We start from the raw sequence: 72,089 nt of genomic DNA on the forward strand, positions 1-72,089 counted from the left end.
GCGCGCTTCGTTACAGGATCATTTAGTAATCGCCAAAGCGTTACGGAGATGATAGATAAACTCCAGTGGAAGACTCTGCAGGAGAGACGCTCAGTAGCTCGGTATGGGCTTTTGTTAAAGTTTCGAGAACATACCTTCACCGAAGAGTCAAGCAGTATATTGCTCCCTCCTACGTATATCTCGCGAAGAGGCCTAGGGGATAAAATCAGAGAGATTAGAGACCACACAGAAGCATACCGATAATCCTTCTTTCCACGAACAATACGAGACTGGAATAGAAGGGAGAACCCATAGAAGGTACTCAGGGTACCCTCCGCCACACACCGTCAGGTGGCTTGTGGAGTATAGATGTAGATGTAGATGTAGAACCAGTTTAAACAACGCCTTAAATTGAACAAAATACCTTGACAAATCACATACTTAAAAAATAAACTCCTTCCAAATGTTCAACGTTACTAATAACTACGCTGGTACTCATACGATGTAGAACAAAAGCCACAAAACTGAAATAAAAGTACATACATTAATTATCCACGTCAGAAATTATTCTAAAAATACTGTGGTTCTAAATGTTCACAAATTTAAAAACGAATCATTCAAATCATTCAAAACATTAAATTTCATGTCTACATCACAGAATCTTTCTATTTTAATTCGATCCTCGCGTGATAAACGGAAATTTATGTGATTCCCAGTGTTGACAAGAACAATCTGTGTCAGACTTAAGTTTAAGCGCACGAAAATTGGAAAGGCATAACATAAAATTACTTGATGCACAATTAAACATTGATTACGATGAAATTTGGATACTTCATATAGCGGTTGGCAAAGGGAATTGGTGAGAATTTGGAATTCGCCAAACAGTATCTCCCTTTCTTATGAATTTACCACAACCACAACCTGCCCAAGCATAGTGATTGTGTGGCTCGAAAGAGCAGCTGAAGTTGTCTATGCAACTAAAACGATACTGGAAAGGGTAAACAGAAGGTGATGTTGGAGCCCCACATTCTGTTTATCTGAACATGCCAGTGCAAGTTACTCTCACCATATCTGTTGACGCAACCTGAGCAAACCACTGACAATGTGGCTGTCAGCCATCAAATGTGTGCCTAGAAGAGCTCTGCTGTGAACATGAACATGTTCACTCAGTCAATCTCCACTGCAGAGGGGACCTTCCTTCAAAGTCTGCCGTCCCAGGTGAGAGTGTTGCCAATCGTCTATTACCGCCTGAGAAGCCAGAGTCCTCTCTCAGTCCACATCCGAAGCACAAGTCCTTGTGTTTTAGATATTGGCACAAAGTCTCTATTTGTCCATCTTTACAGAGATGGTTGGACACTTGCGGCAAGTGATGGTCGAAGGGATCGCCGTGTCCAAAATCTTTGGATACCAGTGACTGAATTCTGGCCCCTATTTTGACTGGCCCAGAGGAGGAAATCATCTTACCCATTGGTCAGTGGGTCTGAAGATGGCGTAATATGTCGCCGAACATGTTGCTCAGTAAAATAACAATTGGAAATCTAGGTGGCTGACAGGTGTTTTAATTTTAATTTCTGTTCAGCCCAAGATGTCTGCATTTTACATCTAGAATAAGTCATCTACAAATCCTTAAAAAGCTACAATTTCTCTACCAAAGGCGTAATTGTTGTGTAGTTAAAAAGCTCCCATCATAAATCGACGAAACTGTCATATCGAATAAGCTCGTTTTCCACTACTCTGTTCTGGAAAAAATCCTCTCAAATACTACGTCATACTGACATCACGCTACGCCCACCAATCCGTCGTGTTTTTAGCTGCTCACACAGTTTCCTCCAGCTGTGGGAAAACAATTAGGAGAAAAAAGTAACTTCACTCCCTGGCAGCAGCCTGCCGACCAACTGCGACTTACTGTTTTTTAAGAGACCTATTTCCATGTAGTTTAGGACGGCTAGGGATGTCTGCCCCTCGTAATGTTTCTTCGATACAGGCCCGTCTGCCCACCCCTGATTCACCGAATTCCACGCTGCAGAACTATAGATATGAGGGCACTTTTCTCTACCATGGCACAAGCCATAAAAAAGCAGCTTTCCACAGCTGGACGTCTTTTTTAATGTGTCTGCTGCCTTGACTCATATTGTTCCAGTCACTAACTCTGCCAGGCTGGTGCCGCTGGCCCTGCATCTGGTCCTCTAGTTTCACAGGGAATATGCTTGCAACTCCAGCCGCCTTTACCTGTGTCAGCCACTTGCCAATTCTCAAGGCGCCTTGCCCCTTCCCTGTGGGGTTCAGATTCCTTCGTATTTCACTCTGAATGTACTGTCACACAAACTTAAGCATACCACAGCGTGAAAGTTCACCCAAGGAAATCATTTTAACAACACGCACTAGGTTAATTGTGGTAGAATAAGGAGAGGAAATGAAAACGTCACTAACAATCAATGTTGTCGCTTTATGAAACATGAAAAATGTGTTTACATGATCTGAATAAGTTTAATTACCTAAAATCGAATCTACATATCAAGGTGAATCGAATGTGAGCAGTCGAAGCAGCATGACGCTTTCACTTGCTTTTCCTAATACTCAATTACGGTCCCCCGGCACAATTACAGTTTCTTCTTCCTTAACTGTATGACTAATTTCTCTTATCTCATCATACTTTTTACAATCTCTTCGTCATCTGCGGTGTTACATGGTATATGAACTTGTAGCGGTGCTGGCTTCGTGTCTATCTTTTTTATAACAAAGCGTTCGCTGTGCTGTCCTACTCCTACCTTACTCATATTTAGTTTTGTATTTATAATTTTGCACTCGCCTGACCAGAAGTACTGCTCCTCTCGCCAACGCATATTATCTAACTTTAACCTATGCTTGTCTCTTTTTAAATTTTGCAGCCTACTTATACGATTAAGCACTCTGATGTACCACGTTCTGGACCCTAGAATGCTAGTTTTGTTTTTCCTGATGACGACAACTCCCTGAATTATCTACATCCGAAGATCCGATTGGGTGACTATTTTACCTTCGTATTACTGCATTAACCCTCATTGTAGAGCTTTATGTTCTCAGGGAAAATAAACTTCTGTAGTTTCCCCCTGTCTTCAGTCGTTCACAACATCAGCGGAGAAAGAGCATTTTTGGCTAATGTTACAAAACCACATCTGTATATCACCCCGACTGTTGCCACTGCAACTACTGAAACGACTACTGCCCTCTTCAGGAACCACAGACAAGTCAGGCCTCTTCATAGATACCCGTCTGTCGTAGCTGAACATACAGTACATACGGCTATCTGTACCACTGAGACATGCTAGCCATCCCACCTAACCAATGTCTGTGGTCCACGGGAAAAAGCGACAAATCACATAAAAATTTTATTTGTCTTATCACAGAGTATTAGTCAGAAGTAACAGCTTAACCAGTAACTTCCAGCAATCTTTCATTATTCCATAACTGATTCAATGGGTCAGCGACATTTGGTTTAACTGATTTATCCCACACAGTTCGGAAAACGCAATTTGACAAGATCGTGAGTAAACAAGGAACTGTCAAACTTAAAGTCAAAGAGAAAACATAGCAACGATAAGATGCTCCTGCGGACAAAAGAACAACAAAGTGCCCTTTGAATCTTAATCTGAAATCGATGCTTCGCACAAACTTTATCACTTTCAGTTTATGTATTAATGTTGTTGTATTAGCTTTAATTACACGTCTGTAAAGCTACTATGTACAACGTTAGAGAGGTAAATATGACGAGAAAATAGCATTTTCTTTAAAAATACTAAGTATTTGACAAAGTATCTTTAGGTATCCTGGAAACTTATGGCGGTACCAGGATACTACCTGAAGCAAATAATGCATCTGTTCTTTGTTCATTATTCATTATAGTTCTCGATTAGCTTGACCCGTCTCTTATGCAGATCGTTTAGAATTTTCAGTTTAATACCTAGGTGTAGAATGTTTACTAAATCTTCATTTTTCTGCCACTGCAATGGAACTAGCTTAAGAAACTTGTAACTCAAATCAAACCAGCTCCAAAATACTCTTATTTTATTCGAAACAAAATGTGCAGCCCTGTTGTTGATTGTTTCTGGGATTTGATCGATTCCAACTTGAATCATTTTCATATACTCCTCTGATAATTTCATGGCCTTATCGATTTTAATTCTTGGCTCAGGAGACTAATTACAATAATCCTCTATCGGCAGCTGATCTCTCAAAGGTATTTCAAACAAATTGGAAGACCCGATACATATCGATTTGATCCAAGATTTCCTTGACTTTTCCGTGCTGAATTCCAGACCAAGCATTTAGGTTTCCTTTTTTTTATAGATAATTGTTGTAATCTGACTTTACACGGCACATCACGTCCTCAAAAATTGCTTGTGATAAGGATTTCGTGCGTTTTACGCTTGCATTGCAATCAGAAGAGGTCTTCTTTCAAAAAGTTCTCATTCAAAACTAACAAACCTCTAATAGTGCTCGCGTTTCATACTGTTGTGTCAATAACTGATGGTTAAACATAGGACTGTAAAACCCCTTTAGGGAGAATTTATAGACTACTTTTATCTCATTACTTTGAACATAAAATACTTCATTGGGTTTACGACCATGTTTGGCTCAATAATATACTCTAAATTCTTTTCGTCATTACTGCTTATGACGTGTTACCCTTTACTGTATAATCGGATCTGGTTCAAATGGCTCTGGGCACTATGGGACTTAACGTCTGACGTCATCAGTCCCTTAGAACTTAGAGTTACTTAAACCTAACTAACCTAAGGATAACACACACTTCCATGCCCGAGGCGGGATTCGAACCTGCGACCGTAGCGGTCGCGCGGTTCCAGACTGAAGCGCCTAGAACAGCCGGCTCATCGGATATGTGGTATAAAAAAAAAAAAAAAAATAAAATAAAAAAAAAAAAAAACTATAGAAGTTCCGAAGCAGACTTATAAAATAAAAAGATTTAAAGTAATTGTGATGACGCGTAAATTGAATTACATACCTTATGACTATATAGCACCTACTCAGAGTTAAATATCTTACTCAACATCGGATGCCGAACTGGCTGTCACCGTGCGGCGCGCTATAAAGTAAAAATGTTCAGTCACCAGGTGGCTGGTGACCGGCGTCTGTCGAATGTGACCTCCCACATTATTTTAATGTCGTTCCCTTACATGCATTCCCTCCCATAAACAATATAATTGCAGAATAAACATATTACATTATAAAACAGATTGTTATTTCACAGTAAACTTTATTGTGCATCATAAATGTGTAACTTGAATCATATAACGCAACACTTATAACAATAAGAAAAACAAAACCTGGAGCTGATAGATGTGCAAAAGAAACATATGACCGCAGTATTAATACGATAAAACATAACTAATGGTGTTATGTAAACAGAGGTGAAAGAAACTTAATTTTGAGACTGGAAGAGAAAATACGGACGTCACAGGTAGAGGATCATATAAAAATACGAGTAGTAACGACAGTAATAAAGTAGTTACCAACAGTACTGACAATGATAACAAACAATGCGACACAGCTGTAGGTATGGTTCAACGTCTTACATTCTTCTATGAAATTTAAATGCAGTAAAACGATACTGTGTGAAATTTATCTACTACAAAAGCACTTACTAATATCTGACATAAACAGATGTGTGAGAGATACATATCTGATCAGATATTCGACGAAAACAAAAACATTAGCAGTTATGTACGATGCACAATGTGAGGCGCGAAATTACAAGCGGGACAATGCACAACGAATCCTGCGTGGCGTTGATAGCCACCATTACATTTAGATACAGATAAAATAAATGCCGGCCGCGGTGGCCGTGCGGTTCTGGCGCTGCAGTCCGGAACCGCGGGACTGCTACGGTCGCAGGTTCGAATCCTGCCTCGGGCATGGGTGTGTGTGATGTCCTTAGGTTAGTTAGGTTTAAGTAGTTCTAAGTTCTAGGGGACTTATGACCTAAGATATTGAGTCCTATAGTGCTCGGAGCCATTTTTTGATAAAATAAATCTTGAAGAAACAGTGCTGTTTGAGTAAATAATGGCTGAAAGATCACCGGAAACCTCATCAATTACAACAGTTGAATGACAAGTAATGCCTCCACCTTCGCTTATTGGATTTGGATGGAAATATTTTAATAAATCAAACGCAGAAATAATGCTTAGAATGTGATCTTTAATTACCAATATTCACTGTTCCACATAATCACCAGCCAATTGGATACATTTCTGCCAACGATGAACAAATTTTCTGAACCGTCACGGAAGAAGTCGACACACTGTTTCCGCAACCGCAGTCAAAATGTTCAAATGTGTGTGAAATCTTATGGGACTTAACTGCTAAGATCATCAGTCCCTAACCTTACACACTACATAACCTAAATTATTCTAAGGACAAACACACACATCCATGCCCGAGGGCGGACTCGAACCTCCGCCGGGACCAGGCGCAACCACAGTATCACAGTGCTCTCAACGTCTTCATCTGAAGCATAATGATGTCCCGGCAGATCGTCTTTCATTATTGAGAACAGATGGAAGTCAGACAGTGCTAAATCTGGACTGTGTGGAGGATGCCGAATGGTGGTGACATTCAGTCTCTGAAGTTCTGCTGTGGTGGCACATTAAGTGTGTGGTTTGGCAATGTCATGCTGCAGGAAAACACTTCCCTTTTACTTTCGGACCCTTTTTGCCGTCGTTTCAGAGTTCGCAGTGTTGTGATGTAACACTATGAATTTATTGGTGTTCCACGATCAAGGAAATCAACATGGGTAACACCATCTGCGTCGCAGAAAACTATGGGCATGATTTTTCCAGCTGAGGGTTGCGTCTTGAATTTCTTTTTCTGGGGCGAGTCTTTGTGTCGATATTCCATAGACTGACGTTTCGTTTCCGGGTCGTAATGGTGTACCCACGTTTCGTCTCCTGTCACAATTGAATGGAGAAAGGCATCACTTTCACTCTCGTAATGCGAGAAGAGTTCCTGACAAATTTCAAGTCTGTGTTCTTTCATTTTAGGAGTCAGCATCCGGGGTACCCATCGTGCACAGATCTTCCAATGGCCAAGCAAAGCAATAATGAGACCCACATGTTCTTGTGAAATGCCGATTGTGCTTGCAATTTCTCTCTGAGAGATACGACGATCGTCCTGAATCAATCTGTCAACTTTTTTAGGTTGCTGTCACAGGATGTCCAACTCTGTCACGCAGGTCAGATGTTCCACCTCAACATCTTTAAACTTACTCGCCCAACGACGCACAGTACTCACATCAACACAATCACCATAAACTGTTTTCATTCTCTAATGAATCTCCTTTGGGGTGACACTTCCTGCTGTCAAGAATTCAATGACTGCACGTTGCTTAAATCGCATTGACAGAGCGTCTGCGCACGGTTACATACTTTACACTGTAACAACGCAACCGTTCAATGCTAAGGCTTCCCGCCAATTGGAGCTGTAGAGAAGAGGTTACGGAACACGCCAGTACCTGCCGCATACCAATGCTGCCAACTGTTAAAGAGTTACAAAGGTGGAGACATTACTTTTCAGTCAACCTTCGTATCACGTTAAGAGTGGCTCAATGTCAAACTTACGCAAGAGCAAGGACCCAATACCGCAAGGAAGCAGTTCCAGTGTGCTAAAAAACATGCCTGAAATACCATCCTGTATGCCAAAGTTTAAATGATACCATTTAATCCACCATCCAAAAAATTAATTTGAAAACCACGTATTTATAGCCACACCCAAGAAAAATTATTCGTAGTTGAAACAGAAGCTTGCTGAAAGCGTGTAAAGTGCCATGACATTGTCAAAGCCGACAAGCAATTCACCTCACATTGACACTCGCTAAAAAAACAAAATGACGCTTACAGTGCCATCGAACCGAAAATTCAGTACATCTCCAATATGAAACAACGAAAACTAGGTCCAACGCAGACACGTCAAGAAACGTGAACATTACACGGTGCTTATAAGTAGGAGTTAAAAGCGACGCCATTATCGTTAACAGAGTATCAACAGTCTAAACATATTTAGTCTCCGACGTTCTTTGTACCATAGATTTGATGGTCCTGTAAAGTGACATGCGTTATTAGGAGTAATAATAAAAAGAATTTTGTGACCAAGACAACATATTATTGAGATAACTTTTACCTGCTATTTTCCCTATTAAGATGGGTAAAAATACCAGCATTGAATGAGTACTGTCTTTTTTGTTTTAGTTTCAAATACAATTATTTATGAAACTTATAAGTACGTGACTACACAATTTAGTGAATTGTTCACTTTCATTTCAGTTAACTCTCGCCTCTACACGGAAGTCTCTACTCGCACAGAAAGCTCTCTACCTACATGAATGGTGAGCGAATCAATGCATCAATATTGATCCTCCATTCAGTTGTCGGTCGATCAAAAATTGGCTATCTTCTACAATCTTTTCTTCAGCATTTTCTGTAGTAGCCTCCATTGCAAAACTTCTAGCTTTGGTATGCAGTTTCTCAGTTGCTGCGTTGGAGTTAGTTCTTTTTTCCAGTTGTTCATCACTGTGTGCAGAGATAGTGTGCCATGTCGATGCACAATTAAGTTACGCAGCCGTAAATTACAACAGAAAATCATTCACGTCTTTCGCTACAGATAATTTTTGACTTACAGTTATTTAATGAGAGTAATTCGCGAGAAAATGTCTTATCTTGTGAAAATGTATGGAAGGTATTGAACTTTCTGCGACTGCTAACTTCCCCTGGTGACCCCTGAGATGCAAACGTAGGTCCCCGCGATAGGACAACGGAGTGAAGCTCCCTGTGCAACCAGGCGAATTAACTTTTGAAGGTAATGAAACAAGCCAGGGAGAAAGAGCGAGGGTGGAGGCAGCTTCGGCCTTCAAATCCACTTTAAATCACACGTTTATGGCCATGGCAAAAGGTACTTTAAGCTACTCGTTTACGGCCATGGCAAAGGCCGGTTACTTGCTTCTGTCCACCGTCTCTCTCTGCTAGGCTGTTGTGCCGAGTAAACGGAAAAAATACAGCTTCTCGCAAACAGAAGTGGACAGAATTCTTTTCCCAGCTTGACCATAGGCAGCATGTGGAGCTCTATGTGCATTTTGTAAGTGATAGTACAAATTATGAAAAGAACAAATCAGTTATCCAATCATTTTGTTAATGGACCTGCGGAGTTCTATGAAAGCAGGAAAGTATGAATAAAACTACACTGAAGCGCCAAAGAAACTGGTACACGAAACGTATTGAAATACGGAGATATGTAAACGGGCAGAATACGGCGCTGCGGTCGGCAACGCCTATACAGGGTGTTACAAAAAGGTACGGCCAAACTTTCAGGAAACATTCCTCTCACACAAAGAAAGAAAATATGTTATGTGGAAATGTGTCCGGAAACGCTTACTTTCCATGGTAGAGCTCATTTTATTACTTCTCTTCAAATCACATTAATCATGGAATGGAAACACACAGCAACAGAACGTACCAGCGTGACTTCAAACACTTTGTTACAGGAAATGTTCAAAATGTCCTCCGTTAGCGATGATACATGCATCCACCCTCCGTCACATGGAATCCCTGATGCGCTGATGCAGCCCTGGAGAATGGCGTGTTGTATCACAGCCGTCCACAATACGAGCACGAAGAGTGTCTACATTTGGTACCGGGGTTGCGTAGACAAGAACTTTCAAATGCCCTCATAAATGAAAGTCAAGAGGGTTGAGGTCAGGAAAGCGTGGAGGCCATGGAATTGGTCCGCCTCTGGCAATCCATCGGTCACCGAATCTGTTGTTGAGAAGCGTACGAACACTTCGACTGAAGTGTGCAGGAGCTCCATCGTGCATGAACCACATGTTGTGTCGTACTTATAAAGGCACATGTTCTAGCAGCACAGGTAGAGTATCCCGTATGAAGTCATGATAACGTGCACCATTGAGCGTAGGTGGAAGAACATGGGGCCCAATCAAGACATCACCAACAATGCCTGCCCAAACGTTCACACAAAATCTGTGTTGATGACGTGATTGCACAATTGCGTGCGGATTCTCGTCAGCCCACACAGCCAACTGGCGGTGAATCGAGGAAGTACAGTACATACTGACGAAACTAAAATGAGCTCTAACATGGAAATTAAGCGTTTCCGGACACATGTCCACATAACATCTTTTCTTTATTTGTGTGTGAGAAATGTTTCCTGAAAGTTTGGCCGTACCTTTTTGTAACACCTTGTATAAGGCAACAACTGTCTGGCGCAGTTGTTAGATTGGTTACTGTTGCTACAATCAACATGTAAGTGAGTTTGAACGTGGTGCTATAGTCAGTGCACGAGCGATGGCACACAACATCTCCGAGGTGGCGAGGTAGCGATGAAGTGGGGATTTTCCCATACTACCATTTCACGAGTGTACCGTGAATATCAGGAATGCGGTAAAACATCAAATCTCCGACATCGCTGCAGACGGTCCGGAACGTAGGAACGTAGGAGACGAGATACTGGCAGAAGTAAGGCTGTGAGTACCGGGCGTGAGTCGTGCTTCGGTAGCTCAGATGGTAGAGCACTTGCCCGCGAAAGGCAGAGGTCCCGAGTTCGAGTCTCGGTCGGGTACACAGTTTTAATCTGCCAGGAAGTTTCGTATCAGCGCACATTCCGCTGCAGAGTGAAAATCTCATTCTGGAAACATCCCCCGGGCTGTGGCTAAGCCATGTCTCCGCAATATCCTTTCTTTCAGGAGTGCTAGTTCTGCAAGGTTCGCAGGAGAGCTTCTGTAAAGTTTGGAACGTAGGAGGCGAGATACTGGCAGAAGTAAGGCTGTGAGTAACGGGCGTGAGTCGTGCTTCGGTAGCTCAGATTGTAGAGCATTTGCCCGCGAAAGGCAGAGGTCCCGAGTTCGAGTATCGGTCGGGCACACAGTTTTAATCTGCCAGGAAGTTTCATGAACATTGTTGAGCCTATGTGGGATGCTTTACAACGTACTGTTCAGAAGAGGTCTCCACCCCCCTCGTACTCTTACGGATTTGTGGACAGCCCTGCATGATTAATAGTCAGTACCCTCCGTCACTACTTCAGACATTAGTTGAGTCCATGCCACATCGTGTTGCGGCACTTCTGCGTGCTCATGGGGCATCTACACGATATTAGGCAGGTGCACCAGTTTCTTTGGCTCTTCAGTGTACGAACCCTGCTCTGCATGAATAATTAACCCGCCTTACACCCAAATAGCGAAGATCGTGGACATAATCAGGAAAAGAAGAGCCGTGTTCTTCAATCACGAGACTTCCTCAGAACGAAGCAGGGGAGCTTAACACATCAGATATTGAAGATTCTTGTGAACAATGATACCAAAGTACGCCATAACCAGGCAGTATAAAACGACATGGAAGAAATGGAAATACAGATGACAGAGATGCACTACAGCGTAACTCTGAAATGCAAAACTGAAACCGCTCTACGTTTGCAGATAGGTTTATACCCAAATTAAAAACGTCTTGAACAGAAGAACAATGGAAGTTTCAAACTATGGGAATGAAAGAGCACTGGACAATGAGAAACGCCAGAAGAAAAGGGGATGATACGAATTAACGTGGTCCTCAGATCTTCTATACGAAATGAAGACCAATTGTCTGTCTACGGTGATAAGTTCCTATTAACTAATATTATTTAGTCACTTTGATGCTAACTGGATCAGAGATTCCAGAATCGGATGTAAACGTGAGATTTGTGGCAAAATTTAGAACACCAATACTATGATTCACTCAGTGTAAATTAAAATTCATTACTGAAATGGTTTTCAGTTTCCTGTGAAGGGAGAGTTACGTAACTGTGAATTTAGAGTTCCGTAGCTGTACCAGGTGGGGTGAAGTCTTTTCATGGTGAACGACTCTAGAAAAAGGACTACACAATATGTTGAACACCTGTCACCGCAACCGTGATTTTTTTTTTCAGGGGAACACAGTTACAGCACCAGCCGTAATGACTATATTTTCTTGCCATATCTGTTGGATTCTGGACGATGTTAATAACTGCAATTATAGTTAACAAAATATGGCTCTAAATGCGCACTTCACATTAAAGTTTTGTTGAAGATGGCAAAACGGATAATAAAACTTAGGATGAGTTATGAAACTACCAATATCCATTGCAGGCGTTTCCTTTCACAACGCCACCATGGAAACATTTTGAGATGATGCGTTCGCTGACAGCAGAAATTCCTCTCGTATGCGAAAAGTGAAATTCCTCCCCAGCTCCTGTCAGTTACGATGTTTTTACGACCATCGTTCTTATGCCGTGTTACGTGACTGCAACTGGTACACCGTTTCTTTTAGACGCGATGGACAGTCCGCGTTGATACACCAACAAATCGGGCAATTTCGATCACTAAGTCGTCATGGACACATCCAAACATTACAGCTCATTTCAGTTTTTCGTCATGTGTACATATGGACTCTTTTTAATGCGCTATTTCGTACAACTGAGTTGAACATACACACGACTTCGCTGTCATGACTTACTGGGCTTGGACGAAAGTATCGAAACAATGCTTGAATATAAAAGCAGATCCTAGGAAAGACTGCAGGTTACGCTGTTGTATCTGGCCACGAACAGCACCTGTGCAATGTTCTCAATAAGTTGAAAGTGTCAGTCGTGGTCAGAACAGTGTTATGTGTGGTTCAGAAGGCATTATGTCGGAGATAAGTGACCTAGAACGTGGAAAAACTGTAGATATGGAGGATGCTCCCGTTACTAAGGCAGCCGAAAGTTTTGTGTTTCAAGAGTCACCACATCGAAGATTTATACCGCATACAGAGAAAGTGGAAAAAAGTCGCAACGCGGACGAAAGTTTGTGTTGAGTGGTCGTGACGGACAGTCATTGAAGAGGCTTGTGACTAAAAGCAAGGGGACGACAACTGCAAAAATCACTGCAGAACTGAAGGTCGCACGCGAGAAAGCTGTCAGCGCAAAAACAACACGGAGCCAACTCTGAAATGGGCAGAGAGCAAGGTGCTTGGGGACTGGTAGGGTCAGGCCCACAAATAAACATAATTCACACTATAAAAGAAACTGCGCACAACAATAAATAACAGCAGTATATGCCCAGTTAATTGGATTTTACAATGATGCAAATGTGGATAGCTCTCAAAGCCGGCACCAGTTCTTGATACTGAACGCACGGCATTACAGGATCTCTACAAGTAGTGCAATGATTGGTACTTATAAAACAGAAAATAGAAATACACTTGAGAAACACAGTAACCAGTCCACAAAGCGAACGCCTCTTTCAAGTTCGCGAGAATTATAGATCACATTATCTCTAGCCAGAAATACACTACTGGCCATTAAAATTGCTACATCACGAAGATGACGTGCTACAGACGCGAAATTTAACCGACAGTAAGAAGATGCTGTGATATGCAAATGATTAGCTTTTCAGAGCATTCACACAAGATTGGCGCCGGTGGTGACACCTACAACGTGCTGACATGAGGAAAGTTTCCAACCGATTTCTCATACACAAACAGCAGTTGACCGGCGTTGCCTGGTGAAACGTTGTTGTGATTCCTCGTGTAAGGAGGAGAAATGCGTACCATCACGTTTCCGACTTTGATAAACGTCGGATTGTAGCCTATCGCCATTGCGGTTTATCATATCGCGACATTGCTGCTAGCGCTGATCGAGATCCAATGACTGTTAGCAGAATATGGAATCGGTGGGTTCAGGAGGGTAATACGGAACGCCGTGCTGGATCCCAACGGCCTCGTATCACTAGCAGTCGAGATGACAGGCATCTTATCCGAGTGGCTGTAACGGATCGTGCAGCCACGTCTCGATCCCTGAGTCAACAGATGGGGACGTTTGCAAGACAACTATCTGCGCGAACAGTTAGACGACGTTTGCAGCAGCATGGACCATCAGCTCGGAGACCATGGCTGCGGTTACCCTTGACGCTGCATCACAGACAGTAGCGCCTGCGATGGTGTACTCAACGACGAACCTGGGTGCACGAATGGCAAAACGTCATTTTTTCGGATGAATGCAGGTTCTGTTTACAGCATCATGATGGTCGCATCCTTGTTAGGCGACATCGCGGTGAACGCACATTGGAAGCGTGTATTCGTCATCGCCATATGGGCGTATCACCCGGCGTGCTGGTATGGGGTGCCATTGGTTACACGTATCGTTCACCTCTTGTTCGCACTGACGGCGCTTTGAACAGTGGACGTTATATTTAAGATGTGTTACGACCCGTGGCTCTACCCTTCTTTCGATCCCTGCGAAACCCTACATTTCAGCAGGATAATGCACGACCGTATGTTGCAGGTCCTGCACGGGCCTTTCTGGATACAGAAAATGTTCGGCTGCTGCCCTGGCCAGCACATTCTCCAGATCTCTCACCAATTGAAAACGCTTGGTCAATGGTGGCCGAGCAACTGGCTCGTCACAATACGCCAGTCACTACTCTTGATGAACTGTCGTATCGTGTTGAAGCTGTACAGGCAACTGTACCTGTAAACGCCATCCAAGCTCTGTTTCACTCAATGCACAAGCGTATCAAGGCCGTTATTACGGCCAGAGGTGGTTGTTCTGGGTACTGATTTCTTAGGATCTATGCACCCAAATTGCGTGAAAATGTAATCACATGTCACTTCTAGTATAATATATTTGTCCATTGAATGCCCATTTATCATCTGCATTTCTGCTTGGTGTAGCACTTTTAATGGCCAGTAGTGTATTTTTGTGTAATCATTCAAGGTACTAACTAATAAATAATTTAAACTGCACGAATAAAACAATCAAACTAAAAGACCAGTACTTGTAAGTTACGACGGTAGCTCTTAACTCCCGAATAGCCGTGCACCAACAACGAGGCCTTGAATAGTTTCAATTGCACAAATAAAAACCAGAATAAATTGAAACAGTGCTTGTACCTGAAGGCGGTTCAGAACAACAAGTCCTTAAGTAATTTACATTCCACAAATAAAGCACAGAAGAAGTTAATACAATAGTATTAGATTGTTGCATAAGTTCGTAGCGTTCTTGTTTTGCATGCTGGTATTTCGGTTACTACAGGTTTATTTAACGATTGTCATTTGTAATTCACTGTTGCCATTTGAGTTCACATATTCTCATTTTGTGATTTGGAAATAGTGAGTGGAGCAGTGGAAGCGAGAAAATGGTGTGCCAACTGGAGAAATCGGAACATTTCCGGCATATTCTTTTGTTTGAGTTCAGTAAAGGATCACAGCAGCGGAGGCAACCAGAAACATTTGCGCTGTGTATGGGGTAATGCCACTGGATAGGGCACGGCAAGAAAATGGTTTTCTCAGTTTAAGGAGAGTCATATTAACATTAGTGACCCTATACGTTCAGGAAGAGCATCGGGTTTGATGAAGATCCTTCAAACGCATTAACCCACAATCATCCATGTCAGTGTACTCGAAAATAGCAAGTATGATGAACTGCAATTATTTCACCATCGTGCGACATTTGTATGCATTGGTGAAGGTTAAAAAATCGGGTGTGTGGGTAGCGCATGTTCTAAGACAATATCACAAAAATCAGCGGGTGACCATACGTTCGTCTCAGCTTGCTCGTCATCAGTTGGCTGGTGAACAACACCTACCATTCCTATCCTCTACCGTTACTGGTGACGAGAAATGGTGTCTTTATGCTAACATAAGGAAAGGAAAGGAATGGTTGAGCCCAAAAAAAGCAGCAAATTCACGCACAAAGACTTGCGTTCATCCACAAAAGATAATGTTATGCATCTGGTGGAACAGCGGCGGTGTGGTGTACTACGAATTGCTTCCTCGAGGTGTAACCATCATTGCAGATATTTATTGTCAACAACTGAGACGTCTTGCAGATGCAGGCAAAGAAGAACGACCAGGAAGACTGCGTGATACTTCACGATAACGTCCACCTGCATTCTGCTATACTGACAAAAGACACTGTACAGGAGTTGTTTTGAGAATTCATTCCACACCCACCTTTTTCACCTGATCTTGCGCCCTTCTCCGCTCAGTAGCGAATAATCTTCTAGTACAGCGGTTCCCAACAGGTGGTTCGCGGACCCCCAGGGGTCCGCGAGCTATGCCAGAGGGGTCCGCAAGATGCTATTAGAATAAAAAATATATTAAATATATTTCGTATGATAACAGATTTTTTGTTTTGGCCGCTTGCTACATGAGCAGTTTTAAGCTCAATATTTTTTCAATAATGAATATGTCAATTTTTTTTGTAAGTACCAAGAATAGAAAACGTATAAAAAGACTTTTAATTTGGCTTGTTTAGGTACTTGATACTGTGATATGTCAAGGTACCAATCATGCTCGATGTGGGGGGTCCTCGGGAAAATTTTGTTGGGAACCCCTGTTCTAGGATGTTTCTTTCCGGACGAAAAGACGCTTCGTGTATGGCTTGACGAGTTCTTCGCCTCCAAACCATGTGATTTCTACAGACGCTTAATCTAAAAGGCACCCCAGATTTGACAGTTACAAATAGTGAAGAAGAATATACAGAGTGTTTCCGTAAGAGCGTGTAAAAGTTTAACAGAACAGAGGATGCTCCACTGAACAATTTGAGGTAGGGAATCCGGAATCGTAGAAACCAGCGTAAGGAGATAATGGAAATAAAATCACTTTACTGTGTACTTTTTATCGATATTAGCTACAGTTTACTGCAAATACCATCACTGACACAATGAAGGTACCATCTGTACTGTACCTTACAAAATGTGCTGAAGCTGATGACCATCAACCTCAATGAAATGAAATGATCGTGTGGTATTGATGGCAGGTGACGCTATATTGGGTGACTTGCGCGTCGGCGATGACGATGAAAGGATGGTGAAGATAACGCAACACCCAGTCCACTAACGGAGAAAATCTCCGACACGGCCGGGAATCGAACCCGGGCCCGCTGCATGATAGGCAAGCACGTTACCACCCAGATAAGAGGCGTAAATCAGCTTCAATGCAAGGACGGCATCTATGAATAAGATTCTGACTCACCCTGACAAATATCCTTGGTGTGTTTCACAAAATCACATCACAGGCAGCTACAATTCTGGAAGCTAATTCCATCTCCGTATCCACTCGGATCTCATATACCAAGTGACTTTAGATATCCCCATGGGAAATAATCGAGGAGATTCAGGTCAGGTGACCTCGCAGGCCCTGGACTAGGACCTCCAGTTCCAATCCAGGGACCAGGAAGTGCAGTATTGAGATGGTTGCGGATATCCACACTGAGGGGGCGCAGCACCGTCATGTTGTATCCACATCCTCTCGCCAACAGCTAAGAATAAGTTCCCCAACTAGGCAGGCAGAACTCTTTGCACGAACCTCAAGTACAAGTGGCCATTCAGACGGCCAGGTAGAAGATATGGCCCAATGAGATTGTCGCCTACAATGCCGGATGATGCCTGTTAGGAAATCGTTACCTCTACTGCCATTCAGCAGCGAGAGCATTGCAACCTTACTTCCCCATATGGAAGGTGCATGTCAGTGAGTTCTGCGAAACTATACCGTTACTGCTCCATCGTACTGTGGTGTACGTCTCTGAAAAACACTGAGTAATGAATGGGCATGTCGTTGGTTCTGGCAGGGGACAATGTAAATACAATGCAATAGGGCCACTTATGGACAAGTAAAGTAAATTAAACCTGCATCATGACTTCCTAGTAATCATGCTCGTCCTCCTTTTCTTGCAAGAAATAAGGGCTGTACATGTAAGTAAACAGCACAGCACATGTTAGTTGAAAATACGCTGGAAAACAGTAATGCTAGACAAAGTGGTAGACAAGTTTACTTCCATATCTTCTTTAAGCTGAATACTCCGACTCCAGGTTCTCTACCTCAAATTCTTCAGTGGAGCATCCTCTACGTCCTTTTTGTTTTTGGACACTGTTACGGAAACATCCTGTATTACTGATGACTAAAGTTTCTGTTATGTGTGTCTGTTGTGTTTATTCAATTTGTGGAAATACGCTACGAGCCTAAGCATCAACTTAATAATTGTAACCGATCGCTATAGCTGTAAACTACTGAATAGCTAAATAGGAAATCTCGGTAAACCTGGTACCAGCGTGAAACAGCTAGCCCTAAACTTGCAAGGACAGTGCTAATGAGCGGAGCTTAATCGAATAAAATTATGTAAGGCAGAGCGTCAAGTGAGATGAGTTACAAGAAATCACTCCACATAAAATCGTAAGTCCAAACACACTCACTAAGCTGTACCAGACGAACTGTTCTCGCGATCTACCACGAGACACACGGTGATAAATGGCCAATTTAAACCATAAGACATAACATTCAATTCCAACCCGTGATAACAAGAACAGACGAAAACCGTTTAACATGAAAAATATTCTACTGTTTTCAAGCTCGTCGAAAGATATTAACAACCAAGTTACAGGAGACTTATCCGCTACTGGTAGCTGGGTGGTCAGCACGACGGAATGTCATACCTAACGGTCCGGGTTCGATTCCCGGCTGGGTCGGAGATTTTCTCCGCTCAGGGACTGGGTGTTGTGTTGTCCTTATCCTTCGCAGGAACCCAATAGTCAAAATCGGGGACACAAACATAAAAAGACTAGCAGTCACACGCTATCTAGGAGTATACATTGATGAACGATTGAACTTCCACGAACACATGCGAATATGCACAAACAAAGCAGAAAAGATACTACACAAACTGGCTAGGCTAAATTCGGAACAATTCAGACTACCCCTGTCAGTGACATGAACATACCATTGCGCTCTCTTCGAGTCAGTACTATGCTTTGCTGCCAGTACGTGGGCCCACAGGTTAAATCTCTCAACCAACAGAACCATTGTACGTCGAGGCCAAAGAAGTGTTCTACTTCGACTAACAGGGGCATTCAACGCAACATCAAATGACGCACTATGTATCGTCATGGGAATCTTCCCCATAGATATCACCATCAGGTACCGCGCAGCAATGTACTGGCTTATGATGGGGAGAACAGACCAGGTTCGGCAGATCACTGGTGTACCGATTGAGACAACACGCCAACTCAGAGCATGGCGAGTGGATACCTGGCAGAGCGAGTGGGCAACAGCGATAAGGGCCGCCGTGTATACAACTTCTTCCCTGACATCCGGGAGAGACTAAAACTAAAACATATTGATCCCAGCCGCGGTATGGTACATCTCATCACAGGATATGGCCCTTATCCCACGCACCTGTACCGCGTGAGTCTGCAGCAGACTAGTAGATGCACATGCGGGGAAGAAGGTTCCCCTGAACATACTGTCTTCTTCTGCGGACAACGCACGAACATAAGACACACAGTACACATAAATCGCCTGAACACACAGAACGAACTATATGCCATAATACGCGACCCGGAAAGGTGGACTGAACTCAACAAACTAACGGACGAAATCTCGAAGATCCAACAAATAGAATACTTGCGCAACAGACCCTACCGAAGGCAAGTCGTTCCAAACACACGTCACGATGCCCAGGGGGACACAGATATGATTAGCACCACGAGTGATGAAGAAGAAACGGATACAGACCAGGGCACCAACACAGATATTGAAGCGTCCAGCGTGGATGATCCGTAGTGTCAACCAAGTCAAATTCAAAGAACAGAGTGGAACAACCGACAAGAGGTGCACAAGTCACACACAATCCTAAAAACAGATTGCACCTTATATGTAAATAGTTAACAACATCTCCATGTCTAATAAGAGCTTAAAGCTGGGTACCTCTTCAAGGGACCTACGCCTTCCGTTAAGAGGCAGCGCACAGTCTGGATGGAAGGATCTTAATTGTCCCTCTCTTTTGAACCCAACCCGACGGATACCTATGGTAGATCGGGGAAAACCACCGTTCAGGTCGTGTTGTCGGCGGGGCCGGGTGGTGCTTGCGCCTGATGTACTCTACTAGGAGCCTTGTAGGCTCAACACAAACTGTTAGCTTCATTACCTTATTACTTTTACCACAAGTACCCTTTCATTAGCAACTTTGAACCAAGCACAAAATCAGTTACCTCTCTATTGTATATCGTAAATAGTTTAGCAGGCTGTACATGGAGGTCTTAGCCTTAGTTTCTAGCTTTAACGTACTCTAATCTCTTCTAGTTAAGTTAGTTTGTAGGATGGTAGATGTTAAAGGCATGGTGAACGACGGCCAGCGTCTTGACGGTCATTCCAAGACCCGGCCCGCCGCCCACAACCAGGTGACGGGCAATATTATACCTATCCCTTCTCTTTTCAGTTCTCTCCCTTCCTTCTTTCTAAATATTTAATTTCGTTTTGTTTATTAATATCTTACTTGATTTTGTATTAGTTATAAGTTTTTCTAATGCTGCACAAAAAAAAAGATATCATATGGATCTAAACAAATAGAGCCCGCCTCCACGTGGCGGGACACGGGCAACGGTGTTACTTTCAGTCACTCCGGACCCCGGACCCAGTCACAGCGGCTAAGTGGCAACATACGACCCACCATAAGAAATTAGACGGTGGGTCATAAAATATAAGCAGCTACTGAAAAAAAAGTGTCCTTATCATTATCGTTTCACCCCCATCGACCCGCAAGTCACCGAAGTGGCGTCAACTCGAGCGACTTGCACCAGGCGAACGGCCTACCCGACGGGAGACCCTAGCCACACGGCATTTCCATTACAGGGGACTGCAGTTAATCGAAAGGAGGTTTGGCAAACTGCTGTGAGGAGATTATATTATATTTTAATATCATCTTCACGTCACAAGCTTAGTGCGAGAGAAAAGTTCCAAAAAGTGCTCACCGAGCATAGTTGTTTGCACTGAACAGAAGGTGTTGCAAGTGGCCACTGGTACATCAGTCTGACTCTGGCCGTCTCCCGCGACGCAGAGATTTCTTCGGCCAATGTACGCTCATAAGATAAAAGTCATGGGATACCTCCCAGTATCGCTATCGCGTCGGACCTCCTTTTGCCCGGAGTACTGCAGTAGCTGAACGTGGCATGGGTTCAACAGGTCGTTGAAAGTCATCTGCAGAAATATTGAGCTGTGCTACCTCTATAGACGTCCATAATTGCAAAAGTGCTGCCGGTGCTGGACTTCGGGTGCGAACTGGCCTCTCGAGCCGGCCGTTGTAGCCGAGCGGTTCTAGGCGTTTCAGCCCGGAACCGCGCTGCTGCTACGGTCGCAGGTTCGAATCCTGCCTCGGGCATGGATGTATGTGATATCCTTAGGTTAGTTAGGTTTAAGTAGTTCTAAGTTCTAGGGTATTGATGACCTCAGATGTTAAGTCCCATAGTGCTCAGAGCCATTTGAACCATTTTTTGACCTCTTGATTATGTCGCAAAATGTTCGATGGGATTGAAGTTGAGCGATCTGGGGGGCCGAATCATTCACTCGAATTGTTAACGATGTTCTACTAACCAGTTGTGAAGAATTTCGGTCTGGTGAGAGAGCGCATTGTCATCCATAAAAATTCCATCGTTTGGGAACCTGAAGTCCATGAATGGCTGCAGATTGTGTCCAAGCAGCCGAACATAATCATTTTCAATGAATGATCGGTTCACTTGGACCAGAAGACCCAGTCTATTGCATGCAAAAGTTAAGAACTGAAATCTGGAGTCGTCTGACTAGGACATGGCTTTCCACTCGTCTAGGGTCCAACCGATATGGTCACGAAACCAGGAGAGGCGCTGCAGGTGATGTGCTGTTAGAAAAGGCCCTCGCGTCGGTCGTCTGCTGCCATAGCCCATTAAATCCCACTTTCGCCGTACCCCTAACGGATATATTCTTAGTACGTCCCTCACTGATTTCTGCGGTTATTTTACGTAGTATTGCTTGTCTGTTAGCACTGACAACTGCTACACAAACGGCGCTATTCTCGGCTGTTAAGTGAAGGTCGTCGGCCACTGCGTTGTCTCTGGTCAGAGGTAATGCTTGTAATTTGGTATTCTCGGCACACTCTTGACAATGTGTATCTCGTAATATTGAATTCCCTAATGAATTACCAAATGGAGTATCCTATTCATCTAGCTTGAACAACCAGTCGGCGTTCAAAGCTTGTTAATTTCTGTCGTGAGGCGATAATCTCGTCGGAAACCTTTCCTTTTATACCTTGTGTGCGCGATACTACCGCTATCTGTGTGAGTGCATGTCGCGGTCCCACGACGTTTGCCACCTCAGTGCATAGCTGCCCACTTCGTCCGCCGACCGCACACTCGCCCAGCCGCTACCTTGCCTCCTGACCGCCAGACCAAGGCCCGTTTTATACAAGCGACTTTCTGGTCAAAACCGACTCAGAGAGCGTCCGCCTTTCATGCTTGCGTGTAGATTAGCAACCAACCACAAAGCGAGTGTGTCTATGACGTCAATAATATATAAATCGTGTCGAGTGTCGAGCTCTAAATAACGGAGTATCCTGCACACTGCACATGCGCAGAGACAAGGGACTTGGGCAGTGTCTGCTAATATCGGGAGTTATAAAACATTCTGGTCGAGCTCACTCCTATTATAGAAACTGATTTTGTGCTTGTGTCTTCTTAATCTGTATTATGTTGTCTGCTTTGTTTTCGCGGCACAGCGAAAAATTACTTAAGGTCCCGGTATTTTTTCTTACTAGTATTCTCCTACAAGAGAGATGAAATATCTGAAAGCAAGAAGTATTTACGTTTTACAGAGAGAAAAAAAAACTTATACTAAGCAAAAATAAGAATTTAAACAGATAAATGTGCTTTAATGAAAATTATTACAACAGTGAAAAAGTCATATTTATTGGACGAGAAAAATAATTTTCGTTTCAAGAAAACAAGATACAAAGGGTAAAGCAAAAGGGCACTATTTACTCTGTCTACATATTGGGTGACTTGTTTTTAAGTACATATTTTCTCGAGCAAATACATGCATAATACGTTCTGAAATGTTTGGATGATATTTTTCCTATTCTTTCAGCTCTCAGTAGTGTAGAGAATTTACCACACAACGGTTGACGAGATCTTCCACTGTGAATTCTGCTCCGGTCATTAATAAACTCTATCGTCATCACGTGTTCCTGCGTTTTATTACTACATTTCGATTTTCTCGTAAAAAGGATAGCCCCTCATAACCTCACTTTCAATGTTCGGATGCGAAACCGCGCAGCAGGAAGTTCTCACAACACCGGCAGTTTTGACGCTGACGTCAAAACGAGAATGACCACTCGAAACAGACAAGATTCAGTAGGGAAAAAGACGCCCGGGGGAATTGCAGTAGACACGCTTGTGTCGAGTAGTCAATCGAGACAAGGAAGTCGATCATGCAAAAGGGGCTCAAGCCCGGTACGTCTGTAAAATGTCCGGCACTCGATGCGCACGCCCTCTGTGGCGCCACAAGAGGAGCCATTACGAAGTAACCGTCAAAGAGTCTAACCACGCACGATATCGACAGGAGCCAACACGGTTCAAGCTCGAGAAGCAGGGAATTGAAGGGCGAGCTGGAATTCAAAAGTCACTGATCAGTGGTGCAAATTCCCAATACAGGAAAAAATGGTCTGTGGAGCAATGGAAGAAAGGTATTGATCGGGTGAATTCTCTTTCACACTGTTTTCGACTTCTGGAAGAGTTTACCTCCCAACAACGAAACATGGTGGGCGTTCAGTGATGATTTGGGCAGCCGTATCTTGATATTTCATGTGTCCCATGGTTACTATGCAAGGTCGCATTACTGTCAAGGACTGTGTGACCATTTTGGCTGATTACGTCCATTCCTGATGGTGATGCCATCGAGCAGTATTGGTTTTGTGAGCAAGATGATGAATTGTCGTATCTCCCCTGGCCACCAGTCAACAGATCTCAATATTAATTGCACTTTGTGGTCTACTATGGCGAGAAGGGACCGAAGCAGCTATTAACCTTCTTCGTCATTAGTAATCTTGCCACTATTTTGCAGGAAGTATTGTATAAGATTGCCTTGAAAAATTATACAGGATATTTATTTATAGACTCCAAGACGACTCAAAGATGTTTTTAATGTCAACTGGTTTCCTACACCTTATTAGGCATGGTATGTGTGGTAATTTAGGTTTTTCTTTATTTGTGTCCCGTCCCTGTAGGTCAGTGGTGTGGGGTCACACGTACTACCAGTTATACGGAATTTTCAGCGCCACAGAGCGAATAGTGCAGTCTTTTTCCAATGCACCGTACACTGTTTTTTGCACAACTCTGAGCTATGTGGCGCATTCATTAGTTTGCGTGTTTTAGTCCACAGCGTGAGCATAACTATGTCATGAAGTGTCGTCACCCCTCGACGAATCGTTCTGTCTCTAACTTAGGCATCTGAACCGTGATGAGGTACGTCGGTAACAACCGGTAAGCAAGTCTGTACAATGGACTTTTAATTCGGCGATTCTTGTCAGTGACTGTCCAAAGCCTATAAAAAATTATTTGCTTTATTTTTTTTTAAATAGAGGTGGAGCCCCTCCACGCCCACACCGGCATGATGGCCAACACAAAAGGTCTACTGCCATCTCTGCATAAGGGTTAGTATTCACTAAAGTGAGGTGTCGCAGGATGTGGGTACTGCGATGTTTGCGTACGTCTGGTTAAGGTTAACCATTAATACGCGCTCATCTGGAGATTGATTGGGTCGAAATCGAACGAAGGGTAGCGGTTTGAAGGGCAGAGGAAAAAAAGTGCCAAGGCAACAGCCAAGGGAAAAAAACCTCTGCGATAGTTAGGTCGGGTGGTAAGAGCAGTAGCGGATGTCTTGCTACCTGAGATAGGTCGTGCAAGGATAGACTTTGTTAGTAGTGGGTACCATGCATGTCGATACCTTGACGTTGTGCGGCTGTGTTGCTCGGAGGCTGGCGCTGGGTGCCGTTGTAGAGTCCTCGTTCAGCGTCAGCAACCTGCAACAGTTAGGTTTGGTATCGTTTTTGTGTCCAATAGGTCATATATCGGATGCACAGTGTAAGGTAATGCTGGCGGTTTGTTTGTGCGTCAGTGGGCGAGCTCTTCGGTGTCCCTGCTGTGGCCTGTTGGTCGGCTCTAATAGCAGCTGGTAATTACCAGTCAGTGTTGCTGATATGCAGGGGCTTGCCGACGTTTGTCGCTTGTTTGCGTATGTTAGTTTACCATAGGTGGCTATGCCCTAGCTAGCAGTGTCTTTGGCCGCTTGTGCTTCCACCTATAGTTGTGATAATTGCTTTAATATGAGTGCTATTTTCTTTTCAAGGTCTGTAAGGTCGCGAAATTAAAACCACAGTGAAATTGTTGTGGAGACATATCAGAGTTCGAAGGCGTAAACAAACGTAACGAAGCTCATCTGGTAAGCAAAAAGAGCATATACTTATAGCGAAAAAAATATCAGAGCAGCAGCAGAAGTAAACTCTGTACACATGTCATCTCCCTGTTGCAGATTCTCACACGGTAGGGTGGAAGTCAGATGAACGTGTAGAACTGTGTCAGACTTTGAGTTTACATCAAGTGCATCGCTACATTGCAGACAAGCTCTCTGAAGTGTTGTAGCAGTACACAGATTTGTTTTCAGACTACGGGTTTCCAATCTGCACCATTCGTTGAGTCTCATCCAAGTACGAGGCAAGTGCTACTATACTGTAGATGGGCTTCCTCTCAAAATGCATGCATGTAGATCATCGGGAAGTAAGGAATTCTTATGCTTTTTAGTAGGCTGGTGTATAGGGCACGCAAATATCCTCGTATAAATCAAACAAGGCATAGGTATGCCAGTAATATGACCATATACATAAGGAGAAATATCGAAAAATATGAGAAAAAGACATAAAATCGGCAAAAACCTCAGGGAAAACTGGTATAAATACGACAAATTGATGTAAAATACATAAGATTGAGGAAAATACGACGAAATATGTAAAAAGCGGAAAATCTTGTAAAATTGCTTAAATTAATTAAGAATACATAAAATTAGAGAAAAAGGACCTTGAATTGAGACGAGTTGAGGGTGTACCTGGACACTCAAGACGGAGAAAAGCTTAAAAATTATGCTCTCTCTGCATTCAGTTTTAACCCTGTAAACTACATGGGTTTTCGTAACGTACTTCAACAAAGGCGACATAAGTATTACACAGAGGTGTTACACAGGCAAACATACGTATCCCAATCCATAACTGTGTTCTCACACATACAGTCCAATATAGATATTACCGAATTACGGTTGTTTCTTACAATCAATGTTATCCTTTAAGTATTAAACATCAATGCTGTTATCGGACTTAAACCATTCCCTAGAGTGTTCTGTAGAGGAGTGGACTGATGCCGTACATATCGCCTTTAATAGTGTGATATATGGGGGGGGGGGGGGGGGATGTACTCGAGAGACATGGTGTTAGGACGAAATTGCTATATTATCCTATACTACAGCAGAATTACCTAACATCAGGCCAGGACTTCTTAGTGCAAGGGGAATGCTGCTAGAGCTGTGGTGATGCTACTGTAAACAGCAATAAGACTGTTACATCTACTTTGGCAACTGATCATGGTGCTTACTCCATTGTAAGAAGTTGCAGCTTCTTCGTGTGCATTTTCGTGCAGCAGGGTGTGGTGGTACCTCAGTGTATTAGCTACAGAAAATATTCTTGTCGGTTTTTCCTTGCTCTATTTCCTAGTGAGACATCCACTATGTGATCAATGGTACCCGGACACCCCCAAAAACAGACTTTTTTCATATTAGGTGCATTGTACTGCCACCTGCTGCCAGATACTCCATGTCAGTGACCTTAGTAGTCATTAGACATCGTGAGACAGCAGAATGGGGCGCTCCGCGGAACTCGCGGACTTCGAACGTGGTCAGGTGATTGGGTGTCATTTGTGTCATACGTCTGTACGCAAGATTTCCACACTCCTAAATATCCCTAGGTCCACTGTTTCCGACGGACCTCGTCTGTTGACTGACAAGAGTCCGCCGACAGTTGAAGAAGGTCGTATTGTGTAATAGGGAGACATCTATCCAGACCATCACAAAGGAATTCCAAACTGCATCAGGATCCACTGCAAGTACTATGACAGCTAGGAGGTAGGGAGAAAACTTGGATTTCATGGTTGAGCGACTGCTCATAAGCCACACATCACGCCGGTAAATACCAAACGACGCCTCGTTTGATGTAAGGAGCGTAAACATTGGAAGATTGAACAGTGGAAAACCGTTTCGCGGAGTGACGAATCACGGTACACAATGTGGCGATCCGATGGCAGGGTCTGGTTATGGCGAATGCCCGGTGAACGTCATTTGTCAGCGTGTGTAGTGCCAACAGTAAAATTCGGAGGCGGTGGTGTTATGGTGTGGCCGTGTTTTTCATGAAGGGGGCTTGCACCTATTGTTGTTTTGCGTGGCACTAGACTAGCACAGGCCTACATTGATGTTTTAAGTACCATCTTGCTTCCCACTGTTGAAGAGTAATTCGAGGATGGCGATTGCATCTTTCAACACGATCGGGCTCCTGTTCATAATGCACTGCCTGTGGTGGAGTTGTTGCACGACAATAACATCCCTATAATGGACTGGCCTGCACAGAGCTCTGACCTGAATCCTATAGAACACCTTTGGGATGTTTTGGAACGCCGACTTCGTGCCAGGCCTCACCGACCGACATCGATACCTCTCCTCAGTGCAGCACTCCGTGAAGAATGGGTTGCAATTCCCGAAGAAAACTTCCAGCACCTGACTGAACGTATGCCTGCGAGAATGGAAGCTGTCATCAAGGCCAAGGGTGGGCCAACACCAAACTGTGTTCCAGCTTCAGCGATGGAGGGCGCCACGAACTTGTACGTCACTTTTCAGCCAGGTGTTCGGATACTTTTGATCACATAGTGTAGCTGCATCTGTCGAATACGATACTTCTACTATTAATGATAAGCACGACTCATGCGCGAAGTGTGATTTCCGACTTAAAAAGACAAATAAAATCCATTAATTTCCTAAGAGACAGAACAGTAGTCTCCTGACTTCGTTATAGTTGGTTTATAAGGAGCTCGAGGTGCAGATATACACTGACGATGACTCCCTAGGACGCCATAATAAGTTAGAAGCGAGTAGCTTTATCATTTAAAGTTTGTCACCATAGTGATTGGAGTATGAAACTTGTGGGGTGGACAAATATATCCTGCATTAGAGTATTAAGAGCGTTGCATTCTGCATGACTAATACTTCGAAAACTACATGGCTTTAACAATACAGCATTTTAGGTGCAGAACTGTTTAACCATAAGAGTGTGTGTTTATGCTCTACGATCATTTCTCTCATGCCGGTACCTTCCCGATACTGACTCTAGACAGCGGAATAATGCTTCAGAATTGATGGCACGGTTGAATTACGTGAAATATTTCAAACACCATCCATCTGGAGCTCCATCATGTTTAAACAGCTAGTTTCTTCTTATCCGTGTGTTATATCACCGTGCAACACTCTCATGTGAACTATGATCTATGTAATGGAAATATGTAGATAATTTAATTGCGTCGGAGGACGCTGTCTGGGATACTTTATGTATACGGCCAAATTGACGTACTGCACAGTCATCTATCTGCATTTGCAATCTAGTACATGATACTTGCAAAGTGGTGGAGGCTTGATTTAGCTATGAAACAGCACTCTGGAATAATCAGTTGTGCTATTGGCTGACACTGAAATTAGGAACAACTGGTAAAACTGTTAAAATTGATCGCGCTATCAGCTGCGGTGCATATTACAGTACAATGTCCTACATTAATGGTGTCTTTCCCCCCACCCGTCTACTGGTTTGCTGATGATTACCACATAATGACAGACTGACACCACGTGATTGAGATGGATAGAGCCTTGGCGGAACACTGGATATCTGCTACTTGCCACTGTGGAGCATGGGATTAAATGTAGAGGTCAACACCTTCACACAGTTGTTTGGAAGCGTTCCTCAATGCTGCAGACTCGTCCTATTTCCATACGCTACATGTTCTCCACATGATTTTTTTCACCAATAAGACAACAGTACTCTTTTTATTTCTACTACGTCATGCATGTCGTGAACAGCACGTTCCATCGATGGTCAACACCGAAACAGTAATCATGTACAAAAAAATGAGGAAATAATGCTCTTCAAAATAGAACACTGAGACAGCCCGTATCCTGTTACTGTGGAAGATGAGATTAACTGTAAGATGATCACCTTGAGATAGCTGTTGGAAACGCTCTACAATGCCGCAAACTCTTCCAATTTCCATATGTTGCGATATCTTCCACATTTGTATCATGAGAAACATTACCTCTGTGTGTTAGTTCTACCAACCTGTGTCTCGTTGTAGCTGCGTAGTTTATGCCATGCGATGTTCAGCTTTCGGTGACAGGCAATGGATCAAAACTTGTTAATGTCGGTTTAGCACCTGACACCGACCTCTAAAATGGTTCAAATGGTTCTGAGCACTATGGGACTTAACTTCTGAGGTCATTAGTCCCCTAGAACTTAGAACTAGTTAAACCTAACTAACCTAAGGACATCACAAACATCCATGCCCGAGGCAGGATTCGAACCTGCGACCGTAGCGGTCGCACGGTTCCAGACTGTAGCGCCTAGAACCGCTCGGCCACCTCGGCCGGCACCGACCTCTAAGTCATGGTAGAAAAACAAAGTGTATGGCGGTGTACAAATCAATGTATTAAACTGCTTATGAAGGAACAATAGAGAAACCCTCTCTTGTGATTGACGTGCTGCTGGATGTGGCCTTCTTTCAGCATAGTCAACAAAACTTTACGCAGGTCTGTGCAAGCAATGTTGAGCTCTGGTCACCTGCTCCAATGGAGTGATACATATACATATGTAACATGCTCGATGTCAACATGCAGTCGGTGTGTGTTTTCGGTATATAAGAAGAGAGAGATGTGGTAAAATTTTGTAGGAGGTTCTATTACAAGGAGAGGTATAACTGGTTAAAATATGGGTACAGATAGTTCTCCCAAAACTACTTCGATTTTCCCATACTGCTAACAGATATCGGGTGTATCTATTCTCATGTAATCATGCTTTATTATTATTATCGTCACGATTGTGTGTTTAAAAACAGGTGTTACCGTGAATCCTGATTTATATCATAATTCATAACCTCTTATTATAAAGTAGACACCACCTGAAGTACAGCTCGATGTGAAACCTAGAAATTATAGTGTTTTTTCCCGACATATGATAAATTGTGTAAACATGCTATGATAATCAAATAGTTTACAAAACTAGAACACAGGAATCTACTGCTATAGCCAATAACCGTCTGTTGAATGATAGAAATTTTACAAGCAGGTCAGTGGAGGGGACTTATGGAACAAAAATGTCAAATGTAAACACACTGACTGTGTTTCGTTTCGAAGTAACAGAAGTGAGAGAGAGGTGGTAAAATCTTTTAGGGGGTTCTATTACAAGTCAGTCTCTCACGATTTGTTTCGTAAACACAGATGTGACAGACCTTTGCATTGGTAAAATGGTATTTGTCATAGTCTACAAAAGAGCAACATCCTCTTGAATTATAGCCGGTTATTGTAGAACGCAATAGAATTGTGTTTTTTCCGACATGTAAACAAATGGTGTAAAAGATTGTATTCTCTAATATTATTTCACGTGTCCGAAATGTTTGTGATACATAAATGCATCCGACCCTGACAATGTTGAGCGTTTATGGAAAAAGTTCAAGGCAATCGTAAAATGCGTTTTAGACAGGTACCTGCCGAGTAAAACTGTGAGGGACGGGAAAAACCCGCCGTGGTTCAACAACAAAGTTAGGAAACTACTGCGAAAGCGAAGAGAGCTTCACTGCATGTTTAAGCGCAGCCAAAACCTCTCAGAGAAACAGAAGCTAAACGATGTCAAAGTTAGCGTAAGGAGGGCTATGCGTGAAGCGTTCAGTGAATTCGAAAGTAAAATTCTATGTACCGACTTGACAGAAAATCGTAGGAAGTTCTGGTCTTACGTTAAATCAGTAAGTGGCTCGAAACAGCATATCCAGACACTCCGGGATGATGATGGCATTGAAACAGAGGATGACACGCGTAAAGCTGAAATACTAAACACCTTTTTCCAAAGCTGTTTCACAGAGGAAGACCGCACTGCAGTTCCTTCTCTAAATCCTCGCACGAACGAAAAAATGGCTGACATCGAAATAAGTGTCCAAGGAATAGAAAAGCAACTGAAATCACTCAACAGAGGAAAGTCCACTGGACCTGACGGGATACCAATTCGATTCTACACAGAGTACGCGAAAGAACTTGCCCCCCTTCTAACAGCCGTTTACCGCAAGCCTCTAGAGGAACGGTAGGTTCCAAATGTTTAGAAAAGAGCACAGGTAGTCCCAATCTTCAAGAAGGGTCGTCGAGCAGATGCGCAAAACTATAGACCTATATCTCTGACGTCGATCTGTTGTAGAATTTTATAGCATGTTTTTTGCTCGCGTATCATGTCGTTTTTGGAAACCCAGAATCTACTCTGTAGGAGTCGACATGGATTCCGGAAACAGCGATCGTGTGGGACCCAACTCGCTTTATTTCTTCATGAGGCCCAGAAAATATTAGATACAGGCTCAAAGGAGATGCCATTTTCCTTGACTTTCGGAAGGCGTACGATACAGTTCCGCACTGTCGCCTGATAAACAAACTAAGAGCCTACGGAATATCAGACCAGCTGTGTGGCTGGATTGAAGAGTTTTTAGCAAACAGAACACAGCACGTTGTTCTCAATGGAGAGACGTCTACAGACGTTAAAGTAACCTCTGGCGTGCCACAGGGGAGTGTTATGGGACCATTGCTTTTCACAATCTATATAAATGACCAAGTAGACAGTGTCGGAAGTCCCATGCGGCTTTTCGCAGATGATGCTGTAGTATACAGAGTAGTTGCAGCATTAGAAAATTGCAGCGAAATGCAGGAAGATCTGCAGCGGATAGGCACTTGGTGCAGGGAGTGGTTCAAAAATGGTTCAAATGGCTCTGAGCACTATGGGACTCAACATCTTAGGTCATAAGTCCCCTAGAACTTAGAACTACTTAAACCTAACTAACCTAAGGACATCACACACACCCATGCCCGAGGCAGGATTCGAACCTGCGACGGTAGCAGTCCCGCGGTTCTGGACTGCAGCGCCAGAACCGCTAGACCACTGCGGCCGGCCCACCCGCAGGGAGTGGCAACTGACCCATAACATAGACAAATGTAATGTATTGCGAATACATAGAAAGAAGGATCCTTTAGTGTAGGATTATATGATAGCAATGAAAACACTGGTAGCAGTTACTTCTGTAAAATATCTGGGAGTATGCGTGCGGAACGATTTGAAGTGGAATGATCATATAAAGTTAATTGTTGGTAAGGCGGGTATCGGGTTGAGATTCATTGGGAGAGTCCTCAGAAAATGTAGTCCATCAACAAAGGAGGTGGCTTACAAAACACTCGTTCGACCTATACTTGAGTATTGCTCATCAGTGTGGGATCCGTACCAGGTCGGGTTGACGGAGGAGATAGAGAAGATCCAAAGAAGAGCGGCGCGTTTCGTCACAGGAGAGCAGGGTAACGCCATGCAACCAAATGCGAACAATCTGTCGTGGAGCTTATCGTGAAACTGGCTATCCTTAAAGGCGTAGCTGCAGACAGTGTGATAATACACTCCTGGAAATGGAAAAAAGAACACATTGACACCGGTGTGTCAGGCCCACCATACTTGCTCCGGACACTGCGAGAGGGCTGTACAAGCAATGATCACACGCACGGCACAGCGGACACACCAGGAACCGCGGTGTTGGCCGTCGAATGGCGCTAGCTGCGCAGCATTTGTGCACCGCCGCCGTCAGTGTCAGCCAGTTTGCCGTGGCATACGGAGCTCCATCGCAGTCTTTAACACTGGTAGCATGCCGCGACAGCGTGGACGTGAACCGTATGTGCAGTTGACGGACTTTGAGCGAGGGCGTATAGTGGGCATGCGGGAGGCCGGGTGGACGTACCGCCGAATTTCTCAACACGTGGGGCGTGAGGTCTCCACAGTACATCGATGTTGTCGCCAGTGGTCGGCGGAAGGTGCACGTGCCCGTCGACCTGGGACCGGACCGCAGCGACGCACGGATGCACGCCAAGACCGTAGGATCCTACGCAGTGCCGTAGGGGACCGCACCGCCACTTCCCAGCAAATTAGGGACACTGTTGCTCCTGGGGTATCGGCGAGGACCATTCGCAACCGTCTCCATGAAGCTGGGCTACGGTCCCGCACACCGTTAGGCCGTCTTCCGCTCACGCCCCAACATCGTGCAGCCCGCCTCCAGTGGTGTCGCGACAGGCGTGAATGGAGGGACGAATGGAGACGTGTCGTCTTCAGCGATGAGAGTCGCTTCTGCCTTGGTGCCAATGATGGTCGTGTGCGTGTTTGGCGCCGTGCAGGTGAGCGCCACAATCAGGACTGCATACGACCGAGGCACACAGGGCCAACACCCGGCATCATGGTGTGGGGAGCGATCTCCTACACTGGCCGTACACCACTGGTGATAGTCGAGGGGACACTGAATAGTGCACGGTACATCCAAACCGTCATCGAACCCATCGTTCTACCATTCCTAGACCGGCAAGGGAACTTGCTGTTCCAACAGGACAATGCACGTCCGCATGTATCCCGTGCCACCCAACGTGCTCTAGAAGGTGTAAGTCAACTACCCTGGCCAGCAAGATCTCCTGATCTGTCCCCCATTGAGCATGTTTGGGACTGGATGAAGCGTCGTCTCACGCGGTCTGCACGTCCAGCACGAACGCTGGTCCAACTGAGGCGCCAGGTGGAAATGGCATGGCAAGCCGTTCCACAGGACTACATCCAGCATCTCTACGATCGTCTCCATGGGAGAATAGCAGCCTGCATTGCTGCGAAAGGTGGATATACACTGTACTAGTGCCGACATTGTGCATGCTCTGTTGCCTGTGTCTATGTGCCTGTGGTTTTGTCAGTGTGATCATGTGATGTATCTGACCCCAGGAATGTGTCAATAAAGTTTCCCCTTCCTGGGACAATGAATTCACGGTGTTCTTATTTCAATTTCCAGGAGTGTATGTTTTAGAGACACGGAAAGACAAACATACAGAGCCTGAATTTGTCCAAAGATTCCAGGTAGTATGCATTGCAAAGTTACACACTTCTCTGAAGAGAGATAGTTTGTTCTAAAGGAATACGGTTTTTATATGAAAACCAGGAATCAAAAAAGTAAGTTATTTTGACCAGGTACTGGCCAAAATCAGTGCTCATACCATAGTTGTCCTTCTCTTACGTCCATTTTCTCACTTTTTCTTGCTGTGATGTAAATAGTCCCTACTACCCTTGTAAGATCCGGCACACGACAAAGAATCGTAGGAAGAGACCACCTCCAACTTCTTGCAGGACAATAAATAACTTTCCAGCCAAGTCCCCATCGAGGTTGACAGTCGGCGTTGTTGTATACGAATGCGTTAAGGCTTTGATGTTACAACTCTCTTGGCACCTCTAATTTCCAGGATTACTTAGATATTCATATTTTCTAAAAGGCTCTGAGCACGATGGGACTTAACTTCTGAGGTCATCAGTCCCCTATAACTTAGAACTACTTAAACCTAACTAACCTAAGGACATCACACACATCCATGCCCGAGGCAGGATTCGAACCTGCGACCGTAGCGGTCGCGTGGTTCCAGACTGTAGCGCCTAGAACCCCTCGGCCACCCCGGCTGGCCATATTTTCTTTTCAAATTCTGATTGATCGGAGGTGAAAACAAATTCCTCACTGAACAATGGGATAAGTTTGTCCATGTTATCTACAAATTTACTGGCCGATTCCGCAGTTTGCTGTGCATCGTCAAATTGACGCTTTGTTTGAAATTTCGTTATCTTACGTCTTCCAGTTGTTTTTGAAGTCAGGCATCCATCCACTGATTCCCTTGAAATCACTGTAATCTATGACAAGCGCAATTTCATGTGCATAACTCAATAGGTAGCTATCATGAGCATCGCGTAAATTGTATCAAGCATTCTTGAAATGCGCAAAAACTAGTTTTTGAATCAAGTGCGCCTTGTCCTACCTTGAGTATCCGTAGTTTTTCTTATGCGCTGCACGGTTACATTGCTGCGGATTTATTCGAGATCTGTTCATAATTGTTTTTCACCATGCTGCGGATGATCTTTCATTACGTAATTATGTTTAGTACCCGCTCCCTGGACAACGATTGCCCTTTACTGTGTTTCACTGGACACATGGTTTGTGGCTCCCTGTCCGACAAGAATAATGACCTACTTGGCTCGACAACAGTTTGAATATTACTTTCACTTGTTAAGCACGTATCGTCATCAGTGTACTCCTCACGTTCATTGTGCTCATAGGCGAGCTTCTACGACACTACGTATCCCATTGACTCCTCTTTCAGAAACGCTAATTTCATCTGCCACGTCTTTCTAACTCCGCGAAATATCTTGGGTACCTTTCTGACGGAATGTCAACTTCGGTAACTGTTGTTGTAGATATAATGCAGTGTTTGCTTTGTTTATCGTTGCCGTTGCTATGCTTTGTATATCCAGCACTAACGCTGTAGCACTGTTATAAGTTTTTCATCGACCAAGCATTTCAACTATGCTCCGTAGCCTCATGCTCTGCTCATCACTGGATATCCCCAGTCCACCCCTGTTGCCTTTTATCAGCCAATGTTGTGGTTGCCTTGTAGTCAATATATGGGGGTACGAATACTGTAAACATCATTGACCTTTTGCGACCTCGCACTCAAGGGGTTCCTCTTTGCTGTTTTTGCTGCATCGAGAACATCTGCCAAGCCAGCAACCCCAGAAATTAGTAGTCATCTCTAACTCATCATTGAGACAGATGGGAATCACAGCTGTACCCGGTGCCGCTATTCACAGAGGCCCAGTTCACCCACCAGGTTATCCGAGAGCGCCAATGCGCTGCTTCCTTGACTCGGGTAGGCGCGCTGGCCCCAGATCGAATCCGCCTGGCCTATTAATAACGAGGGCCTGGATGTGGTTTTTAGGCGGTTTTCCACATCCCACTAGGTGAATACCGGGCTGGTTCCTACGTCCCACCTCAGTTACACGACTTGCAGACATTCGCACTATTCCATGGTTTACACTGGCAGCTGGGGTACACTGATTCCATCCTGGGGGGGGGGGGGGGGGGGGGTACTTGGTGGTGGCAGGAAGGACATCCGGCTACCCCTTTAATTAACCATGCCACATCATATCATAACCACGCCAACCCTGCGAATGTAAACTGCAGGACAAAGGCGCAAGCAAAACAAGAAGACTCACAGAGGTCCAGTTTCGATGTAATTAGCGTATGACAGTGAAGCTTGATAGATATTCTAATGTGTTAATGCGGAGCAGATTTACGCTGAAAAAATTCATTCGAATTTTGCGATCAGGTGCAAATCTGGCGCCATGAATGCAGGAAAGAAGTATAGGAATGTTTCTACATATAATGGATTAGAATCGTGACGTGTAAAGAAAAGATCAAACAAATAAGAAAGGCATAATGTTGAATTTATTAGTAATCGGCGATTGCACAGTTCGTTCAACATGACTGCAGGAGACCATGACGAGATGCTGCATCTGTAAAACGACGTGATGAACAGTTGCTCGCAGCAGTTCCGGTGGAATCTGAGTAAAGTGTTACTGCACTGGTCTTCAGATCAGGCAGAGACCGAACGTGAACCTCGCAAAATCGTTCTTGTAGATATCCCCACAACCAAAAGTCACATGGATTCAGATCAGGTGATCTTGCAGGCCACGCATCTGGAAAGTCTCTAGAGACGACACGTTCGTGGTAGGTTGTATTAAGCAGATCATTCACTGGGCGAGCGACATGAGGTGTTGCCCCATATTGTATGAAAACAGTGGTTTCCACATAGTTGCGCTCGTTCAAAACATGAATGTTACACAGTACAAGGAGGTCTCGATAATGTGCAGACGTCACAGTACACCTGACAGGCCTTCTGGATTTATTTTGTTCAAGGAAGAACCAAGAAATGGCTCTGAGCACTATGGGACTAAACATCTATGGTCATCAGTCCCCTAGAACTTAGAACTACTTAAACCTAACTAACCTAAGGACAGCACACACATTCATGCCCGGGGCAAGATTCGAACCTGCGACCGTAGCGGTCGCACGGTTCCAGACTGTAGCGCCTAGAACCGCTTGGCCACCTCGGCCGGCTACTTGCTACACGGTCAGTTACAGCAACAGCAACCACGTCAATAACTCCCACCGAGATAGGCCATTTTCCTCTTGCAGGTACCACACGAAGCTCACGCGTGTTTTAGAATTCCATTATCATTTTCTTTAAATCATTTAAAGACATTCTCCCTCTCCTCAGGCCTTTGAGTCGGTGATAATTTCTCAATTCAACACTGTAGTTGTTGCCAGTCACATAAAACAGTGTCACTGACAGCGCACGGTCTCTCTTCTCTATAGCCATATTGTTTACTCGCATAACTGCTTGCCAAATGCAACGTGGATGTCTTACCGTCATACAATCAGTGCACAGCGCCAGATTTACACCTGGTGGCCAAAACTGGAACTAGTTTTTTCCAGCGTAAATCACTTCCTGGTAAAAAGATTAGCAATATACCAAGTTTCGCTGGCATTCCGTAATTAAAGCCCACACTGGCCCTCCATGAACCACCCGGTAAGTCTGTGGAGGCAGCCATTTTTTCACTCCCCTACTGAACAATACGCTAAGGACATTTTTAGAGAGTTTATGTATTTTAATTAAATCTGTCACTAAATTTCTGGTGTACTGCAACTCATGTCCAGCATTCATCTAGATGTATGACGCAAATCTCCTAAATCCACACTAAAACTGATCTATAGAAGCAACTGCTCAGCAACCTACATTTCTCGTATCCTCAGCTGTTGTGCAGTCATACCACTGGGGTGTAGTAGTTAAAAAATTTTCTTACCAGAAGTGTTTCCGTCGGATAGAATGTTACATCCTCTTTCGGGCTTGCAGTCAAAGCAATAATTCTTTCCGACTAAACAACTTTACACAATAATACAGGGAGAACATTAATAAAACCGACAAACTAAGCGGATGGATTCCTGACTGGACATGGAGGAAAAACGGTCCAATGAAACTGTGCCACGGTAGCTGGCGCTGACGAATGACGGCTCCTCTGACCACGTGCCGTGTGTTCCTTGAGTCTTGCAGGCTGTGTGATTGGCGCAGCGTCCTGTAAGCAGCAGAATGGTCCAGAGTTCATGTGGGGAACAAGCGAGATGATATTTGTGTGTGGCCAAGCAGATGGAAACGGTCGAAAGGCAGCACGGCTGTATCAAAACAAGTATCCTCACAGACACCCATTACATGGCACAACATTTCAAGCTCTTTTTGGGCCTTTGTGTGATCAGGGTCCTTTCAGACAGACGAAAGTGCAGGGAGGCGGCAGACTGTGCGTACACCAGATTTGGAAGACCGGATTCCACAGGATATTGAGACGAACCGTAGTACAGGCTCCAGGCAAGTGACGCGCCAACATGGTGTAAGACAAAGAACAATTATGAGTATCCTGCATGACAACCGCTACTACCCCTATCACCTCCAGTTCCATGGAGATAGCTTTGAACATCTGTTGTGACGTGGCTGCGATGTAACTATGTGCTGTGTTCTGGATCTATTTCATTTCCTCCATCTCCAGTAGGAATGGTTAAAATGGCTCTGAGCACTATGGGACTTAACATCTGAGGTCATCAGTCCCCTAGAGTCCGCCCCCGGTAGCTGAGTGGTCAGCGCGACGGACTGTCAATCCTGAGAGCCCGGGTTCGATTCCCGGCAGGGTAGGAGATTTTCTCCGCTCAGGGACTGGGTGTTGTGTTGTCCTAATCATCATCCTTTCATCCCCATCGACGCGCAAGTCGCGGATTGGTAGTGTTGGGGAAGGAGACCAGATAGCGAGGTCATCGATCTCATCGGTTTAGGGAAGGACGGGGAAGGAAGTCGGCCGTGTCCTTTGAAAGGAACCATCCCGGCATTTGCCCAAGTCGCGGAAGTGGCGTCAAATCGAAAGACTTGCACCAGGCGAGCGGTCTACCCAACGGGAGGCCCTCGTCACACGCCATTATACACTCCTGGAAATTGAAATAAGAACACCGTGAATTCATTGTCCAAGGAAGGGGAAACTTTATTGACACATTCCTGGGGTCAGATACATCACATGATCACACTGACAGAACCACAGGCACATAGACGCAGGCAACAGAGCATGCACAATGTCGGCACTAGTACAGTGTATATCCACCTTTCGCAGCAATGCAGGCTGCTATTCTCCCATGGAGACGATCGTAGAGATGCTGGATGTAGTCCTGTGGAACGGCTTGCCATGCCATTTCCACCTGGCGCCTCAGTTGGACCAGCGTTCGTGTTGGACGTGCAGACCGCGTGAGACGACGCTTCATCCAGTCCCAAACATGCTCAATGGAGGACAGATCCGGAGATCTTGCTGGCCAGGGTAGTTGACTTACACCTTCTAGAGCACGTTGGGTGGCACGGGATACATGCGGACGTGCATTGTCCTGTTGGAACAGCAAGTTCCCTTGCCGGTCTAGGAATGGTAGAACGATGGGTTCGATGACGGTTTGGATGTACCGTGCACTATTCAGTGTCTCCTCGACGATCACCAGTGGTGTACGGCCAGTGTAGGAGATCGCTCCCCACACCATGATGCCGGGTGTTGGCCCTGTGTGCCTCGGTCGTATGCAGTCCTGATTGTGGCGCTCACCTGCACGGCGCCAAACACGCATACGACCATCATTGGCACCAAGGCAGAAGCGACTCTCATCGCTGAAGACGACACGTTTCCATTCGTCCCTCCATTCACGCCTGTCGCGACACCACTGGAGGCGGGCTGCACGATGTTGGGGCGTGAGCGGAAGACGGCCTAACGGTGTGCGGGACCGTAGCCCAGCTTCGTGGAGACGGTTGCGAATGGTCCTCGCCGATACCCCAGGAGCAACAGTGTCCCTAATTTGCTGGGAAGTGGCGGTGCGGTCCCCTACGGCACTGCGTAGGATCCTATGGTCTTGGCTTGCATCCGTGCGTCGCTGCGGTCCGGTCCCAGGTCGACGGGCACGTGCACCTTCCGCCGACCACTGGCGACAACATCGATGTACTGTGGAGACCTCACGCCCCACGTGTTGAGCAATTCGGCGGTACGTCCACCCGGCCTCCCGCATGCCCACTATACGCCCTCGCTCAAAGTCCGTCAACTGCACATACGGTTCACGTCCACGCTGTCGCGGCATGCTACCAGTGTTAAAGACTGCGATGGAGCTCCGTATGCCACGGCAAACTGGCTGACACTGACGGCGGTGGTGCACAAATGCTGCGCAGCTAGCGCCATTCGACGGCCAACACCGCGGTTCCTGGTGTGTCCGCTGTGCCGTGCGTGTGATCATTGCTTGTACAGCCCTCTCGCAGTGTCCGGAGCAAGTGTGGTGGGTCTGACACACCGGTGTCAATGTGTTCTTTTTTCCATTTCCAGGAGTGTATATAGTGCCCTAGAACTTAGAACTACTTAAACCTAACTAACCTAAGGATATCACACACATCCATGCCCGAGGCAGGATTCGAACCTGCGACCGTAGCGGTCGCACGGTTCCATACTGAAGCGCCTAGAACCGCTCGGCCACGCCGGCCGGCCAGTCAGGAACCCGTCGCTGTAGTTTATCGGTTTTATTAATTTTCATCCTGTCTATTATGGTTTCGATTCAATCGCCGACTCACCTCGAAGATGGCTGTGCGATTAACAGTTGAAATATCCGAAGAGGGAATATTGCTGACACTGGTTCTTACTCGAAACACAGTTACAATTCTACTTCTGTGAACTGAACGGTGTAATCACCTTGTCGATATCGAGAATGAGACAAAGAAAATTTCTCGCTATTCTTTTCCATTATCACTTTCATCGGAGCAGTTGGTATGTTATATTTCTGATTGATACATGTGTGTCCATCGATGAGGCATAGTAGAATACACATTCTGTGTAATGTGGTCACGTTCCTCTTGGTTTTCTAGAGTTACTGTGCCATTTTATTCGTGAATGGAGTGTCAGAAAGCGGACACAGGTCTCGTCTGTGCACAAGAGTACCTGTCATATGGCTCTTAATTTGTTTTTTACATCATTCCTCGGGTCACCCCTCCCCCCTGCCCCAACATTTTGGTTGCACTCCACATAAAGATTACGTACCTGAAATTTTGAGTCAGTAGGTTCAAGGGAAGGCTACCCGTGGACCTTCAAAACCGGAAAATCGGAATATCTAGAAATGAAAAGAAAACTATAAAATTTAAAAACATGATCCTATATCACAAACTGATTCATTTCTAATGAAGAATGAGTATTCATTCCACAGATCGCTTTGATCGAGTGATGAGTAGGTGACGCTAAGATAGACTAAGAGAGACCAAAGCATGCAGAGCCATTCCTTCTTGCCACCTAATTTGCATCGCTAGTATCGTGTTTCAAAGGAAGAGAAAAAGTACAATGCAAGTACTCGTACAATGCCTTCGGCTTCTATTCATTCACGGGAGGAAAATTGTTTGCTCGGATATTACTCGCATGAAACGACTGAAGGCAAAATACCTACGGTCAAACAAACTTTCATGGTTTCCTTTCACGACTTACTGGTGTGTTGATTGCGCGTCGAAGTGCGTCACACTAGCTGCACGTTCTAGACGAAGCAATCGTCTGGTGGAGTACCTTTTCCTGTTCCAATAGGTAACCTTCATCCAACGTTCGGGACAAAAAGTACTTATTTATTGAAAATGTTTGTATTCTGTGATGACTGAATTATCGTGAGTAAAAGAGAACACCAATTGGGAAATTTGTGTTTTTTATGTCAGTATTTATATCGAAACCTGGTTCTTACCCCTTCTGCAGACAAAGGATCTGGATTTCAGTATTCTTTTAAATATCAGTTTACACATTATATCTGTCCTGTGGCCTTTCAGGAACTAGAAATTGATCCATTATACTTGCCTTATGTCCATGGAGGCTTGGTGGTCTTTGATCCTAATCTGGATTTTTAAGAAAAACTAAAAGTGGTCAGTGCATTAAGTTGTAAAATATTTTAAAATGGTTCAAGTAAAAATAGATCAAATACCAGAAATCATCACAAATATGATTGAACACTTATTTTTATCAGACAAGGACTATTTATACCAGACTTAACTTGAGCGACGTATCTCTCAGTACAGATCCTTTACAGTGGCGTAATAACGTAGATTTTCATCAACGCTCTACACCTAGTTAATAATTTGAGAGTCGTAAATGATCCGGAAGACACTGACAATGGAAGATCATAATTTCCGCTCACAATTGACCATAACTGACATTATGACGTGACTTTAGTAATTATAGTCATCGTAAACAGTGCTCCTCTAGCTAATGTACTTATTTGCATTGCATGCTACGATTTACAGACGCTGTGGTGTACCGAAAGTCACCTGATGAAGTGCCGGATGCGACGCCAATGGGAACGTAACAGGAGCATGATTGTTAGCCATCACAAACACAAAAGAAGATCCACAGAAAGGAGAGAAATGCAGCTCCATTCATACTCAATGTGATAGATGAAACAGTGGCAACCAATAGTAACAATATATATCGTGAAAATACAATAGACTATACTGAAGAATACGAATACGCAGAAGAAGATTTGTCTGATTGTGAAAATCTTATTGATGATCCAGAATCTGACAGTAACGAAGAATTGTTACGAAATGATGGAAGCCAGTCGTCTGCTAATCTGCCAAGGCTACCAAAGAGAAAGAAGTGGGGTGATATGTCTTTTGAAAAGGCGAAGGAAGTAATTGAATTCCATGAATCTGGTAAAACTAACAGACTAATATTCAGTATAGTACAGACACGATATCGTATGGTGCAAGACATACATCATCTACGATATTAACGTCATGTGTTAGAGAAAGGGGAGAAAGGCCATCGCTCAAAACTTCTCGTACTTGACGACTATGTAGCTGAAAAATTAAGATTTGGGAGAACTGTTCTAGGCATATTCGTGGATGGGGTTTGGAAAAGGCATGATGAATAGGACTGTTTCGATTCACAAGATATATCCATGGATAGATTGCGAGGTTTAAGCGGAGGAACCGTCTTGGCTCATGGGCATTAACAAAACGTGTAACCACTAAATCCTGGAATACAGATAGTGACGTGAATGAAATATGTGACAAGTTTCACAAGGAGGTCCTTAATGAACACCATGGAAGGTAGACAAACTGATATACCGATCAAAGTGGTGCACGGAAAGAACTTCTCATCGCGAACTCCACATTTCAAGGGAGAGAAGTCGGTAAGTAGTTTAGTGTGGAATGATCATGAAACAACTGATTCTTACACCGTCCAGCCCCTTGCGTCGGCAAGTGAATACGTATTTCCAAAGATGCTGGTAATTTACCAGGAACATAGAGGACAGTTTGGGGTAAGAGTAGTGCAACACAGGCTGAAGCCGCCAAATTCTAATGCAAGTTGCCTCGAAGTCCGGCCTAATCTCGAAACAGATCTTGAGTCAATTCTTTCAGGATGCCAACTTCCCATATGCAGCGAAGGAGTCTTTTGTTCTGATTGATTCGTTCGGAACGTATCGTGACAGGACATGTATGGATGCTATCCGACCGCAAACCATGGTGTATACAGTCAAGGCCATCCGTCATGTGTGCACATCTTACATTCAGCCATTTGATGTGCTATTCTTTCGACAGTTCAAGGCGGTACTGAAGGGGGTTGAAGATCACAGTACCCTTAACGACTATCAGTTTACACGATCGACGAGGGATTCAATTTCGTTGGTGATTTGTGTTCTACATAATCAGTTCTGTTCTCCAGTCTTCGCAGACTGTTCGGTACTCCTGGACTTTAGCTGGATACAATGACATCAGACCAGAGAGGTTTCAAACACCGCCCGAACGTGTTTTTGATGTTCAAACGCAGTGTGACTCGGAAGGTTGCTTCATGCAGGCATTCATGAAGTGCTCCAACTGTGATAAGCAATTCTTTTTCCGGCACTTTATACTCTATGGTCATGTTCATTCTCGTTTCCTTTTGCCAGTAGCTAACAACAACCCACTTTTCGAACTCGATGGCTGAACATGCGCATGATTTCAATTTCAGTGTAACTGTCGATGGCAAATATTGTTCATATTTGTATTCATATCAAACGCTTCTAGGCAAACCAGAACTTTGTTGCAACTGTGATCGCAACTTGCACTAACTCCTTGTGAGTATCGTCTTAAGTTTCCAATTTTTTATCATATAATAAGAACGTTTAAAATAAACTGTGGTTTCTCATCGCTTTTGGCTCATAAACGTTGTGTATAGTAATGTTCTGGGCTGCATTGCTAGATTAATACAATAATTACGTAGAAAGAAAGAAAGTTATTGCTTTAACCGCTACTTCTATACATATGTGTAGGGATAAAAATATAAATGAGATTTTCATGCGATATTTCAGATCTTTTTCAGACCTGGGGTCAAAGAAGCAGCCGTTCCACTTTTTTCTATTGAGTCTAAGTTACAAACTTATTTTCTTCGTACGCTGGAACTTGATTAGGGGGTAGCAATAAGAAAAAATCAAACTTTATAAGTAAGAGCCACCATACTGTCCACAGACAAATTATGTGCTATTGTGGCGATTCAACTGCGCACCTGTTGTGATGCTGTTGGTGGGGGAGGGGATCCATCTGGGGACTGACGATTCTCGTGCGCGAGGCACACCGGAGCTACTTAATGTCGTGCTGATGAGGATGAAATGAAGTGCCACTCGTCCAAGGGAAGCGATAGACAAAGACTTGGGGGTTCTATTTTGGCAATGATCTGCCAAGATCCGCATCCACTTCTTTCTGGGATGGCGTCAAAACGCCATGTCATACGAAAATGCATATTTTACTATGGATAGCATCAAAACAAACAACTTTAAATTACGTACCGATTGCTGTAACGCCATGTTTCCGATTAAGATCGCCAACGTAACAGGCTAAACCTTCCGATTATTAGAACTCTAGTCATTTCTAAAAAGGCATGAGAATTACTTTGCAATGAGTTAGAATGCTTTACTTCGCAGTTACATTTAAACTCTGCAGACCATCTGATAGTGCGTGTTGTGGATACTTTCTGTTCCACTGACACTTTCCCCCTAACCTGTTCCAGCCCCAAATAAACGGTCGTTGGTGAGCCTTCCTATGAGCTCTTAATGTCTCTAATTTTACTTTTACGGTCTTTCCGCGAGGTATACGTAGGAGAAAGCGGTATATTTGTTGACGCTTCTACGAACGTGCACTTTCGGTACTTTAATAGTAAACCACACCATTTTGCACAACCCCTCTCTCGTAATATCTAGCACTGGTGTTGGATGGGGATCTCCGAGATGCATTCCCGCCTACTAAACGAACCTGTGACGAAATTTATCTTCTATTTTTCCTCTCTTAGTTCTATCTGGCGTAGCTCACAGACTGCGGAGTAAAATTCAAGTATCGGTGGAACGAGGGTTTTGTAAGTTGCCTCCTTCGCCAGGGGACTGCACTACCTGAAGATTCTTCTAAAAAATCACAGTCTGGCACCTGAATTACTTGCAATTAGTTTTATGGGATCGTTCCACTTTAAATCGCTCCGTTCACATACTTGGAGATTTTCAGCGAACGTATCTGCTTTCAATAATGTTCTGAAATCTGCCTATTTATGCGTTTTGTTACGTCAGTTTGTATTCAGGGTCAACTGCCACTCCCTACACCATGCATGATTTTGCAACACTTCCTTGGAGTAAGCTCGAAGCTACTTTCATGTCTGAAGATACCTCGCCTTTAAGAACGTTCTGTTTGCAAGGATCTATGATAACTGACAACATTTGTTGTAAGATGTTAACTGAATCTTCCGTCGGTTCTTGGTAGAACAACATTATAATATATGAAAACCACTACTTTGCTTTTGTTTTGCAGTATTGCTTTTATTGTATTAACCAGTTTTCGGCTTACAAGGCCATCTTCGGACATTTACTGAATATTGTCACCAAAGAAGTTACAATGTTTGTAAACTACATTAGAAGAGAAGTTCACACCTACATTGAAGCAGAAACATACAGTAAGTAAAGCCTTTGACAATGTGGTGGTAATGCAATGTAAAAAGTAAACAAATTTGAACAATGAATAAGTAAAAATAAAAATGGAGTAGACAGGAAAAAACTAACATAAAGTAGGAACAGCATGCCTACATAAGTTTCTATTAATAAACAAAACTAATAAAATAAAATGAAATTAGTACTTGACAAGCCTACTTCAAGAGGTATAAAACATGGAGAATGATATACAAAGCAATTAAAATAAGAAAGAATTATCAATGTAATTACAGAATATATAACGGACTTAAGCAATATCCGTGAGATAAACAGAAATGAATAAATGCAGAAAAATGGAGGCGTGTGAGGGAACACACTGTAAATGCAATCTTTGAGAGGGTAGTGCTACCAACCAGCCGCCATCATGGGAGAACTAACTGTTTGTGGCATATTTGTACTGCCGTCAGTTCATGCTTATTTGTCATCATGCTTAACATGTACTTTGTCCCATTTTTAATCAATAAACTTATGCTATAACTTTTATAAAAGACCAATCCTGTGTTGATACATTATTCACCCCTCAACAATTGACTAAAATAATGACAGAGCCACCATTTCATTAATAATATTTCAGCATTGAAGTTCATTTAGATTCTGATAAATGTGATTACCTCTAAAGCAGACTTTTACCAACTGACACAGTCAAAGGGCAAAATCAATGTAGCAGATGCATGGGCCATGCAGTCAAGTGGAAGGCTTAATAGTTTATTGCTGTCAGGGCGTAAACTCATAGTCGCCTTTCGCCTTCCACAAAATACCGCAAGTGCCGTCTAGCCCTGCCAGGATGTTGAAGTGATGGCACCCTCTGTGACTTTTCCGTTACAGGGTTTCCACATTTCCGTGTTGAAACTCAGTTGGAGCACTGACGTAAATTAGTTTTACGTAACCACAAGAATTGCTGGCACTAAGTACACTGATGATTTGTAAATTTTGTGTGAGTTATTTTTTTGTATTTTTATTCGTTTGTTGTGGTTTCTGTGTCACTTGGTGATTGTTTCTGAGGGATAACGGCGTTGTGTTAACATATGGGATGGTAGCTTATGTGAGGCTCTGTCATTTTATCGTAGATGTTTTTTTTTATTTAATATTCATTGTTAGGGATTTATAGTTAGTGACTCACTAGAGTCACTAGAGCAAATTCCAGGTTAGAATTGTGTGACATTGCGACTAGAAGCAATTGGAATCTCTCCGGAGTAGTAAGCTGAATGTATGCTCACTAGAAGCAAGTCACGTTTGCTCCAAAGTAGTCAGAATATTTGGATCTCGTCACAAATGGTAGCATTGATCAAGAGAAAGTTGCGGAGACTTCTCAATCGAATGGAGCAGCCGATCTTGCGGATATGTCGAACGCGGAATTTTCCGATGATGACGAAGTAATTCAGACTGACAACGAGAGCGCAGGTGAAACCGTAGCAGAGCGCCAAACAGAATCTGCAGGCATGGCAAGACGCACCGGTAGTGAGAGTGGCAGATCAGATTAACCAACAATACGCCACAGAGCGAAGGAATCGCATTCGTCTAGTCCTGGTGGTATTAGCGGAGGATCTAAGTTTGAGCCCTCATGCAATTCATGCAGGAAGCGGAGAAGAAGTACGGGAGAGAGGAGATAGCCACGAACGAGATGAAGGAATTAATCACTAAGGAGACAAAGGAGAAACGGACGGTAGCTGAACGGCTTGTTGAAAGTTTGGAGCAGATTAAGGAGGAAGTCGCGGGTGTTAAAGAAGAGGTAGAAAGCGTCAAGAAAACATCGACAGAGACGCAAGAGGTCGCGAACGAAGCAAAACACGATTCGAGGGCGGCAAGATTAGTAGCCAAACGTGTTCACAAATGCGCTTTGTTACCGAACAAACAGATAAAACAGGCCAAAACCGATATGTGCGAAAGAAAAAAGGTTCTTACCACGTTAAAAAAACAGGGAAGAAGAGTCGTCCAAGAAACGCAAGACGAAATTAGGGAGAACATGTAGCGCATCGAGGAGATCGAGAACAGGCCGGCAGGAATATGAGAGGTTAGAGAAGAACAGTCTCGGATCACCTCAAAGCAAAACCAGCTAGCAAAAGGCTTGCAGCAAGCACGCCAGCGGGTTGCACAATTGCAATCACGGTCTGGTGCGGTAGCACTCCTCCACAATCAGGGAAGGTAAGAAGAGCATGTACTATACGACACTTCGATGCGCAGTATGAGGCTACTTCACCAGCACAAAGGCGAATGGCGCAGGAGAAAACAAAAGCTGCCACGGGGCGCGCGGCAGAATGAGCGCTGTCAGATACGGAAAGTGCGGCAGAAACCGAACCAGAACACAATTGTGTACGTCTCCGTGAATCTGACGACACAGGAGGAGGCCCTAACAGTGCACAAGGATCGTTTGGGCACCGATTTATGGAGACGCGTGCTGCAGAAACGAGAGAAAATTCGTTCACAGGAAATATCGAACCATTCGACCACATGTAAGGTGTCAGGCAAATCCAACACCTTCCATGAAAACCCTGAGATGATAAGCAAATCCAGTAGTATGTCACATAGCTCCGAATAAATCGTGACATTAAATTAACCAAAGTAATACGAGTAACGAGTGAGCAAATGGAATACCACAGACTAACACAAGAATGCCTAAATTCATGTCATACCTTCCCACCGTGAGACAGACGCAGTTCCGAGGGGAGAAACGAGAACAGAAGCCGAGAGCAGAACCGTGTTAAGCTGGAAGGCCCTACGATAAGGGACGGACGGACACCCACGTCGCCAGCTAACTGCTAGGACCACACCACCCGCAAGTTTTAGTGTGAGGCTTTTTCGCGTCTCTGTTACGTTAGGACCACCCCCCAGCCCATGTTACAAGATAGAGCCCTCCAGAAGAACAGTATAGACCTTACGATAACACAAAAAGGGCTACACCACCCGCAAGTTTTAGCGTGAGACTTTTTCGCGTCTCTGTTACGTTAGGACTACCCCCCAGCCCATGTTAAAAGATAGAGCCCTCCAGAAGAACAGTATAGATGTTACGATAACGCTAAAAGGACCACACCGGCTGCAAGTTTTAGCGTGAGACTTTTTCGCGTCTCTGTTACGTTGCAAACTTTAAAAACATTGCCCCACCACGAAAAGTATAACGTTTCTCATTGGATAGACAGAATTTTTGTAGGCGGAGCTTAAGGTTAACATTGAGGCCCTGATTGGTCAGATGAAAACACAGCCAGATAGTTTTTTTTTTAACCAACTTCGGTAAATTGTAGTAAGGAGAAGTTAAGAGTGAGTTGCTTCCGAGAGGGCGAGCTGGACGGAGCTGCGCCGGTCACCGCCCCCTGACGAACACCAACAAGGTAATGAACGCATGCGATGCCGCATTTTTGAGCGCATAAGGCTTCACTCAGAACTGCAGAAGTCTCATCTGTTACAACCCCTTTTTGCGTAATACTAGTGTCGATCGTCAATTAAGGCTCATGGTGTTCACATTTGCCACTTGAAGTAAAAATCTGAAACGCGATGATTTTTCTGTTATATAGTTATTGAGAAGCCACATCAGCCACTGTAATTTACGACAAGTTAGATAAGTAATTAAATATAATTGAGGGTCACTGTAGACCATTTTGATAGTTTTCTCTTTTGTGAAACTTAATTTAAACCTAGATTATAGATGTGATATGGCATAGGTCAGCCTTCGATCCTTTTATCAATAGTGCAGTTTATAAACGATGTTTTGTGAGTAGAATAAAATTTCCAATGGTAAACTTAACTGCTTTTTCGACGTTATTTTACCAGCTAACTAAAAATAGGAAAGCCTTGAACCCCTTCCACTAAATTTAGTTAGTATTAAGATTCCTTTACAGGGAGTGCAGTGGAGCTGACGCTGAAATCATTAAGTATTTGGTTATATCATCGCTAGTCTCACTGAACTCTTCTGAATTCTACATGTCATGTGTGGTCTGACGTCTCCTTACCGGCAACAGGTCCCAGGTTCAAACTAGTCAATTACCTAAAAAAACACGCTCAAAGCGTCGTTGCGCGAAAGTGGTAGGGAGACACGATATAGAACAAACAGTCACCACGCAGAATGTTTAGACACAAACATTTCTTACCTATTCGAAATTTCGAAGTGTGCAAAGAGAACAACAATACATTACATCCAAAAATTTGGGTAGCCCAGTACGAGAAAGTGCTACCGGAATTGTGGCCACTGAAAGACAAGTTGGAATTTATCTGCAGATTTTTAGAGGGATCGATTGCCGAACATATGTTCAGTGCTGCTGAGAGCTGTTGCTGATACAATGAGTTCAGGGACGCATTCATAACACATACTGGTCGCAAGACACGCAGGAAAGAATGAAGCGGGAGATTATGTTGGACAAAGGCCTGGAAGCGCCAGGATTCCGTAGTTCGGTGAAGTTCTTTGAGTTGCTAATTAAGAAGAATGGTTTTTGGATCAGCCGTACAGCCCCAAGGAAAGTATTAGCCACTGTTACGTCACTCCACTACCATCAGCTCCTCATCGGAAGGTGCAAAAATTCTATTGAATCCTTCAAGAGTGCACTATGCGAATTAGAATATGTGAACGAGATACAAAACGCATCAGACAGAAAAATAAACAATGACCACAGTTGCCAAGGCTCATGAGAAAGGAACGACAAAAGACGAAATGGGGGAAATTATCGATAACGGTAAAACAACAACTCAAACTATAGAGGGAGTAACCAGCCACCAAGGGGAAACAGACGTAATTACAACGGTAATTACAACGATCGTCAAAAAGGAAATCCAAATCAATTACAGCGGGATACTGGAGAACCACAGCAGTAATACAACTGGGAGATCAACAGTCGATGACAGCAAGAAAATCAACAAGATCGTAAAATCCAGATTTGGCCAACCAACCCATCACAGGAGGAACGGAGCAGATATATCTGACCCTTGGCTGCTGTGGACGCAGCTCAAAACAAGGCTGCATGAACAATCGGAACGAGCAACATCAACATGCTAGAGTATGATGACACAAGAGAGCTTTTGTGTGACGAAAAAGAAGTCATGACTCGACTAGACCTGCATTCTACTATTCACTTAACCGTAGGCAGCATCAATCTGACAGAAATTGTGGACAGTGTAAGCCACGTTACGCCGATCTCGGAATCTGCATATAAGAGATGCATTGCTAATCACCCATGGGCAGCACTCACGATGAAGAAAAGGAAAATCAATGGCGCACACAGAGCAAAGCACATGGATGTGCGGGTACAAACCAGCTTGATGTCACCTGCCAAGGAGACATCTTGGTAGCGAATTTTCTGGTCGTCCCTTCGTTGGCAACTGGAATAATATTCGGCATGCATTTCCTGAATAAACATCAGGCCGTATTGGACGTGAGACGAGGAGAGCTCGCACTGCAAAAAGATGTTGTCAAGAAAATTACATTTGTTGATCACGCAATACGTCACAAATTCTGCCGAATGTCTCAGCGCAAATTGCATCACAAAACGGGAGGAAGATGGAAATCTATCCTCGCGTGAAGAGCGTTGTCACACTTCGCAAGAAGATGAACAAACTCGAAAGGAGGTGCGCAGTGCGATTGATAACATGTTAAGGAACCTAGAAAACATTCCCTTGAATGACAAGGAAGACCTGGAAGAAATCTTACTTGAAAATTTATTTTTATTTATTTATTTATTTATTGCCAAATTATAGACCTGTTACCTGATGTTTAAAACAGGTCGTACATCTTACAATTTTCGTTTTTCATCTTTTTACAGTTTTCTTTCCTTTTGTTTTATCTACAACATTTACAAAGAATGAAACTTTTCAAAATAACAATAATTTAAGGTTGAAATATAAATAAAATTTCGTTGTTATTTTTTAAGAAGAATATAAAAAGAAGATAGGATAGATGAGAGATTTGTTAGTACCATCACCGAGTGTGACTGACGGTGAATACCTCGGAATGGTTTCTTCGAGCCGTTGACCGCCAGTCACACACATGAAAAGGCGGATGTATTTCAACCTAAAAGGGGAGATATAAGTAATTCTGAATATGCATTTCGAGTGCGCGAACACGCAAAATTCTTCGTGCCACCTAACCAGATCCACCTGGCCTACTGTCACAAGGTTTAATTAGAGATGAAGATGATACTAGACGCTAACATCATTGAAGCAGCAACCTCCACGTACAGCAAGTCCCTCATAATACTAGAAACGTCCGACGGCTCGATCCGTTTGATGCTGGATTCTCGCCAAATGAATACCATCATAGAACCAGAAAAGGTGTCCCGAGAAGTTGGAGGAGCTTGCTAAGAAAAATATCCTCCTGCCTTTCTTAACATTCTTTGTCAGACCCGATGTCTGTCATAGATGCTGTCACTGCCTTATGACCACTGACACCTTTCTCTACGTTAACTGGTTCGATAAGTTCAGCTAAGTTTGTTGCCAGGAGTTCTACGACGTTACCCTCGAGAGTTGGTTCTCTAACTATCTCCTCAAAGTAATTTTTGCCCAAGGCATTTTTTTTATTTATTTATTTATTTATTGTTCCGTGGGACCAAATTAAGAAGAAGTCTCCATGGTCATGGAACGAGTCAATACATGAAATTATAACACGATATTAGAAACAGACAAAATGAAATATAAAAAAAAAACATATTCAGGTGACAAGTCGTAAGTTTAAATGAAGACAATCAACAATGTAACACTGAAATTTGCTTAATTTTTTAGCTCTTCCAGGAGCTCCTCGGCAGAATAGAAGGAGTGAGCCATGAGGAAACTCTTCAGTTTAGACTTAAAAGAGTTTGGGCTACTGCTAAGATTTTTGAGTTCTTGTGGTAGCTTATTGAAAATGGATGCATCAGAATACTGCACTCCTTTCTGCACATGAGTCAAGGAAGTGCATTCTACATGCAGATTTGATTTCTGCCTAGTATTAACTGAGTGAAAGCTGCTAACTCTTGGAAATAGGCTAATATTGCTAACAACAAACGACATTAAAGAAAATATATACTGTGAGGGCAATGTCAGAATTCCCAGATTTTTGAATAGGGGTCGACAAGAGGTTCTCGAACTTACACCACATATAGCTCGAACAGCCCGTTTTTGAGCCAAAAATACCCTTTTTGAATCAGAAGAATTACCCCAAAAAATAATACCATACGACATAAGCGTATGAAAATATGCGAAGTAGACTACTTTTCGTGTTGAACTGTCACTTATTTCAGATACTGTTCTAATGGTAAATAAAGCAGCATTTAGTTTCTGAACAAGATCCTGGACATGGGCTTTCCACAACAGCTTACTATCTATCCGAACGCCTAGGAATTTGAACTGTTCCGTCTCGCTTATAATATGCCCATTCTGTCTGATCAAAATATCGGTTCTTGTTGAATTGTGAGTTAGAAACCGTAAAAACTGAGTCTTACTGTGATTTAGCATCAAATTATTTTCCACAAGCCACGAACTTATTTCATGAACTACATTATTTGTTACTATTTCAATATTACACACAAGATCCTTCACTATCAAGCTGGTGTCATCAGCAAACAGAAATATTTTTGAATCACCTGTAATACTAGAAGGCATATCATTTATATAAATAAGAAACAGCAGTGGCCCCAGCACCGACCCTTGGGGAACGCCCCACTTAACAGTGTCCCATTGGGACTGAACATCACTACCACTCTCAATATTGCGGAGAATTACCCTCTGCTTTCTGTTCTTAAAGTAAGAGGCATCCAGAACGATGCCACACGAATCCCTGCCTCTGGCATCAGTTTTTTATAGCATGACACTCCCAATCTTTAAGTGGCAAGTCGAAGTCACTCCCTATTACAACGGCATGATCAGGAAAATTATTCGTGATTTTCTGCAAGTTCTGTATGAAGCACTGTACCACTAGAGCTCCTGACCCAGGCGCTCTATAAAAGCATCCGATTAGCAAATTTGACCGATTTTTGGTACTAAACTTCACCTAGATTAATTCACAATCGAAATCCGTGATAACCTCGCTAGATTTTATCGAATTCTTTACTTCAATAAACACGCCGCCACCATTGGCGACTAACCTATCCTTACGATAATTTGAACTAAGGATTTCGTTGTCATTAACGTCCGTTTTCGACCAACTTTCTGTCCCTAACACTATCTGTGCATTATAATCCTCAATAAGTGATGCTAATTCTGTGATCTTTCCATGGATGCTCCTGCAGCTTACTAAAATCATATTAACCTTTTTGATCTCTGATCTGCGACTAAAACATTCTGTGAGGACACTATGGCTAATTTATTGGGCAGGTTGTCTTTGATCCCAAGGGAGGATTAGTAACCTCCTCCTTCCTTATTAACGTCATAGATTGTGATATAGCTAACCGTTATCGTATGTGCCTATTGACATTTTACAGTTAGTAAGGCTATGTTATCGAAGGAAAATAACACCGGTTAGTTGGAGGAAAGTGTACAACAGACCCGTCTGAAGTAAGAATCTATTCTAAACCTAATCTAAATGCTGATTATAATTTTGAAATGGGTGGTTCAAATGGTTCAAATGGCTCTGAGCACTATGGGACTCAACTGCTGAGGTCATTAGTCCCCTAGAACTTAGAACTAGTTAAACCTAACTAACCTAAGGACATCACAAACATCTATGCCCGAGGCAGGATTCGAACCTGCGACCGTAGCGGTCTTGCGGTTCCAGACTGCAGCGCCTTTAACCGCACGGCCACTTCGGCCGGCTGAAATGGGTGGAATATACTGCAATCGCTCACGAACCACACAGGGGGGGGGGAGGGGGGGAAGAGTACCGCGTAATATTTACTACAAAAATTACTGATAATACAAAGAAAATACTGATTAGCTAAAATATTATTCTGAAATACTAAATTCTGAAAGTACAGTGAAATGGAGTTATTGGTTATATAAATGTAATTAAAACTTTGTTATGTAAAAAAAGTAATTTCAGTAACCTCAGTGTAGCGTAACGCAAAATTTAGGAAAGGGTAAGTAGTTTATTTGTGATTATTGAAAGACTGAATTGAATTCCCTTTAAGCAAATGAGCAATTGATTTTACTTTAACGAGGGTAATCCCGAAACTAAGGTCTCCTATTTTTTTTTTTTATAAGTGCAGAACTCTGTTGGCAATTGGTCACGCTGTTATGAAGAGTGCTTCACGCGCAGTGTGTAAACATAAGCGCACGCCGCGCTTAGGCGCTCAGTCTTGGGGCTTGGCAGCCGTTGAGAATGGAGGTCCCGTTGGATGTTACCGCCAAGTGCGAATTCCGAGCAGTTATTCGGTTTTTGAACGCACAGGGCACTGCGCCGATTGAAATCCATCGCCAATTGACGGAAGTGTATGGTGAGTCGTGTGTGGATGTCAAAAGTGTTCGTAGGTGGTGCAGAGGCTCTGCAGCTGGTCGGACCGAAATTCACGACGAACAAAGGAGCGGGAGACCGTCAATTTCTGAGGAGACAGTGCTCAAGGTTGAGCAAAGCATGCATGAAGATCGGCGGATCACCCTCGATTATCTCTGCACGTTGGTTCCTGGGGTTTCCCGAAGCACCGCTTACAGAATTTTAACGGAAACATTGAACTACCGGAAGGTGTGCGCAAGATGGGTGCCACGCATGCTGACTGAAGACCAAATGCGGCAACGAACTGATGCTTCCCGCGCATTTCTTCACCGCCTTGCAACCGAACAGAACAACTTTCTGGACTGGTTAAAAGGACATTTGGCCGGAAAGCGATTCAGCTCCGACGACGAGGTAAAAGAAGACGTTCATAACTTTCTGAACAGCATGGCGGCGAGCTGGTATGACATGGAAATACAAAAACTGCCACAGTGTCTACAAAAATGTATCGACAGAAATGGTGATTATGTCGAAAAATAGCTAAATGTTCAAGCTGTAAGCTGATGTAAACCGCTGTAGAAATAAACAGGTCTATGAGCTTATAAAAAATAGGAGACCTTACTTTTGGGATTACCCTCGTAATATAACAACAATGAAATACATACCAATCCATCAGAAGTCACTCGCGAAGCTAAATAGAGAATAAATGAAACTGTGCACGCTTAATTTGTGCTGTGTCTTTAGTTTTTAGTTTTTCCAGAGAAATTTTACGTTACTTTAAGTGAATGAAGTTAACACTCAGAACTGCAAATTAGATAAGCCTCTGTTACGCAATACAATAATGAACAGTTACTGAGGCATAAAATTTAGACTGAAGCTTGTCATTAGCAAACAAGCAAAACTCTGAATATACATTTAATCAATTTTTAATTTTATGACACTCCGTGATTGTCTGGAAAGGAAAGGGACCTTACTTGGTAATAATGATTGAAATGGCTCTGAGCACTGTGGGACTTAACTTCTGAAGTCATCTGTCCCCTAGAACTTAGAACTACTTAAACCTAACTAACCTAAGGACATCACACACATCCATGCCCGAGGCAGGATTCGAACCTGCGACCGTAGCGGTCGCGCGGTTCCAGACTGTAGCGCCCAGAACCGCTCGGCCACCCCGGCCGGCCTTGGTAATAATGTATGAGGACAATGACAAGATCAACTATTGCAACTATTTTTCAAGTCAGTCGTGCTTTGTGAAAGAAATGCTTCTGCGTGATGCCTATGTAAGTTTATAATTTTTCATTTAATAGTCTTACGATGTTGTAGCTGTGCGGATGACGAAGAACGTAGCCGACGACAAGCTGAGCTGTCGCTGCTGCTACTGGTTGAGACCCCCGAGCCGTCTCCAGAGCCACGCATAATTATGGGACAGCCAGTAGTTAGAGTCGCAGCTTCCTCCGTCTGTCCACTCCTACACTGCTCTCAATACTCGCGGGTTGACGACTTTGGTTGTGCCTACACTGGCGCGTCCATACTGTAGCTGCACACTGCGTCTCGAGAGCGCCCAACAAACACTTCCGCACACTTCCATCACTCAAGCTGCTCTGCTTCCTCTGTGCTCGCAACGCGACAGAATCTCTCCATACGCGAAGATAAACAACGGCACATCTACTGCTATTTCGTTGTTGCTACCGATACATTTAAATAAATTCCCTTGGCCATCACCCAGCAATTCATAATATTTTCATTACAATTACAATCAATTATATAAAGTCAGAAATAAATACTCTATTACATCGATAACGTATTAAATATAGTTTCTGTAATAAGTCTTACAGATTTAGAATCAGAAGTACAGTACAAGATAACAAAAGGTATTAACGGGTGAAAAGTTTTGGATGTTGCAGAAGGTATTCTACTTGCATTTTCGGTGTTACATGTTCCTCTTACCTAAAAAAGCCCCATGTGCACGTCACACGTACTCCGCTACCGTAGTTGCCGCTTCCTGTGATTAGTGCACGCCATACCTATTGAACAGAACCCTACAATTCTGCACCCGATAGCGGAGGTCGAGAAATTCGCATTCGACACCGCCGCAGAGACATCTGCATATTTTAAGCGTTATGGCGTATGCTTCATACGAAGAAACAAAAAAGGAAAGAAAACGTGTGGAATGAAGTATTGATGCTAATTAACTGAGGAGTGAAGCCGCGCAGGATTAGCCGAGCGGTCTCAGGCGCTGCAGTCATGGACTGTACGGCTGGTGCCGGCGGAGGTTCGAGTCCTCCCTCGGGCATGGGTGTGTGTGTTTGTCCTTAGGATAATTTAGGTTAAGTAGTGTGTAAGCTTAGGGACTGATGACCTCAGCAGTTAAGTCCCATAAGATTTCACACACATTTGAACTTTTTTTTTTTTTGAGGAGTGAACACTAAATAGAGAACAGAATACAAGAGACAAAATAAATCATAAGAATCATTGCTAATATACACATATCGAAAAAAGTTTTGCATCACCTCGATTCCGAGAGCCCCGGAACCTGTACAGAAATTTGGAATAGAGATCAACATAAACATCATTTCCGCCCTTTTTATTGCTCATAAAAGCCACACATTGCATGTTGTACAACCATACAGTGAGACCTTCAGAGGTGGTGGTCCAGATTGCTGTACACACCGGTACCTCTAATACCCAGTAGCACATCCTCTTGCATTGATGCATGTCTGTATTCGTCGTGGCATACTATCCACAAGTTCATCAATGCTTTGTTGATCCACATTATCCCACTCCTCAATGGCGATTCGGCGTACATCCCTCAGAATGGTTGGTGTCTCACGTTATCCATAAACAGCCCTTTTCAAACTATCCCAGGCATTGTCGATAGGGTTCGTGTCTGGATAACATGCTGGCTATTCTACTCGAGCGACGTCGTTATCCTGAAGGAAGTCATTCACAAGATGTGCACGGTGGGGGCGCGAATTGTCGTCCATGAAGACGAATGCCTCGGCAATATGCTGCCGATTTGGTTGCACTGTCGGTCGGAGGATGGCATTCACGTATCGTACAGCCGTTAACAGCACCTTCCATGCCACCAGAGGCGTACGTCCGTCCCACATAATACCACCCCAAAGCAGCAGAAAAGCTCCACCTTCCTGCACTCGGTGGACAGTGTGTCTAAGGCGTTCAGCCTGACCGGCTTGCCTCCAAACACGTCTCCGACGATTGTCTGGTTTAAGGCATAAGCGACACTCATTGGTGAAGAGAACATCATTCCAATCCTGAGCGGTCCATTCGGCATGTTATTGGGCCCATCTGTACCGCGCTGCATGGTGTCTTCTTTGCAAAGATGGACCTCGCCATGCACGTCGGGAGTGAAGTTGGGTATCATGCAGCCTACTGCACGACGTCCTGTGGCTGCGCGAAAAGCATTATTCAAGATGTGGTGCAAAACTTTTTGTGATTTGTGTACTAAACTTCCAGGTAAAATACACAGAGATAACATTTCCAGTAATTAATAAGTTTTGTCGCTTTTAACCGTAGACCGAACAAAGAAATCTGAAAATGTAGTTTTCGTTGTGTACCACTCTGCAGCTGAAGAAGAACCACTCATTTTGGACGTACTGATCTGTTACGTAGCTGTGCTCAAAAGCGTTGCTGTAAAGCTTTGAATCTGAAATGTTTAAGGTGCTTGTCTCATGAAAACTTAATTAATCGTGTTCTCACGCTAATTAGTACTATCGCTGTAATCTATGTGCACTGTCGACAGGTTCCTTCATGGTTCGTCTACATTTTTCGTAGAACTCCTACAGGAATTAAAAGTAACTGGTATATGGAACTGAGACAAACTGCCATCATTTGGATTCTTAGGAGAAGCCGTAGAAGGCGGCTTCGTCGCTGAGCGGCTGGTTACGTCCGGGCAGTGGATAAGCTTGACGGCTCTACAATATCTGGTTATCTCTTATGTGGTTCAGCATGTTAGTCTGCATCTAAACGAGTCGGGTGTACAGTTGTGTGCCTATTTCAAGAGTCCTGTCAACATCTAACAGCGTCTTAAAACAGTATTAGGTGACTCAAAGGCCTTGAAGACCATTATTGTACATAACGTTTCAATTGTGCAAGACACTGTTTGATGTGCAGTAGACGCGATGAAGTACGAATGACGTTTGACTGTCCAGCTGCTACGTATGGATTTTTTTATTATTTTAAAAAAAAGATGTGGAGCCCTTCCACGACCACACTGACGTGATGGCTAACACAAAAGGTCTACTGCCATTTTTGGTCCCACAGGATGTGGGTACTGCGATGTTTGTGTAAGTCTGGTTGTGATTAACCTTTAGTACACCCTAATCTGGAGGTAGATCAGGTCGAATGTTGAACGAAGGGTAGCGGTTGAAGGGCCGAGGGAAAAAAGTGCCAAGGCAATAACAAAGGGCAAAAAAACCTCTGCGATAGTGGAGTCGAGTAGTAAGAGCAGTAGCCGATTGCTTGCTGTCTGCGACAGATCATGCAGGGGTTGGGTAAGTAAGTGATTTGTATCACGCAGGGGATACCTTTGACGTTGTGAGGCGTTGTTGCTCGGCGGCTGCAGCTAGGTAGCGGCGCTGACTTCTCCACCAGCATCAGCATACCTGTAACAGTTGCATTCATCATCGGTTAGTGTCCGACAGGTCATATACTGGATTGACTGTGTAGGACAGTGTTGGAGGTTTGTTTGTGAGTTAGTATGAGACCATGTCGGCTTCCCCGCTGTTGCCTGTTGGTCGGCTGTGATGGCGGCTGTCAAATCCAGTCAGTATTGCTAATGTCCAGGGGCGTGCCGACGTTGTCACTTGTGAGTGGCCGGCCGGAGTGGCCGAGCGGTTCTAGGCGCTTCAGTCCGGAACCTCGAGACTGCTACGGTCGCAGGCTAGAATCCTGCCTCGGGCATGGATGTGCGTGATGTCCTTAGGTTAGTTAGGTTTCAGTAGTTCTAAGTTCTAGGGGACTGATGACTTCAGAAGTTAAGTCCCATAGTGCTCAGAGCCATTTGAACCATTTTTGAACTTGTGAGTGTATGTTGCCACGCCATAGGTGGTTATGCCCTCGCTAGCAGTGTCTGGCCACCTATGGTTGCGATCACACTTCCCCAGAGTAAGAATGAAAGGACTGTTCAAGTGGGAGACACTGTCTACATCTACATCAATATTCTGCGAAGCACTGTGAAGTACATGGCAGAGGGTGCTTAGCATAGTACCACATATTAGTGTTTTTTGTCGTTCCAATCAAATATGGAGCGTGGGATGAATAACTCCTTAAATGTCTCTTTGCGCTCTGAAATTAATCTAATCTTGTCTTCGGGGAAAGATACGTATCAGATTGTAGAATATTTCTAAATTCCTCTTTTAATTCTGGTTTGTGAAGCTTTGAAAGTAAACTTTCGTGGGATATTTGGTGTCTGTTTACAAGCGTCTTCCAGGTCAGTTTTTTCGGAATCTTCGTGAAGCTCTCCTATAGGCCGGACAAACCGTTGACCATACCTGCCTCTCTTCTTTATATACATTCTTTAGCCTTTCATAGATGTGTATGCTACAGGTTTCAGTCCCTTGAACAATATTCTAGGATGGTTGCACGAGTTTTCTGGAAGTTCAAAATGGTTCAAATGGCTCTGAGCACTATGGGACTTAACATCTATGGTCATCAGTCCCCTAGAACTTAGAACTACTTAAGCCTAACTAACCTAAGGACATCACACAACACCCAGTCATCACGAGGCACAGAAAATCCCTGACCCCACCGGGAATCGAACCCGGGAACCCGGGCGCGGGAAGCGAGAACGCTACCGCACGACCACGAGCTGCGGACTTTCTGGAAGTAATCTCCCTAACAGACGAACTGCATTTTCCCAGTATCCTACCAATGAATCGAACTGTACCATCAGCTTTACATATAACTGAGAGTATATGCTCATCCCTTTTCATTTCCCTGCAAACTGTTGTACCCAGGTATTTATATAAGTTGACGGATTCCAACAGATACTAATTCGTACTGTAAACATAGGATAGTAGGCTTGTTTCATTTTGTGAATCGCACAGTTTTATATTTCTGAACATTTAAAGCTAATTGTCAGTTTTTACACCACATTGAAATTCTGCTAAAGCAATAATTGTTCATATATTACCTGATCCTAGTTTTCTCATACTTTATTGCGAAAATAACGAACGAATACCTGTTTTGCGCAGAGTGATTCAAAGTGAAACTGTTCAGTTTCTTAGAGATTATAGTATTCCGCACGAGAGCATGACAGATAGGCTCTGTAACCTGCAAGGCGAAAGGCCACGCGAAAGACATTGTGACTAAATGAAAGAGTGCTCTTAAACTTCCAAGAGCAGAATACCCAACACAAGTCAAGAACGTTAATTCATCCTACATACTTCTCGTATAATGACTAATACGGTAAAATCAGAGAAATTTGGACTTGTGTTGAGGAAACATCGTGATCGTTCTTCCAGGACACAAACCACGAACGAAATTATAATGGTGTAACGTGATACAAGCGTACATTGTACTACAGTCAATACTCTGCTTTCCGGATTATACTATCTTAAAACACGCACAGGACTCTTATGGTGGTAGAACGTAATGTACTCGTAGCTCTCACCTAGGCGATAACGTGGCCAATATCAGTTACGATAATTAAATCGAAACCCGTCGCTGCCGACATGTGTTGTTGATATCCATCAAAGGGGACAGCTGAAAATGTGTGCCCCGACTGGGACTCGAACCTGGGATCTCCTGCTTACAAGGCTCTACCCATCTGAGCCGCCGAGGGCAAAGAGGATAATGCGACTGCAGGGACTTATCCCTTGCACGTTTCCCGTGAGACCCACATTCCCAACTGTCCATAACCTACGTTCGTAGTGATTCTAATAGATATTTGCCCATTCACTCATTACTCGCGTCAGACTAAGCTGACGAGTCCCGTAAGAGTTCGGGCAAAGCATGTGCATTCGCACAGAAGAAGGTCAATGGCCGGGTAGCCTTTAACTACTAGATGGTATCTGTTCCCGAAAGAACAGATACAATTGATGAGCGTGCAATAGTTAAATCGAAACCCCTAGCTGCCGACAGGTGTTGTTGCTATACATCAATGGGGACAGCGGAAAATGTGTGCCCCGACCTGGCGGCAGCTAAGGGTTTCGATTTAATTGTCATTTCATTCTAGAGAAGCTGCGCACTCATCAATGGTATCTGTTCTTTCGGAAACAGATACCATCTTCATATCGATAACAGTTCATATTATTCCTTAACAAGGGACAGGGTTTCTGAAATGGAAATAGTTTGTACGGTACTGCCGTTATTACTCATATTAATGCTCATTGTTGATACGCTTGTACACAGTACAACTTCATCATAGTTCTCATTTAGGTACGAGAAAGCGACATCACTGAAGCGAAATTTCCGAAAAGATGTCAGGTTTTAGTTTTGCTGGCACGACAGTAACAGTATTTAATGATTTATTGTCTGTACTCCAATCCCACAATGGAATACACTACTCCCACCTTGACGCCTTTCCTTAAAAAAATATTACTTTCCTTAATTCGTATTCGGTACCATACCTTCTCACCTGTAGCCATTAATCTTCACTTTATAACAGCGATTATTTCAATACTTCACATAACAGAAGGCTTACGCGATTTCTCCCGCCTGCATACTTGACAGGTGACCTTTCACGACGACGCGCGACACCCCCTCATGATGAAGCACGACTGCGCAGTGCCGAACACGTGCAACAATGCCCCATTAAAAGACACGACGAGCAACGTACACAAGAACTTGCCGAAAAGGTTTAGGCACTGAAACAGCCAACTTACCCAAACGAGAGTCGCCGCAGGTAGCCACTATGACTCAAGGGAGTAGGCAATCGAAACAGATCGTTGACCAAAGCCACACTGCAGCTTCTTTGGAGCCACGTCTTCCTGCTTCAGATACTTACCTACTTTTCCAATGTTTATCGTCCTTGTAGAACAAGTGCCGACTTCATAATCAGTCTCCACCGAATGCGCCATTTAGTTGTTTGCATTGAGTTCTGACCAAGCGAGGTGGCACAGCGGGTAGCACACTGGACTCGCATTCAGGAGGAGGACGGTGTAAACCCGCGTCCGGTCCTCCTGATTTACGTTTTCCGTGATTTCCGTAAGACGTTTCAGGCAAATGGTTCCTTTGAAGGGCACGGCCGAATCTTTCCCAATCCTTCCCTAATCCGATGGGTCCGATAACCTCGCTGTTTGATCGCCTCCTTCCCCCCCCCCCCCCCCCTACCAACCAACCATTGAATTCGATTCAACCCCGAGTTTACGATATAATTCTGGCATCCCACAGCGAGGTCGACATCATGCGATGCCCATCGTCAACGAGACCGCCGGCGGCCAGGAAGAGGCGCCAGAGGGCTGTCAAATGCGCCTGGCCGGTGATGTCAATCCGAGGTTTTAGCCCGGTCGCCGATCTGCTGCAAGACACCTCGAATCGTACTGCGATACTTCCGTGACTAGGATGTTTACTGGATTTCTATTGGAGTACGTTCGCGGAGTGCCGTCCTAAGGGCTGTTCATGGATTTGGTGGACGCGGACTATCTGGATTATTCTCTTGGAGTGTTCTACAATTTAAGACGACGTTCCACGGACTGGCGTTGTCAACTATCAAGTAATTACACCGTACCTATATCATCTGTGTAACAAAAAGTGTGTTAAACCATAGCAGGCGCAGTATTAGCGACAAGGACTCGAACATAGCGTCTATGTGAGGACAACAGACTAAATTCAGTGATCATAGTTCTGAAATTCATGAAAGTAAGGCAGCAACAGCTGCAGCTTCCATTGTGGCACAACAAGGACATCAACAGGAACAGATTCAGCTTCAAATCCAGTATCAGGCACGACGAGAACAAGAAATGCAATTAAAGACGTTCGTAGAATAACGCCGAATGCAGTCTTCCTCGCGGAGCTAACGTGGTACCCACTCCATCACGTGCTGCCTTTCATGCTCTCAACATACGCAAATGTTCTCACCGCTATGTAGAGGCTCCTATATCCCAGCACAATGGATATGAATGCTGTATGGACGTATAGTGTCCACTGTTCACATATGAGCACCGTTCAGAAATTATACAATGCCTGCATCAGACCTATATAAAACAATCGTTAGTAGCGGGGGAAACATCCTACAAGGAAACAAATAAACGCATAGCAGCAGCGTCCAACATGTGAAAATTACAAGTCATTCCATCACTAACTCTGTAAACAGCACATCTGTCGGGAAAATGTGTACACGGGGATTGCAACGTCTCACAAGCTCCTATCGCTAACTCAGTTATGACGCTGAAGTCTCGATTTTACACCCAAGATGCGATAGGTGGATGGAATACATCACATAAATCAAAGTTTGTTTAGAGGAATGTGTCAAGTTTCATCACACATGAGATGGAAGTCCTCTGATGACCTACAGGGTTACCGTTAACGATCGCAAGTAGACAGTGCTTTAAACTGCATACATAACATGTGGTTGTACGCGAGTAGAACACAGACTATGTCACGCGACTTATGCATCCAGACAGAACACTGGAAAACAACTGACCTGCAGCAACTTCTCCTTCTCTAGAATGCACCAGTCAACCATTAAATCGTACCTCGTTACAGCTCCATATCAATCCATCACCCCGTCCACTGTCTGTTATCCTTTAACGCAGTAAGTTTAGAGACGAATGGTTCTATGTCCTCCCGAAAAGCATAAAAAACAGTATGCATCCAGACAGAACACTGGAAAACAATTGACCTGCAGCAACTTCTCCTTCTCTAGAATGCACCAGTCAACCATTAAATCGTACCTCGTTACAGCTCCATCTCAATCCATCACCCCGTCCACTGTCTGTTATCCTTTAACGCAGTAAGTTTAGAGACGAATGGTTCTATGTCCTCCCGAAAAGCATCAAAAACAGTATGCATCCAGACAGAACACTGGAAAACAACTGACCTGCAGCAACTTCTCCTTCTCTAGAATGCACCAGTCAACCATTAAATCGTACCTCGTTACAGCTTCATCTCAATCCATCACCCTGTCCACTGTCTGTTATCCTTTAAAGCAATGAGTTTAGAGACGAATGGTTCTATGTTCTCCCGAAAAGCATCAAATACGGTATGCGTCCAGACACAACACTGGAAAACAATTGACCTGCAGCAACTTCTCCTTCTCTAGAATGCACCAGTCAAGCATTAAATCGTACCTCGTTACAGCTCCATCTCAATCCATCACCCTGTCCACTGTCTGTTATCCTTTAACGCAGTAAGTTTAGAGATGAATGGTTCTATGTCCTCCCGAAAAGCATAAAATACAGTAGTCAATTTGCGTTTATCACTGGTACCTCAATAGACATACAGTAGAACGCTGCCTTCCTGACTCCCTTCATTTCGATGTGGACCTTTTCCCAGATTCCTCTTGTTCCCATGTAGAAATTGTTCGGTGTGAACCAGAAGAAATGCAAGAACTTCCTCAATTTCCCCGCATTTCGGAGTATATTACGTCTCTCTTTCTAAGACACAGTGGTAGCACTTGCAAGAAAAACATAAGAGACATGCCCACCCATCGTTGATTTTGGATCAGTATCATTTCGTATCGTAGGCAATCAGTTATTGATGAAGTATTACACTTAGCAGTAGTGGTGGGTGCCCCGACAGCAGGGTGTGTATCCGATATTTCGCTCATTGTCGGATGCCATTCAATTGAAACCACGATCATAACTTTTAATTGTAAATATAATGATAAATCATATATGTGATCGGTTTTCTGGAATAATTCCGTATGCATGGCCTGTGGTGGCAATGATTCACGTGTCCCATTAATGGCAGCAGCTGTCCGATTGCATAAGCCTGTTGGAGTGTAGGAATGTATCCGAGTTAACTTTGCCATCCTCTAGACGACCGAATGGCGAACTAATACTTAGTATGTGTTGGGCAGCTTTAGTGATTAAGTGGAAATCTGAGAAGATTGTGTATGGAAGTGCGTTTGCTCTGGACTGTTATTCCCTCCCATATAAATTGTTCAGTTGACTGCTTCTGCAAATTTCGCGCCTTTATTTAGTTGAGAGATAATTGATTGTGGTGTGTGCATCTGGCATATGGAAGACACGTTTGCCTGTTCTCTAGACATGGGGAAGACATTATTTGGCTTGTAAATTATGGGGGTGATTTGGAATCTGTTACATCACCAACATCGATATTCGAGAGTGGAAATATGAGTTTCTTCTATTTGTTTCTAGTTACTCAGTGGTTTACAGCACGCTGCACCTCGCTAAAGTTTGGGGTTTGTAGAGAAATAATTTAGATACTATATCTTGGGAATTATGTGGCGCTAGCGATCGGTAGGAGGCCGACTAGTGCTTGATATCGAGAAGTACCGCGAAATTGGTACAATATTATGATGAACCATTCGAAAATACGTATGTTCTTGTAAACCCCGAATCTGGAGATGTCTGTAGGAAAGCGAGCAGGTTCGGAGCAGAAGCAGTAACGCGTTTGTGCCGAGGGGAAACGATCTCGAATTTGTAGAAAAGTTCTGAGAGCGACTGCCGTCTGCTCAGGATGCTCTGATGTAAAAGCGATGATTTTGTGTGGTGCTGAATGTCACGCCTGCAGAAAGAAAGAAATGGCTGATGGCGCATTCCTAGGACTGGGGAGCATCGTGACATATAGCCTGTGTGAGTATAGGTATACCATAATTTTTTTGGGTGCTATATAGATTTAAAAGATAACTGCACTGTTTATGTAAAATGTGTATATATTACATTGTAAAGTTACTGTGGCTTACGTTGTGTAAAATGTGTATATATTGCATTGCAAAGTTAGTATTGTTTATGTTGTGGCATGACTAGAGGATGACTGTGTGTCCTATCATGAGCGACGTATAGATTCAGCACATCGATAACGGCGAGAGATTTTTTATGTGGGAAAATATATGTGCTATAGATAATGAGAAGCACCACCGTCAAGAGGAGACATTAACTGTACAACGAACGGTGTCAGACTGTAGCAGCAATCGTAATATTTAATTGTAGTTACACTGGTAGATATTGTCCTGGTTTCCAATATACTTGTGAGTCTGGCATGCATTTGATGATCTATAGACAAGTTTATGTGTTTAACTGTCAATGCAATTTAGCGATCTGTGCAAAATAATTTTGCCGCTGAAAGTCTGAGAAAGAAGAGTCAGACAGTGCTTTTAACCGACGGCATCAGTAATTCGTTGGGTAAATTCGATAAGAGCCAATCACAATGCTCGATTCATTCACATCCATTGAGCTGGGATATAGGAGCCTCTACATAGTGGTGAGAACATTTGCGGATGTTGAGAGCATGAAGGGTAGCACGTGATGGAGTGGGTACCACGTTAGGTCCGCGAGGAAGACTGCATTCGGCGTTTTTCTGCGTTACTTTCGTAAAGAGGTTCTTTTAGGGCAAGAATTTCCGTGCACACTAGCTGACACAACACGAGAACTCCTACAAAAGCGCAAGTTAAGTATTTATGGGACAGTATGCAATTTACTAAAGTTCGACTTAGTTATTATTTTAGATAGCAATGTGGCTTCAGTATAACATTGAGAACGTTGCTAGATGCATTTGCGATGGTAAGTAGTTACGCGCTACAATGCAAGAGCCACACGTCATGCATGGTCCATTAGAATCGCTAAGGAGAAAGCAGCTTGTGATATTCTGGAACGGATTTCTGCAGCGTCTTCGCCGGACCAAACATGCGTTCGGTTGCGGCCCACAGCTGCACTCCCGCCCGATCACGTCAGCACGTGTGTCTAGGTGAACATGTATTTGGATAGGAATTTATCACAAATCAAGTATGTAGGGATGTCCCTGCCTCATGCGTGCGGGCATCTGTGCGTGGTTTGACAGCTGATGGCTGCGTCACTTCACAGTCCGGTGGACAGGGTGTGCGAGGGTGGTACTTGCGCGTGTTGATTGCTTTATTCTGCAAGCAGGCCTGTAGGCTGTGCCATGTGCTGTTTGGACTGTTTACGAGTGCTGAGCGTGTCTACACATCATTGTGCTGCATTATTTAGGAGCAGTTTGCAGGTCTGTACTGAAACTATTTCGGAAAATTAGGAGTTGTTTGCGTGTGTGCAGACTGTGTATTGCGACCCCAACCACATTAGGAGGAGTGTTTTGCGTCAGTATAATAAATATACTCAATCCCTAAATAAAATGTTTCAAACTAAATAGAGTGCACTCCTTCCTTACTCTCCCCAGCAGCCCAGTGCAGCCTGAATCATTTTGCGCCATTTTCCCTCTACAGATCACCATCTGGGATCAGGTAATACGAGGGATGACAGTACTCTCTGGTGGCAGTAATGTGTACTAGGTCAGTTGGAGTCTATATCTCGTGGTGGAAACATTGCTTGCAAAATAATAAAGACTTATGTTTAGCATAGGCTGAGTCGTTTTCAAACCATTTTGCCCCCACCATCTTGGATGACTTCATGAGCTGTGCATGTTAGTACACAATAGTGCACGTTAGTACACGCTTGCCCGCCGACATGGGTTCGTAAGAGGACTTGGCGGTCAGTGGAGGATCGTGGTGGAGACTTCAACTATTTCCTTCCAAATCCAGGTGGGCGTGGCACTCGCGAAAATTCATTAAAAGTCCATGGTAGTGCTCTCTGTTGGTGTCAATATGTACCAGGCCTCGTGGTGAACATACTGTTTGCAGCCATCTTGGATTACGTAGCAGATGAGAGTACCCTCTGGTGGTGGCAATGTGTACTAAGTCAGTTAGAGTCCGGAACTCATGGTGAAGACACTGGATGGCCGTACTGCATGAAAATGATTAAATAAAGACTTATGTCCAAGTCCTTTTCCCACAAATCCTTAGGAGGAGGTGGCAGTAAGGTGACTGATGTTAGTACGAGTGTCATTTCTTTCCATGCCATTTTCTTAGCTTAGTAGAGATATGTAAATTGACCTTTGTTTACCGCCAGAATTCAAACTTGGCGCCAGTTCACAAGAAGAAGTGGCGACTGGGTGACTTAGGTTACTGGAGGTAGCTCAAATGAGCTATCTTCCCACGATTTTCTTTGCTTAGTAGAGATAACTGGGGTGTGATGCAATATTGTTTTGGAATTTGAACTTCACACTATTTTTCTGGGGGAGGTGGGCGTGGCACTTCCCTGTCCAAATTCAAACATCCCACAAAATCCTCCATCTTGAATGACGTCATCGCCGCCATATTGGATGACGTCATCTCCGCCATCTGGGATACATCTGGCAACAATGCAGAGTGGGTTCGTAGACAGATTGCGCCAATACTAATCACAATGCAGTATTAAAATTGTTGTCCTCCCCCCCTCCAGTTCCCATACTTCTTTTATACCATTTCATGTGGCAGGAGCAGGCTCCATTTAGCGCTGACCTTACACTTCGTACACTGTCGGCAGAGCTACGACAATATGTTCCCATTTCCACCGGATGTCCAAAACATGGTCCTGTCGCACTAACTCAGTTCACTCTGTTTCTACACGGATTGCAGAAGGTGGTACATACAGCTCTCTCCGACTTCTGCTCAGTTCCTACTTAAACTGGAATGTTCACATGCGCAAAGCTGCATAAATGGTGACAGTTGCAAGAGGCATAGGGACTATCTAAAACTTTACTGTAGCTGAAATGTTCGAAAAAGGTGACTTGTTTCTGGATATGAGACTGCCAGAAATATGATTCACTAGTGTCTGTAATCATTAAAGGACTTCTCCGTGGGATCCAATGCAGGTATGTGGTTGAATGGAAAGACTTGATTTCAAATCATAGACATTATTTCTGCCAGAAAGTGTAGCACTATAGATCTGTAAAGCTAGTGTACATTTCTTACTACCTCAATCAGCACACTATATACTGTTTGCGATCCTTCTCAATCAATCATCGCCTATAACCCAGCCGATATACCACCGAACCTCTGACATGGCATCAAGACAGAATGCGTTACAAATACTGGAGAAATATCTAGTGGCAGAGTGAGGGAGTTGCAAATACAAGTTTCATACCACGTTCCTTAGCCGAATCACCTTCTAAATTCGGTAATTTTACTATGAGGTTGCACTGTCAGTGACGTGTAACAGCACTGTTTGTCTGATAATATACACTCTGGCGATCACCATCTATATTCAGTGTCGTGGTATTTGCCTGGAAAGACCACTTCATTTGGAGGTAACGCCAGTATAGCTTATAACATGGATACTTGTGTGCACCTGTAGAACCAAGACAGCTTGTGATGATAATATGGTTGTGCTTTTACATCTGGCGGTTTGTAAGACGATTGCGCCTCTCTTTCTAAGACACAGTGGTATCACTCGCAAGGAAAACTTTTACACATATCCATGCTTCGCTGAGTTCGGTCAGTATTATTTCATATCGTCAGCAATCAGTTATTGGCGAAGTACTATACTTAGTAGCAGGGCTTGCGTGATAGGTTCGCCGTGAGCATCAGGCAAATAAAGTCTATGTTTGTGTTCCGAAATGAGCAAAGGAAATGACTATGTCCAGTCGTAAGGAAGGTATGGATTTGACGTGGAATATTGTGATAGCAAAGGGAAGAGTATGTCAAGTTATAAGAATGGTACAGATATTTCTATTTCCAGAGCCACAGCCATCAACACAGTGTATTTCCAATACAGTACTTTGCTCATTGTCGAATATCTTTCAACTGAGACCGCAATCGTAGCATTTAATTGTAAGTATAGCGATCAAATATATATATGGCCGATTTCATAAAGCGATTCTGTCTCTGCGTGCTTGGCGCGGCGGCAGTGGTGGCCTGTATTCGCGTTTCCTGCTAATGGCATGGGCCGTCCAAATTGAGAGGCCTGTTGGGATGCAGGAATGTAGGTGACTTAACCATGTCGTCCTCGAGAAGGCCGAATAGAGGACTAATACTTAGTATGTGTTGGACAACATTCGTGATCGTGTGGAAATTTGAGAAGATTCAATATGGACATGTATTTGCACTGGACCAATATTCCCTCCCTTGTAAATTGTCCGACTGACTGCTTCTGCACATTTAGCACCTTTATTTAGATGAGAGAACATCGATTGTGGTGTGTGCATCTAGCAGGTGAAATACAGGTGGAAGACATGTTTGCCGTTTCTCTAGACATGAAAAACACCTTAGTTGACTTTGTAAATTACAGGGATAATTTGGAATCTGTTACGTCCCTGACATCGGTGTTCATGAGTGGAAATATCAGTTTCCTCTATTTTTTTCGAGTTTTCATGTAAAGGCTTTCGCAGACGGGATACATTTCCAGTTACTTAGTCGTTTACAGCACGCTCCACCTTGCTAGAGTTTCTGGTTTGTAAATAAATAATTTCCAGTCTATATCTTCATAATTATGTTGCGCAAGCAGTACTGCGATGCAAGCGATATTGCTATGTGCTTGATATCGGTAAGTATAACGTAAATGGTATGATATTTTGGCAGACCATACGAAATTACATATTTTCCTGTAATCCCAGAGTCTGGAGATGTGAGTAGAAAAGCCAGCAAACAAGAAGGTCTGGACCAGAAACAGTAACGTGTTTGTGCCAACCCCGAATTTGTAGAACAGTTCTGAGTGACTTCAGTCCACTGAGGGATCTCTGGAT

The sequence above is a fragment of the Schistocerca cancellata genome, chromosome 8 (genome assembly GCF_023864275.1).
Source record: "Schistocerca cancellata isolate TAMUIC-IGC-003103 chromosome 8, iqSchCanc2.1, whole genome shotgun sequence".
Classification (NCBI taxonomy): Eukaryota; Metazoa; Arthropoda; class Insecta; order Orthoptera; family Acrididae; genus Schistocerca; species Schistocerca cancellata.